Genomic DNA, 72,089 nt, shown 5'->3' on the forward strand with positions numbered 1-72,089 from the left:
CCAATCTCTTAGATTTTGGATGCACAACTCCAGTACTGTTTTTTTCTGAAGGGAGCTTAGGTCAGTGGGGCTAAGCTCAAAGAGCTTCTCCATCTTTGATAGCAGAAGCTGAGCTCTGAGTCACCTGGGCCTCAGTGTCTAATGGAATCTCAGTCTGCGTCGTCTGCTTGCTGTCCTCATTCTGGTTTTCTCCTTCTGATGTCGTCCCCATCTTTCCAACTCTATGTGGCTTCTTGGTACCTGCCGCTGTCCATAAACAAGATGGTTTTATTATTAGATACCTGGGCCCATAGGCTGGCAGCACCTCCTTTGAGATAGCTGGATGATTCAGTCAGTGGAGCCCCAGGCAGTCCTTCCTCAAAAAACATGGTCATTGGGGGCAGCTAGGTGGTGCAGTGGATAAAACACCGGCCCTGGATTCAGGAGCATCTGAGTTCCAATTCAGCCTCAGACACTTGACACTTACTAGCTGTGTGACCCTGGGCAATTCACTTAACTCTCATTGCCCCGCAAAAAAAAAAAAAAAAAAAAAAAAGGCACGGTCATTCTCAAGTGCCTAGAATTTATAGAGCATTTTAAGATTTGCAAAACAGTTTACATATGCCAGCTCATTTGAGTCTCACAAACTTAGGGAATAGGTGCTATTATTATCCCCATTGTAATGGGTAAGGAAATTGAGGCAAACAAAGGTTAAGTGACTTGCCCAGGGTCACACACCTAGTGAGTGTCTGAGGCTGGATTTGAACTCATGTCTTCCTGACTCCCAGTCCAGCATTCTATACACATACCACCTAGCCATCAACCTTTAAAATGTTCTAGAGCCATTATTTCCTTCCATGGGATAGATATCTTCTCCTGGACAGATGATGAAACTGTCTCAAGAAATTAAGTTCCTTACGCCAGATCACTTATTAAGTGTCAGTACCCAGGATGGAATCCAGATCTGCTCTCTCCAAATGCAGTGTTTCCCTCCCTCCCCCCATTACCCACCTCCTTATTTTGGTACCACGTTTTCATACTTGGGAGGCAGGAGACCTGAGTTCTGTACCTGTTTCAGACACTCACTAGTTGTTTAACTCTGGGCAAGGCACTTAACCTTAGTCTGTCTCAGGTTCATTACCTATAAAATGGAGATAATAAGAGCACCAAACTTACAGGGTTGTGGGAATCAAATGACACATGTAAAGCACTTTGCATACCTTAATGCATTAAGTATAATTATCATCATTCTTCTAATTCTTTTCAAAGCACTTTGCATACATTATCTCATTTGACCTTTGGCAAACCTTAAAGCATTATAGAAGTGTTAATTATTATTATTAATTATTATACTTTTCAAAGCACTTTGCACACATTATTTCATTCAATCTTTACAATAGCCTTTGGTGGTAGGTGTTTCTGGAAATACTTGTCCTCACTTTACACCTGAGTGGACCAAAGTGACTTATTCCAGGTCCCATCTGGCAAGATGGCAGCAGAGCTGAGGCCACAGCCCACAGCTGTTGATTCTCAATCTGGCTTTCTCCACCACACCATGTCTTCTTCCCAGGCTACTCTTTAAAAAAACAAGAACAAAAACCAACAACAAAGCAGCAAAACAAAACAAAAACCCCTTTACCTGGGCTTCACTGACAGACTTTCAGGCAAAGTCATGTAGGTATATAATGAGGGCATGGATAATCTATAGAGTGCCCCACCTCCTCTGAGTATTAACTCTCCTGAGATCCTATTACCCTGTGCTACCATAGAAACCAACCCCAGCCCACACACAAAGCAGCATCCTTACCACCTCATAGAGGGCCTTCAGGATCTTGATCTCATTGGCCAGGGTGTCCAGATCTAACTTCAGCTATCATGATCCCTGAGGGATAGGACCTCAGCCTCCAACAAAATAGTCACTTAAGAGTGAATAGCTTCTAAGATATATTACATCTCATGGAGGAAAGAGAGCATTGTCAATGCTATTCAAATGAGACCCTAATTTGGAATCTACCTGTGTTTGACTTCTGACTCTGACCCTCAGGTAATAATATGAGTTAAGGGAGGACTAACAGCTCTGGTGTGATGGCTTGTTGAGTGCTTTTCTTTTCTTTTTCCTTTTTTAAAATTTTATTTGTGGGGGCAGCTAGGTGGCTCAGTGGATAGAGCACCGGCCCTGGAGTCAGGAGTACCTGAGTTCAAATCCGGCCTCAGACACTTGACACTTACTAGCTGTGTGACCCTGGGCAAGTCACTTAACCCTCATTGCCCTGCAAAAAAAAAATTTATTTGTGATATATAATAATATTTATTTTACACATATATCAAACATAGGTATAATATACACATATATGACATATATAATATAAATTTTTACATTATTACATTTAGATTTGCTTAGTTATATTCTAATACATATAACTTAGCATTTTAAATGCTTAAATAACTGTTTTATAAATAACATATACATATCAATTTATTTATTTATTTATTTATTTATTTATTTATTTTTAGTGAGGCAATTGGGGTTAAGTGACTTGCCCAGGGTCACACAGCTAGTAAGTGTTAAGTGTCTGAGGCCAGATTTGAACTCAGGTACTCCTGACTCCAGGGCCGGTGCTCTATCCACTGCGCCACCTAGCTGCCCCCATATCAATTTATATAAATAATTTATATGACAAATTTGTTTAAATATAATTACTATATAAATAAGACCTCAAGGCAGTTCATCCACCTTTAGGGTCCATCTGTCACCCAACTCTCACCTGTGGCTTCAAAAAGCTGTAACATCCTTGGCGACCACATTCAGTAAAACCATCTCAGCAGATAGGCTAAACCAGGTTGAGGGTAACTGACAGCTTCAAACCAGTTGGTTGAGTTAGGGGAGTGTCTAACCTCAAGCATTTGAAGACTTTCCCCTGGTGGAATCGGTGGATAAGAACAATTTGTTCTAATGGCCATGAAGGCAACTGAAGCAGGCACTATGGTATGCTTAGAGCTTGGTCAGGCAGCAAAGATGCCAAAGTCATTCACTGTATGCTAGGCCATCACTGGTCACCTTGGCTTTTGTCTTGCCCCTGGACTTCAATGACTTTGGAAAAGAGAGGCAGATGACTTTGTGCCACTCTGCCTCACTTAAATCCAATTCACACAGGAGTCAAGACATCAACCCACAATGTCATTGGTCCTCTTCAAAAATGAAGGACGAACATGTGCACTACTACCTACCTAATACAGGCCAAATGAAATCAGACAAGCCCCTTCCTGCAGAAGCTCCGCTGAGGGAGCGTGAAGATCTGAGATAGCTAAGGGTGACAGTATCTACAAATGCAAGCTTCTGGAGAATTCCTGAAGAATTCTGCCAACCCCTGAGTTTGCCCTTATCTGACCCAGTGGGGTTGATTCACCTCAGACTGGAGCATCCAATTCCCTTTGTCTGCCTTGGTATGAAACCACAAAACCCCTAAAACCTGTAGACCATCCACATGCTTTTGGCATGGAATAAGCCCACTTTGTGGGAGCAGTTATATGTGTGTACCTTCAGTCCCCTGAGCCAGATAAAAGATGAATACCCATCAAGTCACATTGAAACAGACATTTACAGATCCTCTTACTTCCTGATTGTTGGACGGAGGAAAACCAAGTGGTTGGTTTATGTGTGTATTATTGAATGGATTCCATATTTAGTTTAAGGTAGGAGTGCTTTTATCTCTGTTCCTTGAAATAGTGAATATAACACACCCTGGGAGGTGTTGTTAAGCAGAGAATTTTATAAACCTTTAAGTAACTTGAAAAAAGGTTGGGGAGGGAGGAGGATCTTAAAGATCTTAAAGACCATTTTACAAACAAGAAAACTGAGATTTAAAGAGAAGTGAGGTTTCCAAAGTCACAGAGGTAGTAAGTTTCAGGGCAGGAATTCAAAAACAGGGCATCTGATTACAATGACATGGAAGTGTTGCAAAGGATAGAGTCAGGAAGACCTGAACTTAAATCCAGGTTCAGATACTTAACTAGCTGTGTAACCACTTGACCTCTCTCTGACTCGGTTTTCTCAACTATTAAATAGGATTGTGAATATCACACAAGATAATATTTATAAAGTGTTTGGCACATAGTAGGCAATTAATAAATATATATATTCCCTTCCCCCTACTTAACTATAAAATAGGATTGTGAAGATTATGTGAGATAATATATATAAAGTGTTTGGCATGTAGTAGGCGATTAATAAATGCATATTCCCTTCCCCTTATTAAGTGCTCAGCACATAGGTGATTAATAACTGCATATTCCCTTTCCCCATCAAGTGTTCCTTTAACCATGTTCGCTCTCTATATACATGCTATTACTATAATAATCAAGTGGGCAGCTAGGTGGTGCAGTGGATAGAGCACAGGTCCTGGATTCAGGAGGACCCGAGTTCAAATCTGACCCCAGACACTTGACACTTACTAGCTGTGTGACCCTGGGCAAGTCACTTAACCCCAGTTGCCTCACCAAAAAACAAAACAAAACAAAACAAAAAATAATAATCAAGTGATCTCATAAGAAAAAACCCTAATAATTACAACTGAGGGCTTCTTAGGAGGTAGTGAGTTCCCCATGGCTGGATTATATTTAAGCAGAAGCTAGATGACATAGGATATTAGCTCATGTTGTGGAGATTTATATTCAAGGCCTACAAAATTCCTTCCAATTCTAAATCTGTGCTTCTGTGCTTTCTTATCAGAAAGTGTCATAGAAATGTAAACTCTCATTGAAAACTATCAATCACTGCCTACATCATCAGCTTCCAAGTCCTTCTACTTTGTTTTTGTTTGTTTGTTTTTTGGTTATTTTGGTGAGGCAATTGGGGTTAAGTGACTTGCCGGAGGTCATACAGCTAGTAGTGTCAAGTGTCTGAGGCCAGATTTGAACTCAGGTCCTCCTGAATCCAGAGCTGGTGTTTTATCCACTGTGCCACCTAGCTGCCCCCAAGTCCTTCTACTTTGGCTTTGCCTTTGACCTTTCCCCTTTTGTCTTCTCCTGAGAGGTAGGAGGAAAAGTCAACTTATATATACATAATTGCTTGCATTTCCTCCCCCGGTAGAATGTGAGTTTGTTGAAGATAGAGCCCGCATTTGTGTCTTTCTTTGTATTTCCAGTGCTTAGCACAGTTCTTGGCACATTGTGTTTAATAAATATTGTTGACAAACTGATTCACAGCCAACTATTGGCTGCATAACTATGAACCTTCACCATGATTCTCTTAACTTCAGCTTCCTTTCCTGAAAAATGGATATAATGATATTTGTACTACCCAGAAGGAGGGTATTTTAGAAACCATAGGTCAATGTGTGTGTATGTGTGTGTTTGTGTATTAGCTATTAATCCCCTTCTGGCTTCTTCCACTCATTTCAGATATAGCCATTTGCCATATGGCTATTGATACTTTGGATTTCTTTCCCTGAAAACTTCTTTTTTTTTTTGACAATGTAATTATTGAGAAATAGCTCTTATTCTTACAGATTTGAATCATTCTTTACATATCTTAGAAATAAGAACTTTATTAGAGAAACTTGGCACAAATATTCCCCACCCCAGTTATGTCTCTCTTCCTATTTCAGCTGCATTGGTTTGGTTTGTGTAAAATCTATTTAATTATGTAATCAAATTGTCCATTTTACCTCCTGTAATCCTTTAAATCCTTTGCTTAGTCATGAACTCTTCCCTTATCTATAGATCTGAAAGGATATTTCTTCCTTGGTTCTTTAATTTGTTTATGATGTTACCTTTTATGTCAAAGTTAAAAATCCATTTCCTGCAGCTGGGTGGTGCAGTAGATAGATTTCTAGGCCTGAAGTCAGGAAGACTCATCTTCCTGAGTTCAAATCTGGCATCAGATACTTACCACCTGTGTGACCCTGGGCAAGTCATTTAATTCTGTTTGCCTCAGTTTTCTCATCTATAAAATGAGATAAAGGAGGAAATGGCAAAGCACTCCAGTATCTTTGCCAAGCAAACCCCAAATGGGGTCATGAAAAGTCAAACACAAACCAAAAAATAATACAAGCCCATTATGAGTTTATCTTGATATATACAGTGTGAGATTTTGGTCTATACAAGTTTCTGCCAGATGACTTTCAGTTTTCCCAGCCGATTTTGTCATATGACAAGCTTTTGTTCCAATTGATGGTTTATCGAGCAATACACTAATGAGCTCATTGATTCTGTACATGGCTTGCCTAATCTTTTCTACTCATCAACCTATTTCTTAATCAGCATTAAATAATTTTGATGATTATTGCTTTGTAGTAATCTCATTTTTTTTCATGATTTCCCTAGAGATTCTTGACCTTTCATTCCTCCAGAGGAATTTCATCATTATTTTCTAGCTCTAGAAAGTAATAATGAAATTCATCCTTTCTCTTTTTTGTACAGCTCAATTTTCTCTAAAAATATATAATAAATTCAACATGTAACTTTTGAAGTTCTCTTGTTTGTCAGTGATTCTATCTGATCTCCCTTCTGTTTATTAAAAAAAATAATCTGATGACTCTCTTTTTACTTTATCTTGTAATAAAGATTGGGCCTTAGAGCCAGCCAACCCTCCATTTCACTTTTCTTTAACCATGTCTAGCTCTTTTCTCCCTTCCACCCCACCCCAAATTGAAAAAAAGAAAAAACAACCTCTAAGGTTTATTTTACAGAAAACTGAGGTTCGAAGACCACATAACTAATTAATTAGTAGTAGAACCTGGAAGAACAATCAAAGTCAGTCCCCAGGCTAACTCCTGCCCCATCCGAATTTTGGAGTAGAGAAGGAAGGAAAAGGGATAGCTGGGAGGCAAAGGAAAAGTGTAGGGAGGAAATCATTCTCAACATTTGCCCTCCTGTTGATCCTAGCCTCATAACTCCTCAGCAGGGCATGAGTGGTAGAGAGGCATGCAGCCAAATTAGCAAAAGAAAAGGAAATCTCACAGCCAGACTTCACCAATGCTTCTGGGTCTTACCTCCACCTACTCAACCTGCCCCCCACCACCCTGGGACTGGATGACAATTTGTTAGGTACATTATAGAGGATTGTCCAGCTCACAGAACCATTGAATTAAATGACCTCTGAGGTCTCTTCCAACTCTGGGATTCTGGGCTTGTGTAATTCAGTGATTCTTCTGCCTGCCCCTGTTTTTAAGAACCCCAACAAATCTTGTGGATACTTTAGCATCACTGCCTCTGCTCTGGCTTGTAAGGGGCTAAAATTCTAGCTATACTATCTAAAATCTAATGAGTGGTCGCCAATAAGTTAGAAGCTTTAACAAGAGTGCTTAAGTGTTTATGTATTTATTAAAGAGCATTAGGATCAGAGAGAAAGGTAAAAATCTAACTATTTCTAAGAGACCCCATCATCTGACCCACCATGGCGAGGTCAGGAACCAAAAAGGATCCAATGCCTCCTGTGAAGCTGGGAACATTACACACACACACACACACACACACACACAGCTCCAAACTAATTGGCTGGTAGCCTTGATTGACAGTACCCAGGAGCAAACGTCACTTCCTGACACCAAGGACCTTGACCACATGGCTTGCCCTCAGACGCCTTCTCCTCTTAGTGGAGCTTTCCTACAGTAGCTCTCCAGCAGGCATCGTCATTCTAATTGTTATAGGCTGCTGTTGGGGAGACCTCAAACTGGTTCTAATCAGGGGTTTTCTACTTAGGGTCTATAGACTTGGTTTTTTTTATTTTATATTTCAATATAGTTAATGTTCTTTTTAACCCTATATATTTTATGCATTTAAAAACATGACTCTGAGAAGTCCTCGGATCCACTAAACTGCCAACAAGGTCCATGATGTCCAAACAGCCAAGAGCCCCTTATTCTAAGCAACTCTTGGCCCCATAGATTTTATCCAATGTGGTGCAGGGGGAAGAGAGAGCCTGAGAATCTGGGTTTAAATTGTGGTGTTCTGATTCTTACTTTCCTTTGTGACTCTGAGCTCAATTGATCTATAAAAGGTAAGCAGTGGGAAAAAAAATAAAACACACAAACAAACAAACCAAAAAGCAACAATAAAACTTTGGGGCAGCTAGGTGTCACAGTGGATAAAGCACCGGCCCTGGATTCAGGAGGACCTGAGTTCAAATCCAGCCTCAGACACTTGACACTTACTAGCTGTGTGACCCTGGGCAAGTCACTTAACCCCCATTGCCCACAAAAAACAAAAACAAAAAGCAACAAGAGGTAGGCAGTGGGGAGGGGTGAAGAGCTAAGATTTCATTTGATCTTTAGAATTTTGTTCTATTGCTCTAGAATGTAGAAACAGAATGCTCCTCCTCCCCAACCCTTCCTTCTTCCTCCTCCTTCCCACACCCAATCCTACCTGAAAAGTGACAGTGAAAACAGATCCTGGTGGGATTTGATGCCAAGGCCTGAAAGTTAAAGTTGTTGTCATCTCATCCTTCCTCAGTTAGCCATGTCCTTTTCTTGAAAAGCTCTGGAGAAACTTTAGCCACCACCCCCCATTTTATTATTATTAAATACTATTATTTCCATAGCTCCCTTCATATTCACTGTGCAGGTTGCTGTTTTGTACCCCCAGATTACTCAACTGCAGGAGGGTGATTCAAAGCCCCTCTGTCTCCTGGCAAAGCTTGGGAAGGCTTGTCTGCACATGTTGGGAGCCCTGAAGGGAAGGGAAGGAGGTGCTGAATAGGCTGAACCCAGAGCTCAAACTTGTCTTCTGCCCTTCACATATCCATCTGCATCAGCAGTGGCCTAGGCCAGGTCATGCCAGGCTGTCACACCCCAATGGGCTCCGGCCTTTAACAGTAGCATAGCCCATGGAGCAAGATATCACCAACCTTTAGGTCCCTCATCTCCTTCCCGGTGCTATCCCATCGGCCTTCCCACAACCATGGCCCCCAGGAGGCAACTTGAGGACTTCTTTTGGATTGCCTTCCTGTGTCTATCCCTTATTATCTGGCAATCTTTTCAAGCAAAGAGGAGGGTATGCTGAGTTGAACCCAATGTGGATTCAAGCTTTCCCTAAGCAAGCTTGGTCCCAGTGTCCTATGGGAAAAGGCCAAAATTGCAGCTTTCTCCCAACCCCTCATGGCTCTCCTTGTCCTCCAAGGTGGCCCCTCAACTCCAGATCCAGGGAGATGCTGTTTGCCCATCTATTGGCATTTGGCAAGTGCTTTGTCTCAGAAATTCCTTCCAGATAATAGGATCATGAATTTAGAATGTGAAGGAAACAAAGAAGAGTTTATCTCATATAATCCTTTCATTTTACAGACGAGGGCCCAGAGGGGAAGAAACTCTTCCAACATCATGGATAGAGTAAGCAACAAATCTGAACCCAGATCCTCTGACTCCAAAAGCAGCACATTCTTTCATCCCTTCCTTCCCTCAGGGACCCTTCTCAGAATGACTCCACTCTCCCTGGACTTCTTCATCTCCCAGAATCTTCATAATGGAGTTCCTATTTTTACTATTCCAGAGACAGGGTGACAGTGAGTATGTGTGTGTTTATGTGTATAGGGGAGTATTTGTGTAGATTATATGTAGCACCCCTTCTGGGAACAGCCAGATACATGTGTTATCTGCATATATGTATGAGTACATATGAAATCATTAGTGTGTATTTACACATATGTTTGTGAGCATGTTTCTTCATGTGTACAAGTGCATGAAAAGGTATATGGATTTGTCTGTGTATTTTTGTGTGTATATACAATATCATATGTGTGTTATCAATATACAAGTGTGTATAAGTGCATTATCTCTTGTATCTGTGTGTATGGGTGAATCCATGCATGTAATTTTGTGTATGGAGGCACACATATTATGTGTGTATTTATTCTTGTGGGCAAACCCATGTATTTCAATGTACATTTATATGCATGTTCCTATATGTAAATGTGTCTGCAGATGATTAATTATGTATTTCTGCATGTTAGTATATGTGTTAGTAAATGTATATGTTTGTACATTTGTATGTGATTGTATGTGACTGTGGATGCAAATATGTTTATCTGTATATAAAATCGTGAATACAAGCATGTACTTATTCCTGCGTATGTGGCAATGTATTTGTATTTGTGCATTGTTCGTATGACTTCATATGCATGTCTATGTGTGTGTGTGTGTGTGTGTGTGTGTGTTTTATGCTCCTGTCTGTGTACCTATGAGTGAGCACATTATGTATTTGTGTACTCATGTTCTTTGTATATGATTGACCACAGAATGGTGCATCTTAAACACTCAGAGACCAAGTCATATTGATTTGCTGTTTATTGGGATATGATAGAAAGTCAAAGTAGTGAAAGAAAGACGGGAAGAGCTAATGAAGGGACATGGAGTGGGTTCAGGGTGTGGCTGGTGTGGGCGTGGCCATGGACCGGAAGGGATATAAAAGAAATGGGGGGGGGCGGGTCAAGATGTAAAGGAAGTAGTTTAGGAATCCAGTGTTGCCCCAGGACCAGGCAGATTGAGAGAAGGCTGAGGGCTTGGGAAAACAAAAGAATTTTGGCTGGCGGTGTCCCAGGACTAGCAGTTTAGGGCAGAGATGTGTGACTTGGAGGGCTGGAGCTGTGGTGACCAGTGAAGACAGTCAACAGGAGAACATGTTGCAGAGCATCTATCGGCTAGTTTTCCTGATGGGAGAAGCCAGGGTAGAGGATTTGCTCAGGGCATCCTTATAGTCCCCGACACTGGAACCCTGGTTCTTGCCATCCCTGGCTCGTGTGCTGCAGACTCCAGAAATACAGGATGCACTGTTAGCTAAGTAGCCTCCACTGACAGAGCTTGGCCGGTAGCCATAACCACTGCTTCCACTGGTACTGCTGATGACAGCTGCAAGGAGAAAGCCAGGATGTCAAATAATCTCTGAGAGCCCCATCGTGTAGGACATGTTCTCTGCTACCACCACCCAACATAGGGCTAGAATGCTAAGGCATGTAAGTATATCATACTCATCTGGCAGATGTGGAAACAAGCTTAGAGAATGTGCTAACAATTCTCAGAGCCAGCACCAGAGCCCTTTCAAGTTTCCATTGCAGCCCTGTCAGACCTGGGTCTACCCCTTAGAGGCCAGACCACAAAGCAATATTTGGCAGGGGAGGTAGCTCAGCTTAAGGATTCTCCCTTTCCCCAGAAAAGCACATAGAGGATAGGCTTTCTTGGCCCATACAAGAGTCCTTACCTATCCAGTCTGTAACCATGGCTTTCTGAGTTTTCCTCTGTAATAACTTGACCTCAACACTTTTCTGCCTATTTCTTTAACAGAAAACCCATCTGCAATCTTAGTCTCCTGGATGACTTCCTAGACTCTTTCTCCATTCTCTCCCTTCCCTCTTGTAGCAACATAGTAATACTGTAGTAACTGGGCTGACCAGAACTAAACCTTACACCTATAATTAGCACTTTAAGCTTTGCAAAGTGTCTATGTAGAAGTAGCACTTCTACCTGACTGTAAATTCTCATGAAGCAAAAGTGAAATGGTCTGATGGACTTAGCACTGGACTTAGGTGACCTGAGTTTTTGTCCTGAATCTGCCATTAACTGGCTATTTGACCTTGAGCAAGTGACTCACCTTTCTTTTTCCCTCAGTTCCTACATCAGCAAAATGGGACAATACACATTGCAACCTCACAGGGTTCTATGTTTACAATTATGGTGCCACAATTTCTCTAATTCAAGGTACTTACAAATGCTGACAGAGGATGGGAATTCTCCAGACATTCTGTAAAGAAGAAAAAAACAGGATAGATCAGTCTTCCAGCCAATAGCCTCTTTCCCCAAACCCTCCTTGGGGGATGAACCAAAGTCCAATGAGGATTATTTATAACCCCAATCCTCTTGGTCTGAGAATTATCTGAGTATAAGAGCTGACTTAACCAACACTATCAAGACCAAATAGATCTTTGGCTACTACTCCTGAAGCAGAGGACCATCAACATTCATTCAGCAGTATACACTCACTCCCCATCTCTCAGAATCTTCTCAGAAGCTTGTTTTTTCTCAGGATTCATCTTGGGTGGCACCTCTTCTGGGAAATCTTTCTTGATTTTTCATTCCCTCCACACAAACTTTAATTGCTAATATTCTCCACCTCTTCAATTTTTCTTTTAATTTCCTTATTTTTGTACATGTCATATCACACCATGGTGGTGTCATGACTAAAGAGCTGGCCAGGGAGCCAGGAAGACCTGAGTTCAAGTCCTGACTCTGATATATACTAGCTGACTAAGCCTGAGAAATGTACCTAACACTGGGGAACTCTCAAAGACAGTTCTAAGTTGTAGAGAAGGTGCTAACTTGCATTGTTAAAGAGAGCTTCCTCGTCTAAAAGTTCCCTATCCCTACCTTTCTATCCCCTTAATATATTATAGTCTTCTCAAAACCAGGAATTGCTTAATCTTGTCATGATATCACTAGGACCTAGGATAGGAACTTGCACATAGTGGGTTCCTTGCATATGTTTGGTGAACAGAATTGAAAATTCCCATTTTTGAGAAAGTGTAGATATTACCACAGAATTTCAAACCAATAAACCAAGATTCCCTGCCTCCCTTTGAAGGGAAGGGTTCTAATGCTATTCCCCTGAAAATCTGAACATCATCATCACCACCAGATTAGGATGGATTTCTATTTCTCATTCCTTTCTTCCTGAATGTAAAGTGTGCTTTGTAGCACTAACTAGTCTACAAATGGAAATTAGCCCTTACCTGCACTCTTCGCTTTCCAGTAGCTTCTTGTAGGTGGCAATCTCAACATCAAGGGACAGCTTAACACTCATCAGCTCCTGGTATTCCCTCATCAGGCGGGCCAGCTCCTCCTTGGAAGTGTGCAGGACACCCTCCAGCTCCTCCAATTTGGCCCGGGCATCTTTCAGGGCACTGTCTCCTCGTTGTTCAGCATCAGCAATAGCCAACTCCAGGTTGGCACACTGCAGAGACAGAATTGAAAGTGTCAGAAGATTTGGGGAGGCAGGAAGAAGGTATCTAACTCATCCTCTTGCCTCTGGGCAACTCTTTCTTCCTTAACCATCTCTCCCATTCCTAAAGATTTCTGGGGACAGAAAAGTCAATGAATGCTAGGGATATCATTTTCTCATTTGGTTTCCCAATAGACCTGAGGAATTCTTTAAAACAGCACTGAAGCTGTTTTGAAGCGAAATAAAGGGGATATTTGGTGGAAGGAATCCAAGACTTTAAGTCAGAAGTCCTAGGTTTACATATTACCTATCGTGACCCTGGATGAATCTCTCTAGGTCCCAGTTTCTTGTGAAATGAAGGACTATGCCAGATGCTATCTAAGCAGTCTTCCAGTTTTAGAATCTATGAAAATACATATCTTTAATTGCTCCTGCTAAAATGGAAGCCTCTTTCCTCCTGTTCTGTCATTTGTGATGATCAGCTTAGAGTAATGGCATGTTCAAGGTTCCCTTTTATAGTTTATCTCACCCTGATGCTGAGCATTCTCCCAAACTAACCCTAACCCTAAATTCCTGCCTGGAGTTCCCACCATTAAAGTTGGGCATTGGTCTTCTACTCTGTTTTTGTTTTTGTTTTTGTTTTTTTAGTGAGGCAATTGGGGTTAAGTGACTTGCCCAGGGTCACACAGCTAGTGAGTGTGTAAAGTGTCTGAGGCCGGATTTGAACTCAGGTCCTCCTGAATCCAGGGCCAGTGCTCCATTAACTGAGCCACCTAGCTGCCCCGGTCTTCTACTCTGTAAAATAAGGGGGTTGAATAAGATGAATCTAAATCCACACACAAGATTCTAGACCCACACATCAGGATTCTAGACCCATGCATTAGGATTCTGGACACACATGCTAAGGTAATTAAGGTAGACACCCTGACTCCACTGACCTATTCTCTGTTGAGTGAGAGATGTATGATACTATTAAGGCCAAACTCCTCCCCCACCCCAACTGACCACTGGACCAGAGGCAGCTGATCCACCTCACCTGCTTCTTCACATTCTCAATCTCTGAGCGAAGCCTCTGGATGAGCCGGCTCAGTTCTGAGATTTCATTCTTGGTTTGTTTGAGGTCGTCCCCGTGCCGGCCAGCCGCCAACTGCAGTTCCTGGAACTTGGGACCCCAAAACAGAACTCATTGACAACACATTCTTCTTGCTCCTTCTCTCTCCCCTGAGTGAGAAACTGAGCTCTGTGCTCTCCTTTCTATCCCATCTTTGGAGTTATGGGGTTCACATTATAAGGATTAACACCAGCTTTGGAAACAAACTGGGGACTTGAAGCTTAGGAAATCAGGCAGAAAGCCTAAGAAAACTGGAATCTAGGTCCAGGTGAGGAAAACTCCTCAGGACATTCAGATAAAACTTAGGAAAAAATTGAAGGTCCAATAGGATTTGGAAACCCTCTTGTGAGTGAGACTAAGTCAAATTGTAGAGGACAATTTCAAACCCACCTCCTAGACTTTGCTCAGGCTGCTGCCTATGCCTGTAATCCCACCCTTTTAACTTTTTAAATTTCTACCCATCCTTTAAAGTCCAACCTAAATGTCACCACCTCCTCCAGGAAGTCTTCCCTGATCCCCTTAGTCAGGAACAATCATGATCCTTGGATGTCACATAGCACTTTTTCTATACCTTTTCCTTATCAGATAACGGTTTGTGTTGTAGTTCTCTGAGTGGGTTTCTCTTCCCCCTACAAGCCTACAAGTTCCATGAGGGCAGGAAGAGGGCCTCATGTAAATGCTATATCTCTGTCAGTGCCTAGCATGGTACCCTGAACACAACAAAAATGCTTAAGAAATGTTGATTGAATTAAATTTAAATTGATTCTCAATTCTTCTTGGATCAGTGGCTACTGAACTGATTCTTAGCACTTAGATTCTCCATAAATGTTAGTCAATGTATGTTTCTCAAATCCCTGGAACCCCATATTAGTTATTTCCTCCCCAAAAAGTGTTGGAAACCTTGCTTTTTTGGCTAGAGAAACCCAGATGATGTCATGTCACAGGAGATCCTGGGGTGGAGGAGAAACATTTCTAGGGATTATTGGTGACTTGCAGAGTATGGGATATGGTAGACAGGCAGCTCAAACCCTCTCCCCTCATCCCTAGACAGATCACATGTCTTCTCTCATGGAAGCCAGTGCTTCTTGGAGCCACCCCCCAGACCCACCTTGGTCTGGTACAAGTTCTCAGCATCAGTCTTGCTTTTCATGGCAATCTCCTCATACTTGTCTCTGACTTCATCGATGATGCTATCCAAGTTCAGGTCTCGGTTATTGTCCATGGAGAGGATGACAGATGTGTCACTGATGTGGGACTGGATCTGAGCAATCTCCTACCATGTGGTACAAAGATAGCCTCAGAGTGAGGGCCCCTTTATGGGCCAAAGTTGGATGACCCCTCTCCTAAATAAGTGGAACAAATTGCAGGAAACCTCCCTGCTCCCCCACAAAAGTTCTAAAAGTATAATTTGCCCCAAAGGTCATTGGTCCAATTCTTCATCACCTTCAGGAAGAGTCCTTCCCCTAAGTCCCTTTTCCTCTCCCATCATCAGAGGAGAAAGGCCTCTCCAAGGCTGCCAAGCATACATTTTACGCAGGGGACCAGGCTGCTGGATAGTGTCTAAAGACTGAAGCCCTGGATGCTCCCTCCTTCCCAAAAATAATTCATAAAGGGTGGACTCCCCATACAAATCCCTCAATACCCTCAAGAAAGCCAGCCTGCTTCTCTCAAGTGGGGGGAGTGGAAAGGCACAGGATGAATAGGAAGGGCTAGGTTTCAACAGATCACAGACTGAATTACATTATCTTTCCCTTCCAATCCACTCCTCTTCCAAACTTCCCTATTGCTATTGAAGAGAACTACTGTTCTTTCAGTCATCCTAACCCACTGGTACTTCAGTCACCATACAAACAGTTACAATGTTCACAACCTTGACTACTCATTCCCTTAGTCTACATATCTGATCGCTTGCCAAATCTTGTCATCTCTACCTCCACATCTCTGGCATCTGTCCCCTCCTCTGCTCACAAACTCACCACTGTAACTCATTCAATCATTCCACCTGGACTATTATAATAGTCAAAATATCCTGAACTACCCTACTTGGTCTCCTTCCTTAAGTCTCTCCCCTTTCCAATTAAACCTCTGCCTTATTGTCAAAGAAATGTTCTGTTCCTAAAGTGCAGGTCTGACTATGTCACTCCCCTACTCAATAAACTCCAGCATCTCGCTGTTGGGTCTAGGATCAAGTATTATTTTGTCTTATCTTACCCCTTCTAATTTCTAGTTTTGTGTAAGATTTATAAAGTTGCATATTACTACTACTACTACTACTACTACTACTACTACTACTACTACTACTACTACTACTACTACTACTATGGTATATCATATAATTTATAAATGATTAAATATACTCAAGTATACTCAAGTGCTCAAAAAATTTTGGTAGAGATAAGTTTGTTAAAAAAAAAAATGTTTAGAGATCTCATCTCTATAGCATGGACTGATTTGTATATGTAGTCCCAGCACTCTATATTCAGTTGTAAATTTCCTGATAGCAGGTTCTATGTTCTAGTTGTCTTTGTAACTCTGGCATCCAGCACAACATGCTACATGTGAAACCTCATTGGTCACCAGGTCCACACCTGAAAGAATCCCTTCTATATTAGCCCTGAGAAGGGGTCATTCAGCCATTTGGAGATAGTTCTGATTATTAGAAGGCTTTTCCTTATTTCAAACTAGAATCTACTTCCCCTGCTGCTCCTCATTTAGTTTAGTGGCTGATTATTGGAGAAATGACAACTCCTAAGGACATTGTCTGCAGTGAAGACTTACCGCATCATGCAGACACTTCAGGAACTTGGTCTCTTGGTCCAGTGAGTCTACTTTGGCTTGCAGCTCTACCTTATTCGTGTAAGCAGCATCCACATCCTAGGAGAAACATCCCCCCCAAAAAATATTCTCCAATTACTGCCTGTTCTTTATAGGGAAATAGGAGAGATTTTCCCTTAAACTTTAGTCACCCAGTGTCAAGAGGGAGAATTGGGCTCCTTCCTCCAATGCAAAGGATTTCAAGGAATTGGTAGAGGTCCTCTATCAGCCCCGCACACATCATGGAATAGTGGGAAAAGCATAAGACTCTAAAGACAAGAAACCTGGATTTGACAGATCAGATATTTTCAGGAAAATGTGTCCCCCAGCTGTCTTCTTTTTGTTTGTTTGTTTTTTGGTTTTGTTTTGTTTTTGTGGGGCAGTGAGGGTTAAGTGACTTGCCCGAGGTCACACAGCTAGTAGTGTCAAGTGTCTGAGGTCGGATTTGAACTCAGGTCCTCCTGAATCCAGGGCCTGCGCTTTATCCACTGCACCACTAGCTGCCCCCCAGCTGCCTTCTTAATGTTTAGATGGTTTAAAGTCCCTTCTGCAGTCTAATCCATGTCCTTCTTGCTACAATGGAAGTCCCTTTCCTCTGTTTCACAGGGAAGTTAGAAACCCCCTAATTGCCTATCACTTTAGGGCACAGATCCTTTATATCATTTGTGTCATGGACCCCCTTTGGTAGCCTGTTGAAGCCTATGTTTCTCAGAACAATGTTTTAAATACTTAAAAGAAATGCTAAATTTCAGTTCGAAGTTAGTGAATATAAAGATGTAATTTTCACCCATCCAAGTTCATAGATCCCCAGAAATCTATCCAAGGACTCCAAATTAACCCCTGCTTTAGAGCAATCCTCGTATCTTAAAAATATTTCTGAAGTCCCCTCCACCACCACCACCACCTCTGCCTCCACCAACTCCCCTAAAAAGCTTTCTCTTTTCTGGAATTTTCATCATGACCTTTTTCTACCTCTAGTCCTCATTGGTCCTGAAAAAGCTCATGGTGAGTGACATTAAGGAGCAGAGAGATATCAACCCACCCAAGACCTCAGAGGTCTCTACAACTCACCTTCTTGAGCAGTACAAATTCATTTTCTGTTGCTGTTCTCCTGTTGATCTCTTCCTCATACCTAGAAGGGGGACAGCTTGTCAGTAAATATACTTTCTTTTGTTGTTGTTAGTTGTGTCTAACTTTTCATGACCTCATTTGAGGTTTTCTTGGAAAAGATACTGGAGCAGATTGCCAATTCCTTCTCCTGATCATTTTGCAAATGAGGAAAGTGAGGCAAACAGGGTTAAGTGACTTGACCAGGGTCATACAGATAGTAAGTGTCTGAGGTCAGAATTGAACTCATGAAGAGGAAGTCTTCCTGCCTCTAGGTACAGCACTCTACTGCACCACCTAGCTAGCTTGTCCCTATATACTTTCCAGAACACTCTGATGTACAGAATCCTACTCATATCTCTAGAAGGAGACACAAAAGGAAAATGAAACTAGGGCTATGTACTTACAACAACTAAAAATTAATATAATTATTTATATAGACCAGCATCCTACACCACAATAAGTTTCAAATGAACACTCAAATCAACAGGCTACATCATAAAAAAGATTGGAGGAAAATTGATGGAAATATCTTTAACATCTATGGCTAGGGGAGAATTCTTCATCAAATAAGGGCTAGAACTCACAAAAGATAAAATAGATAATTTTGATTATATGAATGAAAAGGTTTTTGTAGGAACAAAATCAGTGCAGCTAAGATTTAAAAAAGGAAATTGTCATTTGAGAAAAAAATATCTTTTCTTCAAATGTCTCTGGTAAAGGTATGATATCCAACCAAATAGGGAATTAACACAAATATACTGAGAACCACTTCTCAATAAATTGTGAAAAGATATGAACAAATAGTTCTTAAAAGAAGAATCTTGAGTTATTAATAACCATAGGAAAGATTACTTCAAATCACTAATAAGAGAAATGCAAATCAGAACAGCTCTGAGTTTAACCTGACACCCAGAAAACTGGAAAAGATGTTAAAAGAAGGAAGTAGTACTGGAGAATCCATAGGGAAACATACATATAAATCAGTAAATTGTCCCACCCAAGTATTTGGAATTATGGTTAAAACCAAGTGGAGAGGGAAGGTATTAAAATGTCTAAACCCTTTGAACCAAAGATCCCACTGCCAGGCATATACCCCTAAGGAATTCAAAGACAGAACCAAAGTCCCCTGTACACCAAAATATTCAGAGCAAGTAAGACTTTTTGTGATTGCAAAGAATTGGAAACTAAATGATGCCCATTGACTAAGAAATGGCTAAACAAACTATGGTACATGAATGAAATGGAATATTATAATGCCACATATAATGGCAAACATGGCCATTCAAAAGAGTTCCCAATCTAGTGATCATCTCATGCTACTCTGCCTTGTGATCATTCAGCTTCTAGGTAAAGGCATGTGTAGACATGATCATAACAACCACTGCCTGAAAGGCATTATATGTGTGTATACATATCTGTGTATATATGTATATGTGTATGCATGTATGTGTATACACACACACACACACACACACACACACATATATATATATATATATATCCCTATATCATCAGGCCAGGACAGTCCTTCTAGGAATTAATGGCATCCTATGATGTTACTAAGGGATTTACACTAGGGGTACTGCTAGCCTTCTCCCCAACCCCTAAACAGCTCAAGTTTCCCCTGCGGAAACTGATGAAAATTCCCTGATCTGTGCTGAACTGGCCCAATTCTGCAGGACTGGATTCGGTTTCCTGGGTCCTGTTACCCAGTCCACGGGGATCATCTCCCTTCTCACCTTTTCTTGAAGTCTTCTACAACATCCCTCAAGTTCCTTAGCTCTGAGTCCAGTCTCACCCTGTCCCCTGACAGGGTCTCCAGCTGCCTTCTCAGGTTGCTGATGTGACCTTCATAAATGGGCTCCAGGTTGTTCTTGCAATTGCTCAGGTCCAACTGCTGCAGCAGGTTCCACTTGGTCTCTAGCACCTGGTTCTGTTGTTCTAGGAACCGTACCTAGAACCCAATCACAGAAGTTAGAACCTAATTGAGCAGACCCCATTCAGCTGGGTTGTGAGGGTGGCTGAAACAAACAAGGTGAGAGTCAGCTCACCATCCCTCAAAATACCACGTGCCTCTCTAACTTCTAGGGAAGAGAATACCTTAGTTCAGTCAGCACTCAAGTTCCCATAGTCCTGGAATGCCAGGATAATTTAAATTCATTGGTGATCCCCACATGTCATTTTGCTAATAGTTTCAGCTCCCCTCTGATGTAAAACACTTAGATTGAGACTTCCCTGACTCTCTTTTCCCTTTAGTCAAAGGGTAAGAGAAAGGAGGAAAGTACTTTGACTGCAATATTTGTTCTATGATATGTTTCGGTTTTTGTTTTCTATTTCCAAAAGCAGGAGGAGCCCATAGATGGCGGGGTTGGATATTAGAGGTGAGCTTCAGCCTGGGATTCAACATTGGCATTAGTTAATTTATTTCCCTGAGACTCAGTTTCCCCAGCTGTATGAGGGAACTGGACTAGATGGTTTCTTTTAGATAAGCCCTAACATTCTTACCTTGTCCATGTTTCAAAATAGTCCACAAAATCTCTTATCTCCACATGGATGATCAAGAGTTTACTTTGGGGGCGGCTACGTGGCACAGTGGATAAAGCACCAGCCCTGGAGTCAGGAGTACCTGAGTTCAAATCTGGCCTCTGACACTTAACACTTACTAGCTGTGTGACCCTGGGCAAGTCACTTAACCCCAATTGCCTCACTAAAAAAAAAATAGTTTACTTTTGTAATCATGGTTTTAGAGCTGGAATTCCTTCTTTGTACAACTGGGAAATGGAGGTCCCCCCCAAAATGAACTAAGAATGTAAGGTCCTACAGACAGGAAGTCAAAGAGCTGGAATTTAGCTAAGGTCAGGAATCCAGACCTCCTTCCATTGTACCACACTGCCCCTCTGTCAGTCATATTCAATCCACCAAGTATTCTATTTTCTGAGCTCCTGAGGGGACTTCTCCAGCTACTGAAAACTAACCACAAAGCCAACTTGACCCAGTGTAAGCTATGCTCCAAGGACTATTCAGTTCCACAGTGTTAAGCATCTGTCTTGTTGGGAACATCTGGCTGATGAATTGAAGCTGAAATCCTTACCAGATGTTTGGTTTGGAGGACTGCACAGCCTATGTTAGAGGTGTACACTCTATCGGATTTTCTGTTCCTCTGGATCATTCCCCTGGCCTAACTTCCCTCTCTTAATGTGGAAACATGAGAAGTATTCAGGTTCTCAGACCTTCCAGCCTCTACAGGGTTTGCCCCACATTGGTAACTTGCTATATTCCCATCCTGAGCTCTCACTGCAGAGTGAGAATACCTTCAGATCCCTCGATAATTGGCTATAGGAGTAGGACCGAGGCTAACCAAGAGGCAGTGGGCTGACCAACAGAAGTAAGAGCCTGAGATTCCACACAGTTCCTGGAAGCTAGTGTTGCCAAAGTTCAGATTGAGGTCAGAGATGGACCAATGGATGACCTCCGGACCTACAGACTTTATCCTGACTTGCACATTGCAAGGGCCTATTGCCATGAGGGGGAGACAGCTGATGGTGCCGTAGATTGGAGTCAGGAAGATCTGAGTTCCAATTTGATCTCAGACACTTACTAGCTGTGTGACCCTGGGAAAGTCACCTAACTTTAGTTTGCCCCAGTTCCCTCAGATGTAAAATGAAGATAATAATGTCACCTACTTTCCAGGGTTCTTGTGAGAAGCAAATGAGATAATATTTGTAAAAAGAACTTAGCAAAGTGCCTGACACAGAGTGGGTGCTATATAAATGCTTATTCTCTCCCCCTTCCCTGGTAAAGAGAAATAAGCCCTGTCTGGAAGGCAAAAAAAAAAAAATAGAATTCCCATGTCTTCTCCACTAGCAATGGGACAAGTCATTAAACACTCGAAGTCTCGCCTGTAAAAAATATGGACTATGATACCTGCCTGGATTCAGGGGGATAGTTGATGACCTCCTATGGTCCTTAACCTCATACATAAACTTTACTCTTCTTCATAGTCCCCTATCCCCTTACCCTTCCATGAATTCATTGAAACTCATCCTCCACAGAAGGATCATCCCAGGAATGAGAAAACCTAGTAACTCTAGCTCTTCTTTTCCTCCCAGGAAAAACAAGGAAAAAACTTAGCCAATTCACTCTGTTGCTGGAACACATGTTTTGATTAAATACAACAACTACTCCTCTGTTTGGGAAGTCCCTCCGAAATTCTAACCTTAGATCTTCCTGCTGCCGCTGGAAAAAAGGGTTTCAGAAACTAGTTACTCACTATTAGCCCCAATTGATGTCAAACTCACCTTGTCGATGAAAGAGGCGAACTTGTTGTTGAGAGCTTTCATCTGCTCCCGTTCCTGGGTTCTTACTCTCTGGATCTCAGGGTCCAGCTCCACATTGAGTGGAGCCAAGAGGTTCTCATTAACAGTCACCTGGTGAATGCCCCCGGGTGGGCACACTGATGGGCACACAGGTCCCAGGGCCACACTGCCAAACATGCTCCCAGCAAAGCCACTTGGCCGGCCCCTGCTCAAACCATAGGTCCCATTCAATCCATTTCCACCAGCCACGTTGAATGAGATACTCCGGGTCCCTCGCAGGCTGTAGAGGCTTCGACTGCCAAAGTTTCCCCCAAGCCCTTTGCTTCTTGCCTGGTAAGAGGATGAACTACCCAGTTTGCTGCCGGTAACCCCAGAGAGCACAGCTGAACAGCCACTGAAGCCTCCCTTGCCATAGACTCCTGGTTTGCAATTGAATTGGCGGCTCATGTTGCTGGTGGAGGTGGCACTCAGATGCAACAGGAAGAATGCAAAGCCTAGAAGTCCCAATCCAATGATGTGAAGGATGGCCAAGGATCCCTTTATATGTGTCTAACACCCAGGCTACCACTGCAAAAGGGCAGTCCAGGCATTAATTCGTGGGTTTGGTTTGCCTGGAAGCAAGAAATCATTTTCTCTTTGCTGAGCCTCCCCATCTCTGAAACAACATGAAACACTCAAATTGCTGGGCTTGCAAGCCTTGCTCATATAATTTGGTTCTTATCTAATTAACTTGCTGTCATAGAGTAATTAGCCCAGAGACCAATTCTCCCCCAAGGGAGTTGGGTTAAAGGGATGAGGTTATTGCTCTTTCCTCCTGGTGGTTCTTTTCCAGGTCCTTAGCTCCTTCTCTGGGGTGATAGGGGCAGAGCCACTGGTCTACAGGCAGCCTCAGTTTTGGTGAGGTGAGTTCCCTCTGTCAGAGTGGGATGACTTCCTCTAGCAGGCTAAGTAGGCCACTTCCCAGGAGGGCAAGCTGCTGAACAGAGGCTCAGGCATCTTAACCACTGAGAAAATACCAATTGTCCAAGTTCCCCCTCTACTCCCCCTGAGAAATGCCCCATTATCTTTTTTGTTTTTTTGCAGGGCTATGAGGGTTAAGTGATTTGCCCAGGGTCACACAGCTAGTAAGTGTCAAGTGTCTGAGGCCGGATTTGAACTCAGGTACTCCTGAATCCAGGGCCGGTGCTTTATCCACTGTGCCACCTAGCTGCCCCTGCCCCATTATCATTTGGGGAAAATTAGGAATCTTCACCTACATCCCAGTTGTTGAGCGATAAGGAAAGGGCAGCTTGGCACAGTGGGAAAAGCTCTCATTGGGAGTCAAGAGTTTAGTTTGAATTCTGGCTCTGCTATTTACTCACCCTGTGACCTTGAACAAATAACTTAACCTCTATGGGACTCAGTTTCCTCATCTGTAAAGTGAGTTGAATTATGTAAAGGATTCTAAGAAGGGTCCTTGCCCTGTGATGTATAAACTTGTGTTTTTTTCAAAATTTTAATATTTATATTTTAATATAATTGGTTTCCTTTGTGAAGGAAGTTTTATGTATGGGGAGTATGAACAGCATTCAGAGAGAATCAGCACCCACGGCACGAGGGCTTGCTTACCTTTGGTGTCCACCTTCACCCAACTCTCACTTGTGACTCCAAGGAGCATGTGTGGAAGCCACAGCTTGATCAAAAACCATCTTGGCAGATGGGCTATATCAGGTTGAAGGTAACTGACAGGTCTCAAACCCATTGGTGAGTTAGGGGTCTGTCTACCAAGCACAGAAAACTTCCCATGTTGGAATGGACAGATGAGAACAATTTGTTCCAATGGCCACGAAGGCTGTTGAAACAGATGATATGGCGCACTTAGAGCTTGGTCAGACATCAAAGATGCCAAAGTCATCCACAGCATCCTGGGTCATTGCCAGTTGTCTTGACTTCTGTCTGGCCACTGGGCTTCAATGACTTTAGAAGAGAGAGGCTAATGTGTAATTTGGCCTCACTTAAATCCAATTCACTTGTGAGAAAAGATATCTCCCTGTGATGACATTAGTCTTCTTTGAAAATAAAAGATAAGGAGGTAACTAGGTAGCACCGTGGATAAAGCACTGGTCCTGAATTCAGGAAGACCTGAGTTCAAATCCGGCCTCAGATGCTTGACACTTACTAGCTTTGTGACCCTGGGCAAGTCACTTAACTCTCATTGCCCTGCAAAAAAAAGAAAAAGAAAAAAAAAGAAAAGAAAAGAAAAGATAAACAACACTAGACCAGCAAAGGTGTTTGTGATGCAAACAAAAAATTATCAGAACTCCCAAACTAGATGGACTAAGGTCTTTACCAGTTCTAACTCCCATGATCCTAAATCAGGCTTCAACTGACCTTCTTAATGTTCCTCCCACATAGTATTCCATTTCCCACCTCCAAGTCTTTGTACGAGCTCTCCTCCATGCCTGGACTGTATTACCTCCTTACTTCTACCTCTTAGAACCTTGGCTTCTTCTAAAGTTCAGGTCAAGTGCCACCTCCCACATGAAACCTCTCCTGATACCCACATCCTCCTCCCCAAATTTTCTTGGATCTGTTTTGTATCTTGCTGCATATATACACATTGTTTTTCCTTGTTTATTATTTCAATTTGGTCTTTGTATTGCCAGCACCTAATATAGGGCTTGGCATGTAGCAGGTACTTCATTAATGCTTGCTGATTGAGATCAGAACTCCTGGGTGAAGGGTCACTTCTAGCCATACAAACCAAGCTGTCTAAATCTGTGCTTCCACATTTTTTTCATGATAGACTCCTACCCCGACTTAAGCCATTGTTTTGGGGATGGGGGGGGTGGTTCAGTTCATCATGTCCGAGTCTTCATGACCCCGTGGGCCATATTATCCAGGGATTTTTCTTGGTAAAGACAGTAGGGTGGTTTGCCATTTCCTAGAAGCTGTCTTATCTACCAATTCACAAAGACCAAGCCCCACCCAACCCCAAGTAGGAGAGACTAATAAGAGGGGAAGGAAGCATACTTAAGGAGAACAAGGGGGATAGAAGAGGTTTGAGGATTTGGTAGAAGCAAAGATATACTTGAAGTGAATGGAAGGAAGATGGAAGAAGTCCAGGAAGTGAATGGACAGAAGGTTCTGGGAATAAATAGTGAAAATTGGGGCAGCTAGGTGGCGCAGTGGATAAAGCACTGGCCCTGGATTAAGGAGAACCTGAGTTCAAATTCGGCCTCAGACACTTGACACTTACTAGCTGTGTGACCCTGGGCAAGTCACTTAACCCTCATTGTCCTGCAAAAAAAAAAAATAGAGAAAATTGGAAGAGGCATAAAAGAGAGGATAAAAAAAGGATGGAAAATACTCAGGGAGAAAGTAAAGGAGGAACATAGAAGCTACTGAAGGGAAGAACAGAGGAAGAGGAAGGAGGCTTGGTAAGAGAATTAGGGAAGAGAGATGGATGTGTTCAGGGACAGACTGTGCTTCCTCCTTCATTTCTCTCTTCTAGAATTCTTAGTTTTCTTGAAGATTCAATGTGGGGGCCATCTCCTAAAGGAAGGAAGCCTTTCCTCATCCTTCAAGTGATTACTTCCTTCCTACTCAAATTATCATATATTTGCTATCTGCAAATGTCGTATTTTCCCTTCAGAATTTGAAAGTGGGAGTGAGACAGAGACAGAGAGAGACACAGAGAGACAGAGAGGGCTCCTTGAGTTCAGGGACTGGTTTTTTTTGTTTGTTTTATCTTTATATCTCCAGCATCCAGTACACATAAAAAACTCTTTGAATTGAATCCACCTTCCAGACATGGTGGAGAAGAGAGAACTAGTCTGTGTTGTCCAGTTTGGTATACCTGCTTCTCCTTTTTTATATGTGTCTACTAGTACATTCTCTTTGGGAGAGAATAGAAAAAGAAGAATGGAGAAGGCTTAGGGGGAGAATAGGGAAACAATGCAGCAGAAAGAATACTGACTATGGACTCATAGGCTATGGTTGCCATTGATTAGTCATTTTCAGTTGTGCCCGACTCTTCATAACCCCATATGGGGTTTTCGTGGCAAAGATACTGGAATAGTTTTCCATTTCCTTCTCCAGCTCATTTTACAGATGAAGAAACCGAGGCAAACCAGGTTAAGTGATTTCTCCAGGGCCACATAGCTAGTAAGTGTCTGAGGCCAGATTTGAATTCAGCAAGATGAGTCTTTCTGACTTCAGGCCTGGCACCCTGTCTATCCCAGGACCCAGAAGACCTGGATTCAAATCCTATTTCTACCATTTACTACCTATGTGACCTTGGGCAAATCACTTAATTTTGGATCTTAATTTCATCATCTATAAAATAAGGGGTTGTAATTAGCCGTCCTCTAAGAGTTCCTTCCAGAGCCAAATCTGTGATCCTATCATATTCAGAGGCAAATATCATCTAAGGTTAGCAACTGATTGTCAGCAGAGATGAGGTCCATGTTATTCATCCTATGTCATTTTTTGTAGATATCTTAAACATGTGACTTAAGGCTCTAATCATTAAGAATCTTCCAAGTTTTCAGACCAAAGACCCAACAAGACATAAGGCAAGATGGATCTCATTCTGCCTCCCTACCCAACTTTGGATCTCCTACTCCTACCTCCCAAAACAGATTGGGTCCATTTCTAGAAAGCAGACTGTCATCAGACTTGGGTCAAGGCAGTTCACTCCTTCTAGTCACCAGGAATAGGACCCTTGGTAAAGTTTCCTCCATAAACCATGGACTGGAGGCCACATGTCCGGCTGCCTCCTGGCAGAGCCCCAAGTTGGTAAGACCCTAGAAGAGGTGATCTGGTTATCATCTCACATCTGTGGCTAAAAGCCCCTATGTCACCGCTTCCTCATGGCTCCCCACCCTTCAGTGTCACCAACTCCTCAGTGGGTCCTGTGACTCAGTAGTTTCACCTGCATGATTAGAATCACTGTTTGGCCCTGATTCAGCAGATGTCTCTGCTGAATCTGGAAGCTTGACCTGGCCCAGGCCCCTAGCTGGGTGACTGATGAGTGATCTCTGACTTTTGAATGGGGGTACCTTAGAAGGAGTGGTTGGAATTCCTCTATGTTGCCTCTGCTCCACATTTTATCCCTCCTATCTCTTCTAGTCCTTCTAAGTTTCTGTTTCTCCCCATTTCCTTTCCCTGCTCATCTCATCTCTCTCCACCATCATCTCCCTTCTTCATCTTCTCCATCCCCCTCTCTCCTCCCCTCCCTTTCTCTCTGTGCGTTTACCCTAAACAGTGTCCACAGTCCTGCACTGTGGGGAGAGGGATACTCAGAGTGAAAAATAAGAACTAGTTACCCCTGTTTTGTTCCTCCTCTGTCTCCTCTTTGCTAGCATTTGTTAGGTCTATGGAACATTTGCCTATGGGGTATGTTGTGAAGAGACCAAGGAAGTTTTCTCTCCCCGTCCCAATGTCACACCACTCAACTGTTGTTGATGTCTAAAATTCTACCAGTTTCTTTAGGATTCACTCAACTAATAAACTAAGAACCTTCTCTGTGAAAGTACACGTCCTTAATCCAAAAAATGCTTATTAAGTATGTGCCCTATACAAGAATTTGTGCCTGATTGGAGAGAATACTAAGACCAGAAAAAAAAATTAAACCATTAATGCCCTCAGTGAGTTCATAGTACATTTAAGAGAGATGATATATAAAAGGATAACTACAATATGAGGTAATTTGAATACTGAGGGGGAATCGGGGAAGGCTTTGCAAAGCAATTGGGAGTTGCAGAGCCTTTAGAGAAAATAAGGATTCAAAGAAGAGGTTGGGGGGTGGGGAATAGCAGCAGCTAGGTGGCACAGTGGATAAAGCACTGGTCCTAGATTCAGGAGGACCTGAGTTCAAATCCAGCCTCAGACACTTGACACTTACTAGCTGGGCAAATCACTTAACTCTCATTGCCCTGCAAAAAAGCAAAAACAAAAAACAATCAAACAAAGAAGAGGTGGGGGTGGGTCAGGGTTGGGGAGGAAGGTGGACAGACTATTCACAAACAAGGCTAGATGAGGTGAAACAGTTTTAGGAAAAAGCTGGTAGATCAGTATTTGTAGGACACAAAGTTAGCATCTGAAAGGGGAAGATAGGACGTATATCTGGAAGATGAGGTGAGATCCAGTGGAAGCACAATGAAGGGTTTGCATTTTAACCTGGAAGTAATAGGGAACCCCCAAAGGTTTGTCAGCAGGATAGTGACATGGCTGGACTCTTACTTTGATTTTGGCAGCTAGAAGGAGTCTGGATTAGAAAGGAGTGGCTAAAGTCAGGGAGGCCTGTTAACAGGATGCTTTAATAGTCCAGGGGAAAGGTGATGAAGACATGAACTAGAACAGTAGCCCAGTGAGTAAAAGAGAGGACAGATTGCAGAGACTGTGGGCTTGGAGTCAGATGCTGACTCTGCTACTGAACAGGACCAGAAACCAAGAGCTAGAAGGGTTCTTAGAGATGATGTTGTCTATCCCTCTCTTTTTACAGGTGAGGAAACTGAGGCCTTGGGAGATGGGATGATTTGCCCAAGGCTACACAGGTAATAATCATAAAAAGCAGGATTTGAAACCAGAGTTTCTGACACCAAAGCAAGTGCTCTTTCCATTGTACCAAACTGCCTCCTCCTTCTGGTGGTGCAGAGAACCATACTTGGAGTCAAGAAGGGCTGAATTCAAATTCTGCCTCAGATTATGTGATCCTGGGCAAATCACATAGCTTCCATCTGCCTCAGTTTCCTCATCTGTAAATGGGGCTAATTACAACACTTTCCCTCCCAAGATCACTGTAAGGATAAAATGAGATACTATGTCTAAAGAGCTTTGCAGACCTCAAAGTGCTAGTTATTATTGTCATTGTTGTTGTCATTATCATTCTACATTACTTCCTGCCAGAGTATGCAGTCCTTCATCACAGTCTTCAGAAGCACAGGATAGAAATCAAATTATAGATATGGTGTTATACCAATCTGACTGCCAAGGGAGCATTTTATAGAGTCAGGCAAAATAATTACAAAATTCATTTGGAAGAACAAGAAATCTTGAATTTCCAGGGAACTGTTTTTTTAAAGTAGTAATTAAGGGTGAATAGCACTTTTTAGATCTCAGATTCTGTGGCTATATCATATATTACATCATTATCTTTTTAATGTTATATTGTATTATATCATGTCATATCATATTGTATTGTACTATATATTACGTTGTATTATATAGTATTGTATCATATATCATATCACATATTATACCATATATAATGCTATATAATTATGTTGCTATGTTATATTATATTGCATATGTAGTATCCTATATCATATTATACCATATCACATACAATGTGATATGATATTAATCATGAAACCTATTTTGATACTAGTTTAAAAACGGAAAAAAACTATTCAGGGAAACAAACTAAATAAGCAAGAATTTAAAACAACTGAACTTAATAAAGCAATAAACTATTTGGGAGAGGGCTCCCTGTTTGACAAGAAAACTAGAATGTAGATTAACAAAAACTAGGTTCACAGCATCACCCCACATTATATACTACAGGTCACAAGTGGATACTCAATTTAAATACAAAATTACCCAACCTAAAAAATGGAGAAGGGAAATGTATGGAAGTCAGGAAGAGAATTCTTAACCAAACAAGTGAAAGAGGAGGTCACAAAAGATAAAATAGGCAACTTCAACTACATGAAATTGAAAGACAAAATTAATGCAAGTAGGTGAAAAAGGGAATGTATCACGTCTAATGAGAAAATAATCGTTGCGTCAAATATTCCTGAGAAGAGCCTGGTATCTAAGCTATATAAGGAATTAACACAAATATAGAAGACTAGGAATCACAATGGACAAAACCATTCCACAATTGGATAAGTGGTCAACTTATATGAACAACAGTTCTCAAAAGAAGACTAGCAAACTCTTAATAACCATATGAAAGATTGCTCCATAATTGTAAGAGGAATGAACATCAAAACAACTCTGAGGTTCATCTGACACACAGCAAAATGGAAAGATAGTAAAAGATAGCAATGTTTAAGAGGTTTTGAGGGAAATAGGTGGAACTGTGAATTGTTTTAACTCTTCTTAAAAGCTATTTAGAAATATAGTTTTAAAGGGGGTGGGGGCATGCCATACCCTTTGAACCAGAGATCCTGCTACTGTCAAAGACAGAAAAAAAGGCATCTACACCAAAACATTCACTAGTAGCACTTTTTGTGGCTGTAAAGGACTAACAATAAAACGGATGTCTATTGATTGGAGAATGGCTAAATAAATCGTGGCACGTGAATGCAGTAGAATATCACCATACAATAAGAAATGACAGATACAAAGAATTCAAACAAACATGGGCTGATTTATCTGAACTGATGCAGAGTAAACAGGAAAGCAGAACAGGAAAGAAAACAGTAAGCAAACCCAAGAAAACAACATATGTGATGACTACAACAATGTAAATGATAAAACAAAACAAAACAAAATTGAATATTATGTAATTATGATGACCAAGAAACTTGGCCCTGGAGAACAGATGGGAAAATACACCTCCCTCTCTTCTTTGCAGAGGTGGAAAATTATGAGTGTGGAATATTACATATACTGTCAGGTAAAAGTAAATATGTTAGTTGGTTTTAACCTAAATTGCTTTTTCTCTCTCTTTTTAAAAATCTTAATCAGAAGGGAAAGGCTTGCTAGGTAGAAGGGAGAAGTATTCAGAAAAATCCATTTTTAAAATAATCGAAAGCCATGAAGAAAGAAAATCCAAAAAACAAAGAATGAAAGATTCCCCCATGTCTCAGACAAAACATGGAGGGCTCGAATGATAAAGTAAAAAAGATTTGATTTAGAATCAGAGAATCTGGGTTAAAATCCCAACTCTGGGAGGCATCTAGGTGGCGCAGTGGATAAAGCACCAGCCCTGGATTCAGGAGTACCTGAGTTCAAATCCGACCTCAGACACTTGACACTTACTAGCTGTGGGACCCTGGGCAAGTCACTTAACCCTCATTGCCCCACCAAAAAAAAAACACCCTACTCTGTTATTTACCTATGTAACCATGGGTAAATCACTTCCTCTCTTCCAGCCTCAGTTTCCTTCTTTATAGAATGAAAGAAACTTAAATGACCTCTAAGATCCAGTCCAGCTAGTGGAGGGTAACAAAAAATGGATTACAAATCATTCCCTTCTTCAGGGAGTTTACAATCTAGAATTATGCCTGGAAATGCAGATGCTCCTGGCAAAGGTCATTAAGCCATTATCAGTCATTACCACCTTAGCTGGAATTAGTTTATCAGATCTATTACAACCTGCCAGTTAGTCTTAAATAGTTCTACATCAGAATGAGACACCCTATGTTTGTTGTTATTGCTACTGCTGATAATAGTGGAGAAAATAGAGAGAATAGTAGAGCTACCCAGGGAGAGGCAGTTGTGTAAGGAAGCCATGCAGGGCACCCTAAGGAATGGGCAGCCGATATATGTGTGTGCTGGGGATGGGGCACGGGGGAGAATATTACCAGAAAGAGACTGGCGAGGGGGAAGCATATAAAAACCAAACTGCTCTATGATAACAGATACAGTGACATTATTTTATATTCTATTCGAGGTGTTGGTATTTGCTAATTACTTTATAACTGATGAAAGAGAAAGAAGGGAGGAAGGAAGGAGAGAAGAGGAGGGAAGGGAGGAAGGGAGGAAGGAAAGAAGGAAGAAAGAATTCAGGTTTTATCTACTTACATTTTTGCCAAAGGGAAAGGCTAATGATTGACCTCAGGTGAACAGAACTGTCCTGGTTTCTGCATTGGGATTTTGAAGGAATAGGAGATACATAGTGCTAATAGTGATTGGTTTGGGGTCAGAGGACCTAGGTCCAATCCTAGTTGTACCTAAGACACCTTGAAAAAGTTCACCTCTCTGTACCTCAATTTCTTCATCTTTAAAATGAAAGAGTCAATCTATATGACCTCCAAGTTTTCCCTTAACTTCAAAACTATGATTTTTGTCCCTGGGGATCTCTCAGTCTGGTGGGAGAGATAAGTTATTAGTTAGCAGAAGTCCTGCAAAAAAAAGTCATAATACTTAGTGCCTACTATGTTATTAGATATTAGAGATGCCTTTCTTTGGTACTTATTCATTCCATAATTTCATTCATTCAACACTTATTCCTTTTCTCCTTATACCCTTCATGATACTATTATCTGGTTTTTTACTCAAAAATGAAGTTGTTTACTAAATTATTTTAAATGTTATGATGTTCAGTACCATAGTCAAAATTTTCTAATTGGTTAGTGAGTAGGGCTTTTATTTCTGGATGGGATCTAGTTTTCTTATGATCAAATTAGTAATGTGTTGATTTGTCTTAGTATCCATTTTGATACCTTCAATATCTCCCTTTTAAATTCTCTGGTAATCATAGTTAGGGGGTACACCCAGGAGGTAGACAGAAACAGACAGGGGCATGTACCAGGGAAAGGAATATAAATTGAAGATATCCCAGCCAGGTGGAGGGGAGAGTAGGGGAGGTATAAAATAAAGAAACAGTGAGTTGGGCAAACTGATCTGGAAGTTTCCCTGAAAGAGGGCAGTCTGGATCCAATCTTTTAAGGAAGGGAGGGTTGGTAGATTTGGCAGATAGATTTGAACGGAGCATTCTAGTCTAATGGATGTTTCTGACTGAACGATTCGAGGCAAGAACAAGTGAGTTCCTTGTGTGGGATGGGGAACAGAGTAGGTATCCTTAAATGAAGTAGACAGGACACATTGGGGCATTACAAACAGTAACAATAAACAACAGCCACTGAAGTACCCATGAAACAGTACAAAAGGGATTGGGATTTGGAACCAGGAACCTGAGTTCAAATTGGGGTTTGCTACCTAGTCCTATGGGAAGGTCATTTCTCTCTGGGATAGCCCTAAAACAAAGGTTTGTCTATGGAACTTCCCTACTCACAATTATTCAATGAGTCTCTATTGCCTCTAGAATAAAATACAAAATCCTTAATCTGCAATCCTACATTCTCCATTATATTAGTTCTATTTTACCTTTCCAAAGAAGGCGAGATTTAAAGCTGGAAAGGATATTGAGTCAAACTCTCTTATTTTATGGAGGAGGAAAATGAGACACAGAGAGGTTAAGTGAATTGCCTCACAGCTAATAAGTGCTTGAGGCAGGATATGAATTCAGATCTTCCTGATTCCAGGACCAGCACTCTAGCCATTGAGCCCCCTAGTTGTCTTCCAATCTTGTTTCATAGCAGTCCTTTTTGTGTACTTTCTGTTCCAATACAACTTAGCTGGCTTGCCCTCCCCCATACATGGCATTCCATATCTGATCTCCATGGATTTGTCTAGATGGCATCCCACTTCTGTAATGTGCTTTCTCTTCATCTTCTGGAATCCTTAGTTTCCTTCAAAATCCAGCTAAGGCACAGCCTCTTAAACCAGGCTTTTCCTGATATCCTCGAACTGACTTTCTCACAACTCTCTTTTTTCTCCTCCTCCTCCTCTCTCCCTTCCCTTCTCCCATTATTCTTCCTCCTCATCATCTTCCTCCTCCTCCTCCTCCTCCTTCTCTTCCTCCTCCTCCTCCTCCTCCTCCTCCTCCTCCTCCTCCTTCTTCTTCTTCTTCTTCTTCTTCTTCTTCTTCTTCTTCTTCTTCTTCTTCTTCTTCTTCTTCTTCTTCTTCTTCTTCTTCTTCTTCTTCTTCTTCTTCTTCTTCTTCTTCTCTTCCGTCCTCTCTCCTTCCTTCTTCTCCATGTCTCTCTCAGCACCTCTCTTTTTCTCAATATATATTGAGAGTATAAACGAAGAATATATGTGTGTGTTGATATACTCATTTGCATATATGTTCTATCACTCTGGTAAAAATGTAAGCTCTTTGTGAAAGTAAGGGTTGTTTTGGGTGGGTTTTGGCCTTCATATTTCCAATGCCTGGTACATAATAGATACTTAATAAATGTTAGAATTGAATTGAACTGAGCGATTGACTTAGATGTCCTCTAAGCCCTGTGATTGCTCTAAATCCTTTAACCAGATGAGTCAGAATGAACTGCAGGTTGCTAAGAGGAGGTAGAGGGCTCAAAGTTTTTGAGGACCCTAAATGTGTATGCAGAATGATTGGAGGAAGATTCACAAGTGACAAGAAGGTGGAGACAACAAGAAGAAGCAGATTGTTTGCTAAACAAACCCCCTCCCCCTCAGAAAAAGAAATTAAAATCAATTAATGATGATAATCCCAATGACATCAGCTCCCATCCCTCCAGTTCTTCATTGCTCTGAAAGGAAGAATTTAAAGTGTTTGGTTCCCAAGTCAGGTGAATCCAGTATTCCTCAGCAGCCCACGTTGGGTCTTTCATATTCCTTCCTCCATCAGGTAGTTTCTGGCATGAGCCACTGGATGAAGATGGGCCCAGCCCACTTCCCCCCTGGGAATCACCCCCACAATCTTAGCAGCTCATCTTTGGGGTGGACCTAGCTGTTCAACAGGTTTGATGCTGGCTCTGGTGTGGGTGGGTGAGCTCATCATGGAAGGGTGTTGTAGTTCTCTCTAGTGTTTTAGATTTGGGATTGGAACAAAAGAAGACCCTTGTAGAACTCTTTAAGAAAAGGAGATTGGCATAATTCTCAAAAACTCAAGATGAAACATGTTACTCAGAGAAGTGATGGAATCAAGATACAGACTGAAACAGACATTTTCAACTAGAGAGATAGATATATTTATAACATTACAGTAGATCATATACATTACAACACAAATATATATTACAATAGAATATAAATTTCACATTGACTATATAAATATGTGTATGTGTATATATTTATAAATCTTCATATGTGTATATAAACATATATGTGTATATATGCATCTATGTGTGTATATGTATACACATATACACACATATATACCCAGTGAGAGAATTTAATTTGCTTGACTGTACTTGTTACAGGAATTTTGTTTTTCTTCTTTTTCCCCCAAAAGGAGAAAAAAATAAGTGCTTCTGAAGGGTTAAAAAGAATTAAACAAGGAAATAAAAGGAGGTTTCCTTAACTATGAAAAGGAAATGACAGTGAGCAAGAATACATCACTGATAGGCTATAGCACTGATTCTGTGTTGGCCATGCTGATTCTCTGGTCAAGACTGAAGGAGTGGAGTTACTGACTCCTCATGGGTTGGCTTTTGTACAAAAGCAAAAAGCTGAAGCCTTCATGCCCTGAGCCATTTAAGTCTCAAGGATAGCCTCAATATCCTTCTTCTTTTACATTTACTATTTATTTTTTCTCAATTATAAATGTAAATGTTTTTTAACATTCTTTTTTTTTAAATTTGAGCTGCATATTCTCTCCCTCCCTCCCCTCCCCCTTCTTTGAGAAGGCAAGTCTTTTGATATGGATTATACATGAGCAGTCATGCAAAACATTTCCACATTAGCCATGTTGCAAAAGAAAATGCCAAGAATAATAAAGTAATAAAAGTAAGCTTCAGTCTGCATTCAGACTCCATCAGGTTTTTTTCTGGAGGTGGAGAGTATTTTTCATCATAAGTCCTTTGGAACTGGCTTGGATCATTGCTCAATACCTCTCAAGGAAAAATTCCTACCACATAGGGCATTGGAAGTGTCCACCTGCAGGCTAGTGAGATGAAAAGGAGAGGGAGATTTTCTAGCCTTGGGACATTGAGTACTGTGCTGGGTAGGAGAGAGGGCATCACAAGGTTTTCTTCAGTCTGTTCTATTCCCTCCATCATCTTCTACACCCTTACACAATCAGCTTTCCATTTACAGAGTGTCCCCAAAGTCTTAGTGCACTTTAAAGCTCTTGTGCTAGCGACTCTGAGGTATTTTTGTTTGTGTCTGAATGAGTTTGCTTATATACCACTATATTTATGTCTCTCGGTCTCCAAGAGCTGGTCTGAGGTTATGCCTGTCTATATACATTCAAACTGGCTGATGTCGAAAGCTTCACAGTAGAGGCAAGCTCTCAGAGTTGAATTCTACCTCTGACACTTAATCTGGAGCCTGGCACATAGTAAACACTTAATGCTTGTTGACTGATTGACTAACTGACCGATGCTTGGGCAATCCTTAACCTCTCTCTAAACTTAAGTATCATCCTATGTCCTCTTTCCTTCCCAGTGTTGCATTTTATTAACCTTAGAGTGCTCTAGAAATCTAGAAATATGAGTGATCCCTCTGGTTCTCTTTTTGTTTGTTATCCAAGTGAACATGATTGTGTATGACTGAGCACCCACTTATGGATTCCAGTGCCTCCTTGAGTGTGGTGGTTGTTTGTCCTTCATTCTCGAAGTGGCCCATGACATCAGGGTGATGTCATGACTTGCACTGAATTGGATTTAAGTGGCGGAGGGCTGTGCAAGGTCAATAACCTCGCTCTCTCCTACAGAGCCATCTAGGTCCAGTGGCAAGATATATATCAGGACAACTGTGAATGGCCCCAGATGCTTAAGGCAATTGGGGTTAAGTGACTTGCTCAGGGTAACACAGCTAATAAGTGTCTGAGGTAAGATTTGAACTCACTGCTTCCAAATTGAGAGCCAGTGCTCTATCCACTGAAGCACCTAGGTAACCTCTTTGAGTGTACCTGTATATGCACAGCTGAGAAGGTTTCCCTTTTGACCTACTCACAAAGCTCAGACCTCATTCGTGTGCTCCTCTCTCTTCATCTACTTCTCAGAATGCTTACCTCTTCAGGGCAGTTGGGTTGCACAGGTGTCAGAAAGACCTGAGTTCAAATAAGGTTTCCAAAACTTATTGACCGTGTGATTCTGGGCAAGTCATTTTAACCTCTGTCTGTCTCAGTTTTCCCATCTGTAAAATGTGTATAATAATAGCACCCAACTCCCAGGATTGACGTGAGAAACATATAAAATAAGTACTTAATCTGTCACATAGTAAATGCTTGAAAAATAAGTGTTTCTTCCATTCCTCTCCTGACCACAACTGTCCTTCCCCTCAACTGAGTTCCACAATTTGATCTCCATTTGTCACAGGATATTTCAACCTGGATGTCCCACTGTGATCAAAAACTTAACATACCAAAATCTAAATTTGTTACCTTCATCTCTAAACAAGCAACTCCTGGCAATTTCCCTTTATTGCCAATAAAACTGCCATTGTCCCATCATTCTCTATATCCAATCAATCACCTGCCATATATTTTTCATGCGATGGTTCGCATATACCCATCACATAGACACCATCCTAGTTCCACATGCTCATCATTTTACTCCTGGAGTCCTATTCAGCCTCCCTGCCTCCAAGCTGGCTCCTTCTAGCCAATCCTTCTATCATTGAGCAGTCAAGATTGTACTCAAACACCATTTTGAATCTGTCATTACTCCCTCTATAGTGTTCCCTGTTAGATCAAACCCAGATGTCTCAGAGTCTGACACTCAAGAGACTCTATCCATGTGGACCATATCCCTTTCGGTGATGGAAAGCACAATACTGTGAAGACCAGGCTTTGAACTATTGCCTTTATTGTCTTTTACTATTATTATGGGACCTTTTTTTCCCTTTTATTATTTGGGACTCAAGGCCATTCCTACTGCAATTTTTGGTTTAACTAAAAGTCTGTTTTATATTAACCTCACCTGAACAAAAGTTGTCTTTTGGAATGTAAAATTTACTTACTGCCTTATGCATTCCTTAGATAAGAAGCCAGAGAAAGAATCTCAACTGTCCCTATCTCCTTGCTCCTCAATCGGCCTATTTGTCAATCCTCTAAATGAAGTTTAATCTGTAACCCTACTCAGTTTACCTACAGAGTGGTTTGATAAAGTGTGCTTCCCTAAGTGATGTATGAGATATTGCTCTGTTTAAATTTGTTCAATTGAAGGACTTATGGGATTATGAATCTATTTTCTCTTTAACTTTTATGGCCTAAAAGGAATGTTCTTATTATTCAGTCATTTCAGTCATGTCCAACTCTTTGTGACCCTATTTGGAGTTTTCTTGCAAAGATAATGGAATGGTTTTGCATTTCCTTCTCCAGTTTATTTTACAAATGAGGACACTGAGGCAAACAGGGTTAAATGCCTTACATAGCCAGTTAAGTGACTGAGGCCAGATTTAAACTCAGGAAGGTGAGTCTTTCTGACTCCAGGACCTATAACTCTATCTGGCTGTCCAGATTTTGCAGAGGAACTGAAGTAAACAGGGTTAAGTGACTTACCTAGAGTTACACAACCAGTAAGTGTCTGAGGCCAGATTTGAACTCGGAAAGATCCTGACTCCAGGCCCAGTGCTCTTTCCACTGTGCCACCTAACTGCCCAAGGGAATGTGCAAGATTATAATATATTAAAAAATCAGTTCTCTGTTACTCTGATGCAATTTTTCCCATAAGAAGCCAGCTCTCTATCCATTATTCTACCTTGTTCTCTTCTAAATATGTACATTCAATATCTAGATATAAATCCAGATGTATGTGGATAGATAGATGTATGTACATATATATGTGTGTATATATATATATGTATATTTATACTTGCATATATATGTTAGGTAAATAGAGGTAGGAGAGAGACAGAGAGAAAAGCAGAGAAGAGGAGAGAGAGAGAGAGAGAGTTCCATGTCTGAGAGAGAGTTCCACGTCAGAAATAGGGAAGCCAGTTTGCCTTGACTATAGGGTACAAGAAGGGGAGTAATGCACAATTCGGTTGGAAAGATAGTCTGGAGGTAGGTTATGAAGGGCTTTAAATGCCAAATAAAATATTTTATATTTGATCCTGGTGTCAGTAGGGAGTTTTATGAATTAAAAAATGCCATGACTTACATGAACTGATGCTGACTGAGAGGAGCAGAACCAGGAGAACATTGTACACAGTAACTGCAACATTGTGTGATGAACAACTATGATAGACTTGGCTCTTCTCAACAGTGCAATGATCCAAAACAATTTCAAAGAACTGATGATAGAAAAATGTTCTTAACGTCCAGAAAAAAGAACTGTGGATTATGAATGCAGATTGAACTGTGCTGTTTCTACTTTTGGGCTTTTTTCCCCTTCTTTTTTTCCCTTGTGCTCTGATTCTTCTTTCACAATATGACTAATGCAGAAATATGTTTATGTGCTTGTACATATATAACCTATATCAGATTGCTTTCCATCTTGGGGAGGAAGGAGGGAAGGGAGGGTGAGAGAAAAAATTGGAACTAAAAATCCTATGAAAACTATCCTTACATGTAACTGGAAAATAATAAAATACTTTTATTTTTTTTAAATGCCACAGTTGTATCCTTGCTTAAGGAAAATCACTTGATTAGCTGAGCAGAGAATGAATTAGAGTTGGAAGTTGAGGCAAAAGAACAATGGTATCATTATTTAAAATGCCTGCCCATCCAAATTAGTGACCAAGGAAAGCAACTTGAATCTCCTCGGATACCTAGAAATGGAGAAACAATTGTAATTTGGGCTGGAGTACATGCAGCCCTGCCTAGGAGGGCTGAAAAGACAACCTCTGAAGCTTGTTGTGTTCATCATTTCAGTGGGTAGATAAGCAGCACAGTGTTTTGAAAGGTCTGCATTTTAAGCCATAAGACCTGGGTTCAAGTCTTGTTGCTACTGCTTATCTATCTGTGTGACTTTGGATAAGTCACTTGCTTCTTTGGTTCCTTTCTTCACCTATAAAATGAAGGGGTTGAACTAGATAGATGACTTCTAAAGGAGCATTCCAGATCTACTGCGGTCCCTTTGCCACTTTAATTCCTTTGATCCTGAGAGGTCATTTCAAGTTTTTCACCTAGGAAAATCACCAAGAACCAGACATCATTAATAAACACACCATACACACCCCAATTATAACACAGAAATCTGCTCTGTCTCTTGGACTGAATAACTGAACAACTGTCAGACCTAAAAAGGACTTTAGAGATAGTCAGCTTCAACTTATCAGTTAGTCAATCAATAAGGGGAGGGGAGGAGAGGAGAGGAGAGGATAGGAGAGAAGAAATGAAAGGAAAAGAGAAGAAAAGAAAAGAAAGGAAAGGAAAAGAGAAAAGAAGAGAAAAATAGTCCCTGCCACCAGGAAGCCTGAATTTTAATGGGTGATGCAACATATATAAATCAAAACATTGAAATAAAGGCAGAATAGATGGAAGGTAACTTCAAAAGTGATGGTACTAAGCATCTGTGGTAAAAGAGAGGAAGGGGCCAAGAGAAGTCTCCTAAAGGTGGTAGAACGTGAGATGAGTCTTAAAGGAGGACAGAGATAGTCAGTACAAAAGCAGAGATGGGCAATGGTGTGTCCCATGCATGGATCTGTCAGTAGGCCAGTATGGCTGGCTTGTAGAATGCATGAAGAGGAGGCCATAAGAAAACTGGAAATATATGAAGAGGCCAGGTTGTGAAGGGCCTTAAATGCCAAAGAAAAGGACATTAAATTTGATCCTGGAGCTGCTGGATCTTTGTTGAGTGGAGTTTGGGATGACATGGTGACATTGTCAGATCTGAGTTTTAGGAAAATAACTTGGGCATTTGAATGGAAAATAGACTGTAGAGACTTGTGGTGTGGAGACCTATTAAAAGGCACTGAGGGCAGCTAGATAAAGCACCAGCCCTGGATTCAGGTGGATCTGAGTTCAAATCCGGCCTCAGACACTTGACACCTACTAGCTGTGTGACCCTGGGCAAGTCACTTAACCCTCATTGCCCCACCAAAAAAAAAACAACCCACAAACGAGCAAACAAACAAAAATAAAAGGCTATTAACTGTAGTCCAGGGGAGGAATGAGGAGGACCATGACTAAGGCTGTGAACTAAGTAGAACTAAGGGGAGGTAGGAGAAAGAGATTATAGAGAAAAGCATTATGATATCAGGCAACAGAGCAGATATGAAGAGCAAGTGAGAGATGAGATGAAGAGAGGATGACATCGGGGCAGCTAGGTGGCGCAGTGGATAGAGCACCGGCCCTGGATTCAGGAGTTCAGATCCGGCCTCAGACACTTAATACTTACTAGCTGTGTGACCCTGGGAAAGTCACTTAACCCCAATTGCCTCACTAAAAAAAAAAAAAAAAGAGAGAGGATGACATCAAATCAAGGTTATAAACCTCTATGACTGGGAGGTTGGAGGGGTCCTTGGCAGCGATGGGGAAGTTCATTTTGTAGGTGAACAAACTGAAGCCTCAGAAAGGAAAGGATTTGCCCACAGTCAGCTAAATCAAGGCAGAAATAAAATACGAAGCCAAGATTCTTGATTCCCTGAAAAGAACTCTTTTAGAAGGAATGCCAGAGGCCACAGGATACTTGAACCACAGACATGGTACCAGAAGGGAGCTGGGAGGTCATCTGGTCCAATCTTATTTTGTTTGGTTTTGGGGTCTTTTTGCAGGGCAATGGGGGTTAAGTGGCTTGCCCAGGGTCACACAGCTAGTAAGTATCAAGTGTCTGAGGCCAGATTTGAACTCAGGTCCTCTTGAATCCAGGGCTGGTGCTTTATCCACTGCGCCACCTACCTGCCCCCTTAGTCCAATCTTATCATTTTCTAAATGGAGAAGCTGAGATTAAGTGGCTTATTCAGGATTACACTTGGGGAGCAAACGCTAGAGCTAGAATTCAAACCCAAGCCCTCTCACCCTAAGTACAAATCTCTTTCCACAGTATCACAACCTCATTGAACATCTGAGGTCCCTTCCAACTGTGAGCTTCTGTAATTTCATATATATAATATGTGTACATATATACATACACATATACATAAATACACACATGTATGTTCATGCATATAGGTATGTCTACATATATACATGTGTGTATGTACATTGTGTGCATATACGTATGCACATGTATAGGCATACGTATATGTGTGTATGCATGTATATGAACTATAGTTTCATATATAGGTATGTGCACATATGTACAAACATGTGTGTATATGCATATGCATACACACTTATATTTATGTGTATATGCACATATAGGTATGTATATATAATTGTGCACGTTTATGCATGTATATATTTTATATGTTTTATAATATATATATTATATTACTAGATATTATGGAGACTGCCAGATGGCTCAGTGGATAGAACACTGGGGCTGGAGTGAGGAAGGCCTCAGTTCAAATCTGGCCTTAGACACTATCTGTGTGACCCTGGGCAAGTCACTTAACCTCTGTTTGCCTTAATCTCCTTGAAAAGGAAATGGCATACCACTCCAGTATCTTTGCCATGAAAAATCCATGGACAGTACTGGAGTGCTATGGTTCATGACTTCACAAAGAGTCAAATACTACTGAACAACAACAGCAATTGTATATTATATAGTGTATATATTTTATGATTGTATGTATAATTTTACACATCCATATATATGTAATTGTACAGGCCTATTTCTTCATTTTATTGTGCTTTGCAGATATTACATTTTTTACAAACTGAAGGTTTCTGACAACTCTGCCAGTCAACAAGTACCATTTTCCCAACAGCATGTGCTCACATCTCTGTGTCACATTTTGGTAATTCTCACAATATTTCAAACCTTTTCATTATTATTATATCTGTTATGGTGATTTGTGATCAGTGATCTTTGATGTTACTATTGTAATTGGTTTGGGCTGCCATGAACCAGGCCCATATAAGATGGTGAACTTAATTGATAAAGGTTGTATGTGTTCTGACTGCTCCACTGACCAGCCTTTCCCCATCTTTCTCCCTCTCCTCTGAGATACAAGAATATCGAAATTAGGCCAATTTGTTTTATTTTATTTTTTTTTTAGTGAGGCAGTCGGGGTTAAGTGACTTGCCCAGGGTCACACAGTTAGTAAGTGTTAAGTGTCTGAGGCTGGATTTGAACTCAGGTACTCCTGACTCCAGGGCCAGTGCTTTATACACTGTGCCACCTAGCTGTCCCCAATTGTTGTCTTATTTTAAGAAATTGCCACAGCCACCCCAGCCTTTAGCAACCACCACCCTGATCAGTCAGATACCATCTACATCAAGACTAGACTCTCAGCCAGCAAAAAGATCATGACTCACTGAAGGCTCACATGATGGTTAGCGTTTTTTAGCAATAAAGCATTTTTAATTAAGTACATTGGTTTTTACATTCACACTTAATAGACTACAGTATAGTGTCAACATAACTTTTATATGTACCGGGGAACCAAAAAATTCATGTGACTCGTTTTATTGCAATATTCACTTTATTGTGGTGGTCTAGATCTAAATCTGCAATATCTCCTAGGCTCGCCTATACATACAGACATATACACACACACACATACATACATACATACATACACACACACACACACATATCCCTCCGGTTGTACTATATTAATGTATGTGTGTTAATGTCTGGAGGCAATCCTACCCTTCCCCCATGATACTGGGAGCTCCTTCCTATGAAACTTCCCCTCTCTCCCCAACTCGCCAGTCTTGGTCCCTGGAATAAAACCACGTACACATAAGCACACTTGATGCAAGTTCTAATATTTACCTCTGTGACTTTTTGATGAATTATATAATTTCTCTTAATCCTCATTTTCTTATCTGTCAGACAGCTATCTCCACTCCCTAACTTGTTGTGAGGAAAGAATTCTGTAAATTTCTAAGCCCTCTTTGTTAAGTTGGCTGGAAAGTTGGCTGATTGAAAACAGAGAAGCGCATTGAAGTTACTCTAGTGCAGTTTATTTAATATATAGCAGCTATTGCTTAGAACCATAGACAATAAGCAAAGGATGACAGAGCAAGCTAATTATGTAGGGACTATTTACACAGAGTTAAGGCTGCTCATATTTGGGCATTACCGCCCAGGGGCCAAAGGAGAAAATTCTATTGACCTAACACAGCTCATGGCTTTCTCTAGAAGCAAAAAAGCATTGAGAGATTAGGGAGTATTGGGATGGCCGGGCGGGGGCGATGATGGCAGAGAGGAGATCAGAGGGCAAAAATCACAGACCCAAAGACCTTGAGATGAGCTGACCTACTGAATGTTGCTGAAGCTGCTGAGGCCGATGATCAGTTCTCCATTCACTTTACATTAAGGGGGAGGGATAAATCAAAACAACGGCAAGTCCAAAACTCTTTTGGATTGGGCTTTGTGACAATGGATATATCTGATGGGCTGAGAAATCACAGCCCTTCGCAACCAATAACAAAACCATCCTGTGAGAACTTGACCCACGAGGAGTCAGGAAGTTGTCCAACTTTTCTCTCATTGCCCCACTGCTTCCTTCCTCGTGCTAGGAAGGGGCAGCATTGCCTCTCAAATAGTTACTAAGCATCTGCCTAGGTACAACTGTTCTCCCTTTCTCTTCCTAAACAAGTGTCTTCAAATCTTCTTCAGGACAGCGGAGGTAATTAGAGGTTTTACCTTTAACGGCTCACATCAGGACTGAAGCTTTCAAAGGAATAAAAAGAAAGAAAAAGTCAAAGGGGAGATATTTGTATCACTATCACTTTTTGGAATCAAGATATGCCACAATGTTCAGAGAGGCCAGAGTTAACTCTAGAGACTTGGGAATTGTGGGTATTTAGGAGGGTAGCAAAGCAGGGTCGGTATCATCTTCAGGCTGTGGGCAAAATTCGTCTTCTTCCGTGGTGCTATGGTGAATGGTGCCAGAAAACTTATCGGGTGCTTTTCTTGTCTGGGGAGCTGACCGAGGAGGTCTTGGTCAGGGAGTTCTTGAGGTCACCCACTCCTTCCCCTTTGGTCTTGGTTTCAACACTTCGGGCACTGGTAGCAGTGCTGGACCTAATGCCACTGCCGTAGCCACCACTGATTGAACTGGGTCGGTAGCCATAGTTACTTCCGCTACTGCTACTGATCACAGCTGTGGAGACAAAACCGAAAAAAAAAAAAAGCCGGTGGTACTTGGGGGAACTATATGCTAGACAGTGGAACCAAGAAGGGATGGTAGGTAGGTAGGCAACAGAAGGCGGAAAAAAGAAGGAAAGTTTACTAGTTTTTATTCCCATAAGAGAACGAGTTCTCTTTGCGGTAGCCAAAGGGATTTTGGCTAGAAGTAAAGTCGAACTTACTAACCATAAAGACCAGGAAATGATGAATGGGAAGATGTGGAATTTCCTGCTCAAGAACTTTTAAAAAAACAAAAACAAAAACCCACTATCATCACGGAGGAGTGATAGCAGGCACACAGCAACAATAGTGGTGTCAAAAGACCCTCCATGGGCAACATCCACATGAGCTCATAAAACAGTATAATATAAAGAAGTCGAACAAATAAATAGCTGAGTTATGCAGATTTGTTTGTGGAAATAGAGGGCTTTAGCAAGGCACTTCAGGATCAGCTCACTGCCACTAGACCACACTTCACCACCTCATTTGGCCCCAACTGAATACCTAAGCAGACATGGCCTCACTATATTTCACTGATTGATGGAAAACAAATCCCCATACAACAAATATATACCTCAAATATATATATATATATATATATATATATATTTTTTTTTTGGTGAGGCAGTTGGGGTTAAGTGACTTGCCCAGAGTCACACAGCCAGTAAGTGTCAAGTGTCTGAGGTCAGATTTGAACTCAAGTCCTCCTGACTCCAGGGCCAGTGCTCTATACACTGTGCCACCTAGCTGCCCCAAAATACTATTGATAAATCAAATAATAAACTGTGTTGGCAGCAGACCCAAACCAAATTGTTGCCCTCAATTGCCCAGATAAATAGTTGTTGCCACACTAAAGAATAGATCCCAAACCAGATGGAAGGAATAAAAAGCTTCTAAAATATAAAGAACTAATAAAGGAATTCAAAACCATATGGAAACAGGAATATACACATACACATACATAAACACACATACATATTATGTGCATGTGTATACACACATATATATACATAATATGCATGTTTATGTGCATGTGTATACATACATGTACACACACATACACACACACACATATATATATATCCATCGTCGAGTCTTCTTTCTAGAGTTCATCACCCCACACCTGGACTATTGTAATGGCCTGCCAATGGGTCTCCCTGCCTCGAGTCTCTTCCTACTTCAATCCACCATTCATTCAGCCACTAAAGTGATTTTCCTAAAATGCAGGTCAGATCATGTCACTCCCCTACTCAATAAACTCCAGTGGCTCCCTATTACCTCCGGGATCAAATGCAAAATACCCTATAGCCCAGGCCCCTCCTACCTTTTCAGTCTTCTTATTATCTTACTCCCCAACATATGCTTTTTGATCCAGTGACACTGGCCTCCTTGTTGTTCCATGAACAAGATGCTCTGTCTCTCAACTCCTAGCATTTTCTCTGTCTGTCCTCCATGCCTGAAACACCCTCCCTTCTCTGCTTCACCTATTGACCTCCCTAGTTTCTTTTAAGTCCCAACTAAAATCCCTTTATATATCTATATCTATAGATATCTATATCTACATATCTACATATCTATATAGATATATAGATATATAGTTTGTTTGTTTGCATATTTTCTGCCCCTCTACAATATAAGCTTCTTGAAGGGAAGGGCTGTCTTTTGTCCCTTTTTGTATCCACAGCACTTAGCACAGTGCTGGGTACATAGTAGGAGCTTAATAATTGCCTATTGATAAATTGATAGAATTAAAGGGCAGGGGGCAGCTAGGTGGCTCAGTGGATAGAGCACCGGCCAGGCCTCAGACACTTGACACTTACTAGCTGTGTGACCCTGGGCAAAGTCACTTAACCCTCATTGACCCGCAATAAAAAAAAATTTTAATTTTTAAAATTTAGAATTAAGGGGCAGCTAGGTGGTAGAGTGGATAAAGCACTGGTCCTGAATTCAGGAGGACCTGAATTCAAATCTGACCTCAGACACTTGACACTTACTAGCTGTGTGACCTTGGGCAAGTCATGTAATCCTCATTGCCCCACCAAAAAAGAATAAAAAAAAGATAAATTGATAGAATTGTGCCTGGGATGTTTTCAGTGAGTGTTATAGGATATGTATATTGTAATATTTTTATGTAACTGATAAAATAATTATTCAATCCACTCATTTGAAAATCTATAGAAATTAAATAGAAAAGAAATAGAAAAATTAAATGTAAAGGTAAATGTTAAATATATTTATAAATTATAATATATATTAAATAGAGAAATATAAAATAAAATATATTGGTAAATATTGAATATATGTATAAGCTATAAAAATATAAAATCACTATCTGAAGGGTAGTGATTGGCTCCTAGACCATTTCTGTCTGAACATCAAAAAAAGGAATAGAATTTTCATATAAAAATAGGGCAGAGTTTATAGAAATAGAGGGGTTTGTGAGAGTAATTTAGAATCAGGTGACAGTCATCAGAAATTACAGAAACATTATCTTAAAGTAGTCCAGATTCACTGATTGATGCGGATCATTCAATGAAGTGGTAGAAGCTATAAGAAAACATTTAATATCCACCACATGTCTAGAAAGACGCAGTCAAGCTACTGAAATTTTATAGATGCTGCTCACTATTCTTTGTAAAACCACGGATAGTAATTCCCATCCTACAAACAGAAACTTTGAAAAGCCCTCGAGAAATCAGCCAATAAACTGTACTGAAAATGGGACGTCATTACAAACAGAATCAATGTCCTCAACTCCCTGGCCTTATATTTGATCTATTAAAATTTAGAATAAGAAAACAATTTAGAATAAGGATTTGCATAGAGGTTGTCATACTGAAGACTCATGATCTCCAAGTTATATGGGATAAAAGGCTTTCAAAATACAGAGATTCATAGGAAGAAATTAAAAACAGATGGGGACAGGACAAGATACTTGTCATTCTTGTCATTCTATCATTTACCGGAGCTGTCTCAAAGATGCTTCAGTAAGTCTGCAGAATGAAAGCCTATACCCCAATACTCATTCAACTCCAAGAATAGCAATTTTACCCACCTGTATAGTAGCGTACAAAATGTTAAACATAAATGAATAATAATAGGATAACAGCTTGTCCTGGAACTGTTTCCGATTGAATTCCATTAAAAATATGCCAATAATGAGATGATAGCAATAACAATAAGTAATATAGTAAGATGGAGAGAAAAAAAAAAAAACGGCCCCAGAATCAGAAAGAACTGAGTGCAGATCCTGACTCTGATATATTGGCTATGTGACCCTGAACAAGGTAGGTGATGTTTGGATAGAGCACTGGACCTGAAGTCAGGAAAATCTGAGTTCAAATCCAGCCTTAGACACTTGCTAGCTGTGTGGCCCTGGACAAGTCACTTTATCTTTACCTGTCTCCGTTTCCTCAATTTAAAAATGGGAATAATAATAACTCCTATTTTCCAGGGTTGTTTCTTTTTGTTTGTTTGTTTTTTGGTGGGGCAATGGGGGTTAAGTGACTTGCCCAGGGTCACACAGCTAGTAAATGTCAAGTGTCTGAGGCCAGATTTGAACTCAGGTACTTCTGAATCCAGGGCCGGTGCTTTATCCACTGCGCCACCTAGCTGCCCCCCAGGGTTGTTTCAAGGATCAAATGAGATAATATTTATGAAGTACTAAGCACAGTGCCTAGCACATAATAGGCATTTAATAAATTCTCATTTCCTTTTTTCTTTTAATTGCTCAGCGTCCTTAGGTAATTCTCTAAAAACCGAGTTGCACAAGTAGTTGCTTAGCTGCATTGGTAGAGGGAGTTTCATCACTGGGAATGACCTACACCAATGAAATCACAAGTCCAAGGGAGAAAAAAAGACCTACTCATCCTTCATGATGTGCGAAGTTGGCCCTGAGTCCTTGCCAGTGGTGTACAAGTTCTGGCAAGCCCTCCTAGGCAGGATGGATTTGAAGACTCACTGTAGACCTAGCTCACCACCAGGGGGTGATGGATTTCAGCCACCGCTCATGAAGACCTCTCCCTCAACCACAGAGACATTAGGCTCTGCATTCCTGGCAGGGCAAGAAGCACTAACAATAGCTGGCCTTTTGGGGGGACTTTACAATTTACAAAGAACTTTTCTCAGAAAAAAAAAAAACCCAGGAAGGCAAACAGACTACAGTCAGTCCTGCCTAGAAACAAGAACAAAGGTAAAATGATTCTAAGCCTCCTTGACTGTCAGGACAGCACTTTGCATCTCCAGTGTCAAACATAGTGCTCCTCGGAGGGGAGGGAATTTCTTAAATTTGTGAGAGGTCACCTTTGCTTCTCCCCAAAACCCTAAGCTCCACACATCTTCTAATAAAATACTTACAGATGCTCACAGAGGAGGGATTCTCGCCAGACATCCTGTAACAGAGAACATTAGAACAGTATAAAAGTCCAAGAAGTGTCTAGACAGATTTTGTTTAAATTTGGGGTCCTGACACTGTCAGGAAAATCCCAAAGAAATATAAGAAATGACCGCGTAGTTAATTAGCTGAAATTCTTCCTTTTCTCTTTCTTCCTCTCCTTTCCTCTTTTCTTCTCCTCCCTCTTCCCCTCCTCCCCTCTTTCCTCCACTATTTCCCTCCTTTATTCCTTCTTCCCACTTTCCCTCCTTCCTCCCTCCTTTTCTTCCCTCCTTCACTTCCTCTTTCCCTCCCTTCTTTCCTGCCTTCTTCCTTTCCTCCCTCCTTCCCTCCTCCATTTCTCCTATCCATCTTCTCTTCCATGCCTTTGTCCTTCCTTCTTTTTTCTTTCCTTTTTTTTCTTCCTCCATCCCTCCCTCTGTCCCATCCTTCCTCCCTCCCTCCCTCCCTTCCTTCCTTTCTCCCATCCTCCCTCCGATCCTTCCTTCCTTGTTTCCTTCTTTACTCCTTTCTCCATATTATCTTCAAGGGTCTTGTCCTCTGCTTCCCATGCCAATCTATAGTCAGATAACAAAAGAGTCAGAAGACCTTGGTCTTCCTCATTGAACCCCACCTTACCTGCACTCCTCTCCCTCTAGAAGCTTCCTGTAGGTAGCAATCTCCACATCCAGAGCGAGTTTGGTGCTCATCAGCTCCTGGTAGTCCCTCAGCAGGCGGGCCAGCTCCTCCTTGCCACTGTGCAGGGCACCCTCCAGCTCTTCCAGCTTGGCCCTGGCATCTTTTAGGGCACAATCACCCCTCTGCTCAGCATCTGCGATAGCTGTCTCCAGGTTGGAGCACTGTGGGGCAAAGAAGAGGCAGCTGATTGTAGAATTGGTATTTTAAAACTGAAATATTGATAACTCACATTTCTATATCACTTTCAGCCTTACAAAGTGTTATCCTTTCATGTATGAACCAATGCAAAGAAGCAGAATCAGGGGGACAATATACACAATGAGCAGAATAATGTAAATGAAAACAACTTTAAAGAGCAACTTGATTTAGATTAAATGTAATCAACCAATAATCAATCAGTAAGTGTTTGGTAAGCACCTACAATGTGCCAGACACTGTGCTAAGCATGGGACTATAAAAAGAGGCAAAAGACAGCCCCTCCACTCAAGGAGTTTACAATCTAAAGGAGGAAGTTCCAATATAATTAGCACTATGACCCAAAACAGAGGTTCTTAACTTTTTTATGTGTCCTGGACTACCTTGGAAGCCCGCTAAAGCCTCTAGACCGCTTTTTAGAGTCATTTTTCCCATACAAGTTCATGGATCCCCCTAAATCTAATCATGAACCTCTGATCTAGCAGACGAAATACACTTCCCTCTCCCGACTGGGAATGGAGGTGGGCGTGAGAAGAGGAGGATTATGGATGTTGAATCTTGCATAAACTGAAGATACAGTTGCTAAATCAATGGGTTTTAACATGACTGTTTCTCTTTGTAAATACCAGAGGATTCTATTACAGGGCTTGGGAGGTGGTACATCATGAAATGATTGAAGTATAAAAAAGAAAATGTTTTGTCTTTAAAATAATGCTTTCGTTTTTGTAACCACCTCCTGTGATAGAAAGTGCAAGTGTTATAATTCTCCTTTTACATGAGGAAACTGAGGATCGAGGTGTACCTAGATAGTTAGAGTTAGATTTAGAGTCAGAAAGACTTGAGTTCAAATCCTACCTCAGACACTTAGTGACAGTTTCCTCATCTGCAAAACAGAGCTAATAATAGCATGTGAGGACCACAAGAGATAGTCTATTTAAAGCACATCCTCAAACCTTACAATGCTATTTAAATACTAGCTATTCTTCCTCTTCACAGAGATTATGACTTTCCCTGGGTCACAAAGGCAGGAAGTCAGCCGAGATTCAAGCTCAGGTCTTCTCAGGCCAAATCTAAGTGCCCTTTCATTATATCTGCTGAGACAAGTGGAAGATAGAAAGCCTGGTCTTGTTTCTCCCCATTCTGGGACGATGGGGATATAGTCATGATAAAGGAGTGTATCAATCCATCCACAAGTATTGATCAAGTCAAGGCTCTATGCCAGGAACTGAGCTAGACCTTGGGGTTATAAATATAATGAATGAAATAATTCCTACTCATCTATATTCAATATATGTTGCAATCCTCCCACACACACCTTGCATAGCCCTGTCCTGAGATCTCAAACAAGGGAGAAACATGGTCTTTGCCTTCAGGGGGCTCCTAGTCTAGTCAGGTTTATTCTGGAGAGGTAATCTGGATCTGGCAGCCAGAGTTCCCAAAAGGTAGCCTTGGGATTGGGAGGATGGCCAAGATATCGATTGATTCTTCCTGGATGAGGGGTGTGTGAAGGAGGGACAAGGGAAAAAAAAACGAGGGAAAGGCCACCCACTTATCTATCTATATAGACAGGCTTTCAGTGTGAACATTTACACCTCAGAAAAGGACTTAATTGATTGTTTTGTTGATTCCCCAGACTTAAGAAAGAGATGTAAATTAATCAATTAATTTAAATTAAGCTTTAAAAGAGTGTAGGGTGTATCCTTGTTTTGTTTTGTTTTGTTTTGTTTTGTTTTGTTTTGTTTTGAAAGTGGATTGTTAGGGCAGCTAGGTGGCACAGTGGATAAAGCACTGGCCTTGGATTCAGGAGGACCTGAGTTCAAATCCAGCCTCAGACACTTGGCACTAGCTGTGTGACCCTGGGCAAGTCACTTAACCCTCATTGCCCTGCCAGAAAGAAAGAAAGAAAAGAAAAGAAAAGAAAAGAAAAGAAAAGAAAAGAAAAGAAAAGAAAAGAAAAGAAAAGAAAAGAAAAGAAAAGAAAAGAAAAGAAAAGAAAAGAAAAGAAAAGAAAAGAAAGAGGGTTATTAAACATATACCAGCAAGCCAATGGAGGGGGGGTGGAGGACCACATAGTTAAAGGCACCTGTGTGCACAAGTACTATAAAGGACTTTACCTGAGTGAAGCAGCGATTCTGAATTAGGAAATCTAGGATGATAAAGCACAGGTTCTGGAGGCCATAAGTGAAGTCTCTAAATTGGGACTCAGGTCCTCAGGACCAAGGACTTCAATTGCACCTCGATTGTTTTTGTTCCTTGTGATGCCAGAAGGAGAAGTTTTAACCCACCTGCTTCTTCACATTGCCGATTTCAGAGCGAAGCCTCTGGATGAGCCGGTTCAGCTCCGAGATCTCATTCTTGGTGTGTTTGAGGTCATCCCCATGCCGGCCAGCAGCCAGCTGCAGCTCCTGGATCTGGTTTTCAAGAAATAGGAGATAGTAAGAAAGGGTATGACCCTGGTTCACCCACTGTGGGTTCCTCCAGCATATTGCTGGGGAAGGAGGAGGTGATCAGGCCGCCCACCACTCAACTATGTAAAAATAAATAAATAGATAAATAGATAGATAAGTGGGTGGGTAGGTGGTGGAGTGGATAGATGGATGGATGGATGGATGGATGGATGGATGGATGGATGGATGGATGGATGGATGGATGGATGGATGGATGGATGGATGGATGATGGATGAATGGGTGGATAGATGGATGGGTGGATGGATGGGTGGGTGGTGAGTGGCGGGGTGGATGGAAGGATGAATGAATGAATGAATGAATGCACAGTTGCACTAGTGAAGAGGTTAGAAACTAATTTGTTTTATCTAAGGAAATTCTAGGGCCCACTGCCATGAATCTCCGAACAAGCTATCCAATGGTGACAATGCCTCTATAAGATAATAGGATTTATCAATGGCGTCATCTAGTCTGAGCCTTTCATTTTACATACTGGGGCCCAGTGACTTTCCCAAGGTCACACAGGTAGCAAGTAGCAAGACCATAACTAATAGCCTACTGAAGTTTCCTGGCTTGTTTTGGTACTTTTATCATGATGTTTTTCTATGTTGGGCATATTCACACGGTGTGCCTTAGATTTAAAAAAACAATTACCAGGGGTAGCTAGGTGGCGCAGTGGATAAAGCACCAGCCCTGGATTCAGGAGGACCTGAGTTCAAATCCAGCCTCAGACACTTGACACTAGCTGTGTGACCCTGGGCAAGTCACTTAACCCCCATTGCCCCACAAAAAAACAAAAACAAAAAAACAATTACCATGTTCTTTGTGGAGGATGGCAATGGAAATTAAAGGAATAAGAATAGCTCACATGTTATTCCACACTGATGTGGATTAAAACGCCAAACACAGAAAGACGCTAGAGTAAAGGTGTCAAGACAAGCCAGAAAAGGACAGTGAGATACTTCTTTTCTTACTGTCTGGGTCTGGGTCCATGGAATTCTCTTCCTGTTGCACCCAGCTTGGTACCTTGAAGGATTAATGGGACTCAACTTCCAATGGCTTCCCATCTACTATAGAGTAAAGCCCATTTTCTTCCTCTGGCATTCAAGGCTCCCTGGAATCTGTTCCACTCTCCCTTTCTGGATTTCTTTCACTATATTCACCCACATGCACTTTATCCTCCAACAGATTTGGACTACAAGTAGATCCCTCATTTTGTCCTGTCCTCCATGCATTCATATAATCTGTCTCCTATGCCCTCTACATCTCTACCTCCTGAAACTCTCCTTCTTCAGGGTCCAGCTATGGAGTCACCTCCTTCATGAAGCCTTCTTTTAGGTTCCTTACCCCAAACCTCCAGCTGGAGGTAATCCCTCATTCCCTGAATTCCTGCTTCTTTCCTGGCCTGAGTCTGTCCCATGGCACTGCCTACCACTTACCTTGCTCTGGTACAAGCCTTCAGCATCTGACTTGCTCTTTAGAGCGATCTCCTCATACTGACTGCGGACCTCATCGATGATGCTGTCAAGGTCCAGGTCACGGTTGTTGTTCATGGACAGGATGACAGAGGTTTCACTGGCATGGGTCTGGATCTGGGCAATCTCCTGCGGAGGCAGGAAGGAAATAATCTTAGTTCTCTATCCCTTCAGCCCTTCCTAGTCAGGACCATTGGGATGTTCTCCCTACAGCTTGGAGTAAAGGGGAAGTGGACACAGAGCCATGACCTGTGGGGCTCAAGTAAGGAAGGCCAGAAATCTATATGGAGGGGACCTCATTAGATGAGAAGCTCCTTTCTAACTCTCAATTATGTGAGTCTATGGAAAGGGAAAGTCTCATTGAAAATAAAGAGATGTCAGAAGAATGAAAAGAAAACCAGAGGTACTATGAGGTATGTAGAAGAAACAGAAGAATGCATTTCCTAGAGTTTTGCGGAATCCAAGAATCCCATAACTAATGGGACATTACAGGGTTCATCTCCCTACCTCAAGGAAATGAAGCCATCTCAACTCCAATGGGATTATCTTTTATGGGTAAGGCTGCCCAAAGAAAGGAATTTCAAACCTCTCTTCTTCATCTGTTGCAGGAATTCTTGCACCAAGGGCATGTACCACAAATCTCCTTTAGTGGTAGATATGTGAAAGAAGTTCTAAGTTAAGTGGGGTGGGGGGGATACTACCTCATGAGATAGATACCAGCTCTAGGACACGACTGCCATCTGGTAGCCTCCTATTTTATCTAATTATTCTTCTTAACTAGGTATTAAATTCAGTTATGTCTTTTTTGCTTGTGGATTTAAAGGATTGTCAGTGTCCTTTAAATATGGCACCTTGGAGTAAAGCTCTGATCACCCAACCTTAGTTATAGCTCTGACTGGGAAGTCCTTCCCTCATTATATATTGAAGCCCTTCTGCTATAGCATACTTTTTCAGGTGAAGAACTGGGAGATAATCCTATTTATATAAGTCCCTGGTTGGACAGAACTGGCCATTTTAGAGAGGTAAAATGGAGCATCATGGGTCCTTACCGCCTCGTACAAGCATTTCAAGAACTTGATCTCTTTGTCCAGGGATTCCACCTTGGATTGTAACTCTACCTTGATAGTATAGGCAGCATCAGCATCCTAGGGAGAATTCAGAGTTAACTCCAGAGTCTGCAGTTTAAATGTCCCACATTCCCAGTTTCCATTCTCCTGGCCCCAGAGCTGGTTTGTTTCTTTGAGACATAGAAAAGGCACTGGACTTGATGCCCTGGTTGAAGCCTCAGAGATAGTCACCAGCTGTGTAACTTCAGGTGGATCACTAAGGTTCTCTGTGCCTCAGTAGTCTCATTTACAAAGTAGGAATAGTAATTCTTGCCCTAATGACTGCATGTGGTCATTGTGAGGAAAGCCATCAGGAAGATAGAAATGTGATTAATCATTATCACTTTAAGTTTCGATATTATGCTGCTCACAAAACAATGTAAATCAATAGTAACAACTTGTATTAATATGGCTTTTCCCATAAATCTTTTCTATAAAACGTTTCTACAAATCTGTGAAATCATCTTCTCAGGAAGAGGAGAAGGGGAAGCTAAGCCTTGTTCTTTCCATGTTGGAGCTGGGGAAACTGAGGCCTAGTAAAGTTACATGGTTTTCCCTGTGACACAGAAAGCCCGGCACAGACTTAAATTTTTTTGACTCCTAAGGTAGAATTCTTTTCATTTCATGTGCTTATCTGTTCTCCAAAAGTGTCTAAGCCTCATTTTGCCCCACAAACTGGGAACACCTCTGGAGCAAAGGAGGAGGTCTCTTCCACCTTCCTCCCTTCAGTTCCCAGGACAGGGTTCTGAACAGAGCATTGGCTCTTGGGATAAACATACAGTTGAACTAGGATCATAGGATTTAAAACTAGAAGGGACCTGAAAAGGAAGGGGGAGGGAATAAATATTATTAAGTGCCTGCTCTGTGCCAAGTCCTGTGCTAAGGACGTTACAAAAATTATCTCCTGGGGCAGCTAGGTGGTGCAGTGGATAAGGCGCCAGCCCTGGATTCAGGAGGACCTGAGTTCAAATTCGGCCTCAGACGCTTGACACTACTAGCTGTGTGACCCTGGGCAAGTCACTTAACCCTCATTGCCCCCCCTCCAAAAAATTATCTCCTATAAGTCTAATGTAGCATAGAATTTTATAGGGATCATTTGGGCCAGCCCTTTTATTTTGCATCTGAGGAAATCTAGGCCCAAAGAAACTAATAGACTTTTCTAGAGGTTATAAATACTAAGTATCCAGCACCCTGACCGTCAACCCAATACTCTTCCAAGTAAACTGCATGACACCTGGGACCTTCTATTCTCCTCACCTTTTTGAGAAGAACAAACTCGTTCTCAGCTGCTGTGCGCCTATTAATCTCTATCTCATACCTGCAGACAAGGAGAGACAATGGATATATTTATCTTCCCCCAGCCTCCTCAGGGACAACCTAAGCATATCACATTGTGTCTACATTCACACACACACACACAGAGCCAGACAAATGTCCTGAATGTCAGTGGAACACTATCTCCTTCTCAATTTTTCTTAGCACCACTAGAATAGCTCTCTTTTTTGTCCCATCATGCTTCTTACACGATACTTCTCTGTGTAGCATGTGCTCTTCCTCCTATTAGACTATAAGCTCCCTGAGGGCAGAGGAACTGTATCTTATTTCATCTTTGTATTCCTAGCACCTAGTATATTGCTTAGCATACAGTATGCACTCTAAAAAAATTGCCACACTAATGCACTGGTGATGTTCCCATGAATTAGCAAAACCATTCTGGAAATCAATTTGGAATTATATAAAGTCACTAAAATGTTTATACCTTTTTCCCTAAAAATTCCACTACTAGGCATATATCCCAAGGAGGTAATTTTTAAAAAGTCTTTATAGACATTAAACTTTCTATAGCAGCTCTTTTGTTGTTTAAAAAAACTGAAAACAAAGCAAATGTCCAGCAATTGGGGATTGGATTAAAAAAATGTGTTATGACAATGTAAATGAAATGTTGCTATGCTGTAAGAAACAATGGACATGAGGAATGCAGAGGGAAATACTTAAATGAACTGATGCAAAGCCAGAAAAATGATGTAAGCGATGCCTGAAACAATGCAATGAGAAAAAATAACCATAAAACAGTAAACAATGTTATAAAGGTGTAAAGAACTAGTCCCAAAGATGAGATATGAGATGATACCACCCCAGACTCCTCTGCGGAGCTCATGAGTTGGGGATGGGAGGTGGGGTAAAGAAGAGAACATAAGGGTGAGGCTTGCATAAAATGTCAGATTTTTAAAAAATGCATTGATCAGTTTTGCTGAATCTTTTACCTTCTCTTTCTCTTAAAAAACCTTTGTTATAAGGGATGGCTTACTGGCATATAGGGGTAAATCTAGGCAATGAGGAGGAAAAGAAACCAAAAGTATAAAAACAAAACAAAAATTAAATCAATGTTAGCTAAATGGAATTGATGTCCAGCCAAGGTATTAGTGATGTGTGGTATGGGGTGAAAAACAGACACCCCACATTTCTGTCCCTGACTCTCCAGGCTTCTCTTACTAGATTAAGTAGAAGGGCAAACAACCAAGTGTCCATTTGAGAACCCACATCAGCTGGCCAAAACTATTTCATCAGATGCTTATCCAAGTGCATCTGAATAGCCTTCCAATCTATCTCTAAGGTAGGAAGTTCTCCTCTCCTTTAAATTAGGTTGTCCATCCTTAGAAGGCCAGGTCACCAGACAGGATCTAGGCATGGCTTCCTCCCCCCACCAAAAATAAGTCCCAAAGCCCAAGATGCCCCAGCAACATCTTGGTGAATGTCATATTGCCACCGAGGGAAAATTCCACTCTGCCATCCACCCATCTTTTCTCACCTCTTCTTGAAGTCCTCCACCAAATCCCTCATATTCCTCAGTTCTGAATCCAGTCTCAGCTTGTCCCCTGACAGGGTGTCCAGCTGCCTCCTCAGGTTGCCAATGAAGCCTTCAAAGATGGGCTCTAAGTTCTTCTTGCAGTTGCTCAGGTCCAGCTGCTGAAGCAGGTTCCACTTGGTCTCCAGCACCTGGTTCTGCTGTTCTAGGAACCTCACCTAGAACCCAAAAGGATAGTTACTTAAATCCCACTGCTGAATAACAAGATCAGGGCTTCTTAAACTTTTTCTACTCGTTATCCCTTTTTGCCCAAGAAATTTCTACATGACCCTGGATATATAGATATATAAAATAGGTATATATAACCTTTTACTGTTGGCAAATTTTTCATGACCCCAACATTCAGTTATGCATCTACATGTGGGGTTGTGACCCACAGTTTAAGAAACCAGAACCTAGATGATAGTTCTCTGTGTGCAAAACAGGGTGATAGGGTTGAGGATGACATTAAGAAGTCACTTTGCCCATTTCCATTCCTGTTCAAGATCACAGAGCTAGTAGACTTGTAGACTACAAGTCTAATTCTCTTTCCTATAAATCTTTCCTGATTAATTGTTGAAAAGTCTCTGAAGAAAAATTTTCAATAGATCCCTCAGGCACTTGGTTTAAAAATTCAAAAACCATCTCAACCATCTTCAATCTTTCCTACAGTATTGTAAGTCAATTTCCTTTGAATGTTACTGCATCCTTTAGCCTTTTCTCATAGGCTATGAGCCAACAAGCCCTCCAGAAATCATTCATATCCCTTATGGGAGCAGCTAGGTGGCTCAGTAGATAGAGCACTGGCCCTGGAGTCAGGAGGACCTGAGTTCAAATCTGCAGACACTTGACACTTACTAGTTGCGTGACCCTGGGCAAGTCACTTAACCCTCATTGCCCCGCCTCCCCCCAAATCATTCATATCCTTCACACAGTCACTTCATTTATCCCACCTCACCCCCAAATCAATCTGCCCTTTTTTCTAAATTCCTAGAAAAAACTACTCTGATTATCTCACCTTTTTTCATGTCTGCTACCTCTTGAGGTCAGGAAGTCCCTCCTGTTTTCTAACCTCAGTCCTTCTGAACACCCTCCATGTAAGCAGGAATAGTTGTCCATTTTCCCAGCCCCGCTATACCTGCCTTCCCTGGGAGATTTAGAAGGCTCACCTTGTCAATGAAGGAGGCAAACTTGTTGTTAAGAGCCTTGATCTGCTCTCGCTCCTGGGTCCTCACTTTCTGGATTTCAGGGTCCAACTCCACATTGAGGGGAGCCAAGAGGCTCTTGTTGATGGTCACCTGGTGTATGCCCCCTGGTGGGCACAGCGATGGGCACACAGTCCCCAGAGCCACGTTGCCAAAGATACTCCCTGCAAAGCCAGTAGCCCTGGCCCCTCCATACCCAGCCCCATGGCCAAAGCCATACCCCCCTGTCCGAATGCCCCCAACAATGTTGAGAGGGATCCGACGACTGGCACCTAGGCTGTAGAGACTTCGGCTGCCAAAACTAGTTCCAGCCCCTTTGAGCCCTGCCCGATAGGAAGATGAACTGCCCCCTACTTTTCGTGGCAAAATTGCAGAGTATCCACTGAAGTCACTCTTCTCACCAGACTTTAGGCCCAGCTGCCGGCTCATGGTGCAGAGAAGAATGGAGGTTGTGGAGTAGGAGACTATCAGAAATCAAGAGAGATGAGAACAAACAGTACTAATAGGACAATTGGAATATCTATCTCCTTATATCCCAATCAAGTCCAGGACAGCCGGAAAAGGGCGTCTCTCCCCTATCTCCTCTCCTCCTCCTAATGAGCCAGGGGGCGATGGGCAATTTGCTGAACAGGGATAACCAAAGCCTTTATACCAACAAAGCCTATCCAATCTACAACTGGATGTGCTGTCCTTGCAAGCTACAGTGGTCTAATTTGCAGTTTATCTGTACCCTCTAATTATGGATTAGAAGAGTTATCCTCCAAAGATCTCCAGGGTTTATTTTCCTAGTTCTGGCTCCTCCTTGTTTGAACTATTTTGAGATCTCTGGGTTCACCCTCAGGAAGATTTCATCTCTCCTAATTCATTCCTTTTAACTCAAATGGAATTTCCTCCAGTCAAGTTGTCCCTCCTCCATAGGGGTGGGACATCTTTCACCAGATCCAATTTCCCCTATATTCTAACAAAGAATGTTAGAACTAGAAAGGACCTTATAGACCCAGCCAAATTATCCATCTCATAGATGAGAAAAGCAAAACTCTGAGTTGTGTATCAAAGCTAGCATTTCTATAATTCTTTTAAATTTACAGAGTGTTTTCCTTACAACATCCCTTTGAAGTAGAGAGTACAAGTATTATTTCCCCCCATTTTACAAATGACCAAGTACCAGAGGTAGGGTTGTGACCCCATCCTTTAATGCTACTCCTAAAATCCAATGCTCTTTGCATTATGCCATATTGGTTTTGTATAACCTGCAGTGCCCAGCAACATCCTGCACTGAGAAAAGTTCAAAACAGATTTGTTGAATGAATGGATAGACATGGTAGCTGCCCCATTATGGCTTTCTAAGATTCCCTCTGTTCTTCAGTTTGTGTGGGTCTCCCCCAGGAAATTAATGAGTAAAGTTGCCTTATTTAGAGACACTCATGACAGGATGTGATGAAAAGATGGGATCTGGAGCAAAAATCAATGGGTAAGAAAAGAAAAAAATCAATGGGTAAAAGGAAAAACAAGATTTTAAAATGGGTGGTATGCAGATAACTCACTATGGTATAGTTGAGGCTCTGGAGCAGCAGCAGTTGTTATTGTTCAATCATTTCAGACTCTCTGTGACCCGATTTGGGCTTTTCCTGGCAAAGATACTGGAGTAGTCTGTCATTTTCTTCTCCAGCTCATTTTACATAAGAGGAAACTGAGGCAAACAGGATGATGTGACTTGCTCAAAGTCACACAGCTGGTAAATGTCTGAGGCCAGATTTGAACTTAGGAAAATGAGTGAGTCTGACTCCAGGCCTAGCACTCTATCTACCGGACCACATAGTTGTCTGGAATAGCACACATGAGTTTAAATCCTCAATCTCATGTTCTACTCATGTGACCTTGGGCAAGTCACTTCATCTTCTCAACCTCAGTTTCTCCATCTGTAAAATGTAAGAGTTGGACTAGACAGCCTCTGAGGTTTCTTTGCAACTCTCAATCTATAATCCTATAAATGGTTGAAACTTTTCTCTTATTATGTAAAATATAGGTGGAACTAAGTTCATTAGAAATGAATGGGGATTGCAGCTAGGTGGCACAGTGGATAAAGCAAGTCACTTAACCTTCATTGCTCCCCAAAAAAAAAGAAAAGAAAGAAAAGAAATTAATTTGGTATAAATGTAATCAGTGTAGTAGAAAAGGCACTATAATTGAAATCAGGAGAGATGGATTTGAGTGCCAATTCTGCCTCTAATTAGCTGTATGATTCTGATCAAGCTACAAAATCTCAGTTAGAAAGAACCTTAGAGATTCTTTAATCCAATCTTCCCCTGAATAGGGGTCTCCTCTAAAATATTCCTAATGAGTAATAGTCCACGCTCAGATGAGAAATTTGCTACTATCTAAGGCCTGAGAAACTTTGACTTTTTGACAGGTCTAATTGAGAGGAAGATTTTCCTTATATTGACCTTAAATTTGCCCATCTGCAACATCATCTTAGTTCTACCTTCTGGGTCTAGGTAAAACAAGACCAATTCCTCTTCCACAAGACACCCTTCAGATACTCCAAGACCCACTATCACATACCCCACCCCCGATCTTCTCTTTTCCAGGCTAGACATTCCCAGTTCCTTCAATATATTCTTATGTGGAATGATATTGAAACTCCTCATCCTTATCAATTTCCTCTGCATATATTCCATCTTGTTAATGTCCTTCACAAAATCTAGTGGCTAGACCACAGATGGCACACAGATGTGGTATGACCTCTTTATTCCAGTGGAATAATGACCACCCTCATTCTTTTTTCCCCCGTTACATGTAAAGATAGTTCTCAACTCTTGTTTATACAAGCTTTCCAATTTCAGATTTTTCTCCCTCCCTCCCCCCTCCCCTAGACAGCAGGTAATCTGATATAGGTTATATATATACACATAATAACATTAAACATATTTCTGCATTAGTCATGTTATAAGAGAAAAATCAGAGCAATGATGAAAAACCTCAAAATAGAAAAACAACAGCACCAAAACCAAAAGAAATAGCATAGTTCATTCAGCATCTATACTCCACAGTTCTTTTTTTTCCTGGATTTGGAGATCCTCTTCTATCATGAGTTCCCTAGAACTCTTCTGCACCATTGCATTGGTGAGAATATAGTCCCTGGCAGTAGGTCAACACTCAATGTTGATGACACTGTGTACATTGTTCTTCTGGTTCTGCTCATCTCACTCATCATCAGCCCATGCAAGACCCTCCAGGTTTCTCTGAACTCCTCCTGCTCATCATTTCTTACAGCACAATAGTATTCCATTGTATTCATATACCACGACTTGTCCAGCCATTCCCCAATTGATGACCACCCTCATTCTTGACCACAGATGTGCAGGGTGTGAGCCAGATGTGTGTGTGTGTATGTGTGTGTGTGTGTGTGTGTGTGTGTGTGTGTGTGTTTGGGGGAGGGGAAGCAGCATATGCATTACCACTGACCCTTCCCAGAGGGCCCATGCTCTATGTACAGTGTTTTGAATACTGTCCTCCTGCTAATGTAGCCTCATCCCATTAGGGTTGTGGGGAGGTTTTTGGCATCCAATTCATTAATTTGAGTCATTCTGATGACTCACTGGACTGGCATTCCTCTGTCCTATCTCCTCCGTTATTTTAATCTTTTGGACCTGACACTCTATCGTTATTTTAATCTTTTGGACCTGACACTCTATCCATATTAATTACCATTCTCTAGATGCTAGCCCACCCCACCCCTTGTTCCATGTTCTCTTCTTCCCTTACTTCTTTTTGTTTTTGTTTGTTTTTGCAGGGAAATTAGGGTTAAGTGACTTGCCCAGGGTCACACAGCTAGTTTAGTGTCAAGTGTCTGAGACTGGATTTGAACTCAGGTCCTCCTGAATCCAAGGCCAATGCTTTATCCACTGCACCACCTAGCTGCCCCCCTTACTTCTTTCTCTAGAGTCCTACATTAGACCTTCAAGGGGAAATCCAGAGACAAGAGGAAAGAGACAGATGGTCCCTTCCTGGGAGAATTCCTAGTCTTAGAAGAGATCTCTCTCTCTCTCTCTCTCTCTCTCTCTCTCTCTCTCTCTCTCTCTCTCTCTCTCTCTCTCTCACACACACACACACACACACACACACACACACACACACAATCCAGAAAATAAGTACAAAATATACATGTTCAGTGTGAACTGAGCACTTCCTGTGCTGAAGAAATGCTGAGTAAAGGAGGAATGGTGAAGCACTGGTTATGATGAAGGTAGTCGGTCTCTGTCTGGAGGAGTCCTCTGATACTGATGAGGAAGGAGGAGGAAGAAAAGGATTTCCTCAAAAACAATGATGGGCACTTCACTCCCCTCTGATTAGTGGCCCCACCTAATTGGATCACAGGAAATGTAATTGCATAGAAATTGGTCTTGTCCTAAGCAATAAGACCTCTGACATCTCTTATCTGTAAAGTGCTTGGCCATCATTTAATTAGCCATTGCACACCACAGTCATAGTCTTTAGAGGGATACCTCAGAGAGAAGAGGCTCTCAAGATCCAGAGGTATTTATTCATTCATCCATGCAGAAACACATACGCATACATTCAATAAATACTGAGCTCCATCACTGGATTGGGGGAGGAGGGAATCTGCAAAAGAAATGTAAGACTCAGACTTTGCCTTCTAAAAGTTTAGAATCTAGCTGAGGATGCAACATACATAAGGCTCATTAATAATATGTTAGGAGATGACTAAGCACCAAAATGTGTAATGTGGACACCAATGCTACTGGCATTCAGAGAAGAAGCTCAGTATGGGCATGAGCTACTAAGACTTCATGGAGGAGTTAGAAATGAGACTAGACCTTGAATGGTAGGCAGGATCTAGATAGATAGAGGAGAAAGACAGAGACAGAGAGACTGGATAGGTCTAGATTATGAAAGGTCTTGAATGCCAACCCAAGGAGGAGGAGGAGGAAGAGGAGGAGAAGGAAGAAGGAGGAGAAGTTTGTAGTTTGACAAGAGTTTTAAAGTCTAAACAGCATTTTCTTCATAACAGCCCTATGAAGTAGACAGTAGAGACTGATCACTGAGCCTGTTATTTCATTAGTATAAGGATTCCCAGATGAGGAAATTCCTTCTACAAATATGGGGAGGCAATGTCTTTACAATTTATAATCTTAGTTACCGGAGCACAGTTACTTGTTTTGGGTCTCATAGCCAGTATATCTCAGGAGCAGGACTTGAATCCAAGTCTTCCTGGTTTCCAGGCTGATTCCAAATTCATTAAGACACACCTGTGAGAGTACTATTTTGTCTATTTATAGATAAGGAAACTTGAGATCCTAAGAGGGCAAGTAAATTGTTGTTCATGTTCACAGCTATTAAATGGCAGCTTGTGCCTATTGTGCATATCTAAAAAAGCAGCTAGTGTCTTCCCTCTTCCCAGGCACATGAGCAAAAGGGTATAGGCCAATGAAGCAGTCGTGTTGGCAGTAGTGGCCATAGGCAAAGGCTGTGGCAGACCATCCACGAAGGAGAACTCATAGCAAGAGAAGCCAGTGGAAGAAAAGAGCTCATTTGGCATCGATCAACTTATAATCACTGGAGGAAAGAAGTAAATGATCAGCCCTCTTGAAAATAACCCAAATGAGGCTTGAATTCAACACTCTCTCAACTGAATGTAATTATTCTATGATTCTTTTTTCCTTAGTGTGGGAATAAAACTGCCAACTCTACATCTGAGGGGAGAATGTACCTACTATAAAAAGACATTGATGGGGCAGCTAGGTGGCACAGTGGATAAAGCACTGGCCTAGGATTCAGGAGGACCTGAGTTCAAATCTGACCTCAGACACTTGACACTTACTAGCTGTGTGACCCTAAGCAAGTCACTTAACCCTCATTGCCCTGCAAAAAAACAGAGAGAGAGAGAGAGAGAGAGACTGAGCTAGACCCAGGGGATTCAAAGATGAAATCCTTACTATGCTTACCCTACCAGGATGACTAGGGAGTTACAGACATCACTCATTTATCCACTTACCCACACTTATCCACAACTGGTCCTTAACTCCAGACTCCTTTCTTGTGCCCCTCAGGATGTTCTAATGTCTTCTCCTTATTCCATCACCTGCTATGTCTCGGGAAAGGTAGACTCATATCTATTGGCCTGGGTATTTTTTTTTTTGACACATTCACTTTTTTGCGGGGCAACAACAGTTGGTTAAGTGACTTGCCTAGGGTCACCCAGCTAGTAAGTGTCAAGTGTCTGCGGCCAGATTTGAACTCAGGTCCTCCTGAATCCAGGTCTGGTGCTTTATCCACTGTGCCACCTAGCTGCCCCCTGGCCTGGGTATAATTGCAGAAGTAATTTCTATGGCCCTTTAAATAAGTTTAGAAAGGGATTCTCTTACAGTAGCCCTGCATTAGACTGTAAGTACCATGAGGACAAGAATCATCTGTATCTTGCCTAAACTGCATAATCCTTAGTTTCAAAACAGTCATCTTGCCATGATGATGAATAAATATTTGATAAATGAATTAATGAGTCATGGGATTTTAGAGCTTTTCAGAGTTCCCTAAAGAATAAGTTTGCCCAGGCAAACTGACCCTTGTTGCCCGTCTATAGGAACACAAAATGAGTCAGATGTTATGAATGGTTTTTCTGAAGCCAATTCAAATAATAACTTTCATGTGTTGTTCCCCATCCCTCCCCCTCTCCAATCCTATGTCCCTTTGAAGATCAAGGGGGCAGGTAGAGTGGATAGAGCACCGGCCTTGGATTTAGGAGGACCTGAGTTCAAATCCGGTTGACACTAGTTGTGTGACCCTGGGCAAGTCACTTAACCCCAGTTGTCTCACCAAAAAAAAAAAAAATGAGTGAAGATCAAGCTCTGTCTTTAGGATAAGGGAGGAGATCAGCACTTGCCATAAGGAGGTTCCCCATCTGATGAGGGAAATGAGAAACTTGTTGAAGACAGTATTCAGAGAGACCTGGACAGCACTAGTTGAGTGGGATAGGCCTCTCCAGGTGTTCTTAACCTGGGGTCCATGGACTTCTTTTTGAAAAACATATATTTTGATGTCATTAGTCTCCTTTGTAATCTTGTTCAGTATTTTAGTTTATGGATTTTAAATGCATTATTTATTCATTTTAAAATATTATTCTGAGAAAGAATCTGAAGCTTTCACCAGACAGACAGTTGGGACCCTGACACAAAACCAGGGCTGAGGGAGGTCTCGACATGAACTTGTCTTTCTCCAGGTCACAGGCCCTCAGACTCTTTATTCATTTTTCTTTAGCTATTATAGATTCCATTCTCCAAGCTCTGTTCTTCCCAGTTTCTCTATCACTTCCCTTCTTATGCCCAAGATTTTTTTCCAGTTGGCTCTTTCCCCAGCTATTCCACTTGGAATTTATTTACCTAACCTCTCATCTATCTGCATGCATAGTTTAACAGCTTTGGTTTGTTTTTCTCTCTCAATTTAGTTTTATTTTTCTCGTGCCTCTCCTCAAACCATACCACCTTGGACCCCCTGAAGCTTGGGACAGTGCCTCCTGGAAGCAGTGCCCCACTTTAAGAAGGACTTAAAAGTCAAGAAATAGGCTAGGAATACGAACAGACAGAAAAAATGCAGACCATAGAAAGTTTCTTTGGTGACAAGGAAGATCAAAATACACCCTTAGAAGAAGATAACAAAGTCAAAGTACCTACATCCAAAGCTTCCAAGAAAAATATGAATTGGTCTCAGGCCATAGAAGCACTCAAAAAGGACTTTGAAGATAAAGTAAGAGAGGTAGAGGGAAAAAATGTAAAGAGAAATGAGAGTGATGCAGGAAAGTTATGGAAAAAAGTCAACAGTTTTGAAAGGCCAAATGGAAAAGGAGATAAAAAAGCTCACTGAAGAAAATAATTGCTTAAGAATTAGGATTGAGCAAATGGAAGCTCAATTATATATTATTTTATTATATTTTGTTTTATTTTTTTGCATAGCAATGAGGGTTAAGTGACTTGCCCAAGGTCACACAGCTAGAAAGTGTCAAATGTCTGAGGCCGGATTTGAACTTAGGTCCTCCTGAATCCAGGGCCAGTGCTTTATCCACTGTGCCACCTAGCTTCCCCCTCAATTATATTTTTAAAAGCTATCTGCCTCCATAGAAAGAACTAATGGAGTCTGAATGCAGATTGAAACTTGTTTTAATTTTATTTTTCTTGAGGTTTTTTTGGGGGGAGGAGGGGAATTGGCATGTGTTTTCTTTCACAAGATGACTAATACAGAAATATGTTTTGCATGACTGCATATGTATAACATATCAAATTGCTCTCCTCAATGAGGGGGGAGGAGAGAGGAGAGAATTTGGAAATTTCTAAAAACAGATTTAAAAAATTATTTATATATGATTGTAAAAGATAAAATATTATTTAAAAACACTAAAAATTACATGTAAAATATTATTAACATTCATTTAAAAAAAATTTAGCTCCAAATCCTCTCCCTCCTTTTACTCATCCCTCCTTGAGAAGGCAAGCAATTTGATACAGATTATATATGTGAAGTCATGCAAAGCTTATTTCTATGTTAGTCATGCTGTGAAAGAAAAGGCAGGCCAAAAAAAAAAAAACCCAAGAAAAATAAAGTTAAAAAATATGCTTTAATCTGCATTCAGACTCTATCAGTTCTTTCTCTGACAGTGGATAGAATATTTTATCACAAGTTCTTCGGAATTGTCTTGCATCATCGTATTGATCAAAAGAGCTAAGTTATCTACAGTTGATCATCATACAGTATTGTTGTTACTATGTAAAATGTTCTCTGGGTTCTTCTCACTCCACTTTGTATCAATTCGTGTAAGTCTTCTTAGGTTTTTCTGAAACCATCTTGTTCATAATTTCTTATAGCACAATAACATATCACAGTCACAATCATATACTACAACTTGTTCAGCTATTCCCCAACTGATGGGCATCCCCTCATTTTCCAATTCTTTGCCACAAGAAAATGAACTACTATAAATATTTTTGTATATATCCTTTTTCCTTTTTCTTTGACCTCTTTGGGATACAAACTTAGTAGTGGTATTATGTACAGACCTGGAGGTGGTATTGCTGGATCAAAGGGTAGGCACAAAGGGTATGCCCTTTGGGCATATTTCCAAATCATTCTCCAGAATGGTTGGACCAGTTCACAACTCCACCAACAGTTCATTGGTGTCCCAATTTTTCTACATCTCCTCCAACATTTGTCATTTTCCTTATCCACCAGATTGGGTAATAAGAATTGTTTTAATTTGCATTTCTCTAATCAATAGTGATTTAGAGAATTTTTTTCAGATGACTTTTTTTGGTTGTTCAAAAGTGCTCTTAGCTTTTTACAACTCTATCCATCTCCCAGAGGCATCCATCCTCTAGATCCATTCCAGAGCTCCCCTTTGCAGATAATTTTTCTGCTCAGGGGAGCTTCTGTCTGAACTCAAATGCACATTTACATGTTGAATACAGCCACCATCTTCTTGATTAAGACAGATTGTTCCCAAGCACGATGCAGGGGCCAGAGGACCAAATGAGGAGTCAGGGGCTTTCTACTTCCCTCATGTGGCGTTAGACAAATAGTTTTCCCTCTCTGGGCCTCAGTGACCTCCTCTATCACAAACAAGGTGGGGCAGCTAGGTGGTACAGTGAATAGCGTGCTGGGTCTGGACTCCTGAGTTCAAATCCAGCCTCAGACACTTCCTAGCTGTGTCACTCTGAGCAAGTCACTTCACCTTGTTTGCTTCAGTTTCCTCATCTATGAAAAGAAAACCCCAAATGGGGTCACGAAGAGTCAGACACAACTAAAAAGACTGAACAATAACAAGATCCCTTGTAATTCTGCTTCTCTGAAGGGGCCACATTTGCCCATGATCCTTCACAAGTTCCTCTTGAGCCACAATAACTGCTTGGGAAGGTTTTGTGAACTTATTGACCATAGTTGCCTTTCTCTAATGGTTCTTTCTAGACAGGGGATGAGGACACTGAGGAAGGAGAGAGATGGCTAGGTAGGACAAGGGATGCGTCTTTTGATCAGAGCTTGTGGAATCTGATGTTTGATTTGCTGATCTTTCTCTTCCTCTGCCTATCTCCAGAGCAAACAAGTCAAGCTTCTTTCTAGGTTATAATTATGGTAGCTGTCATCATGCTAATGACATGCTATTTTCCATGGGGGAGTATGTGTCACTGTCCAAACAGGAAGGAAAATCCCCCCCATTCCCTTGCCCTAAGGGGCAGCGAGGGTGATGAGACTAGCCTAAGGTGACTCAGACATCGGAGTGGGGGAAGCCCCCCCCCACAACTCTTCTCACTATATTTGAGCCCTGATGGAACCCAGAAGGAGAAAGGAACAAGCGCCCAGGAAGCAGAAGTACAGAAGTTAGGAGGGAGAAAGGAGCCAAGGCTAGCTAGACTAAAGGCATATGGGATTTTGTAGAAAAGAAGTGGGAAGTAGAAGAGAAAGTATCCAGAAAGTGTGTGTGCATATGTGTGTGTATGTTTTAGAAGGAGTCTAGGAAAATTAGGGACACAAGGAAGGTATAGGGCCATTCTGGGGAAAGGGTGAGGGTTGTGGCGGGGGGGGGGGGGGGGGATTACTGAGGCCATGGAAAGTGAACCTGAATTCTATGGGCTTCAAATTCTTGAAAACAGACATTTTGTGCCTCCCTATCCCTCCCATGACCACCAAATCCTAAGTATGCTAAATATCCTCTGTTTTTTCAATGGATTCCCATATGACACGGTCTCCACCCCTCTCACTGTCTTGCTCATACTCCTCTGGATGCCTTTCAGTTTATCAATATCCCATGATTGAGCATAATTCTCACCACATGGGAAAGACCAGGAATGACCCAGATGTGATGCCTTTCCTCACAACAGTCCCATGAAGCAGATTGTACATACTTTATTCGCCCATTTTCCGGATGAGGAAAAACAGAGCTCAGAAAGGTTATGATGAAGGGTCATGCCTCTAGCAGCTGGAGCACAAGTGTCTAAGACTGTCATGCCATTGTCAACATCAGAAAAATACTGGGACCAAGCAGATTGACACCAGAGAAACTGCTCAGAGAGGGATACTGTTAAGGATGGAGATGGGGAAATGCTGTTACAGATATGAGATATGTTACAGTAGAAATTCATTCTAGGTCAGACTAGAAGATCTGCAGAGGTCTCTCTTTGTTCAGTAGGTCCCACTTTTGTGACTCCATGGACCATATCACACCAATATGGTCCATGGGTTTTTCTTCTTTTGATTACTATTTTCCCCCATTTCATGTAAAAGCAATTTTTGATATTCTCTTTTTAAATTTTTGAGTTCCAAATTCTTTCCCTATTTCCTCTTCCCCATATTTCATGAGTTTTTCTTGGTAAACATACTAGAGTGTTTTGTCATTTCCTTCTTTAGTGGATTAAGGCAAACAGAGCATAAGTGACTTGACCAGGGTCACACAGCTAGTCAGTGTCTGAGGTCAGATTTGAAGTCAGGTCTTCCTGATTCCAGGTCCAGCACTCTAACCACTGAGACATCCAGCTTCCCTGCTGAGATTTCTACCAATGCTCAAATTTTGTGCTTTTATGATAATGCAATATATAATATAAGAGCAGAAGCTTCTTGGGTCCAGCAGTTAATAGAGACCCTGAGATGGGAGTGGGTAAATCAAGGCTAGAGATTAAGAGCAAGAGTGCTTGAGAAAAGTTAAACTGGACCAGCAGAATACAGGGGCTTGTGGAAGAGGTGCTAGACTGGAATTCAGAAAAAGGTAGAACAATTATCCAGAGTTCAAGGATCTGCAATATGCGAAATTGCAATATGGAATTGGGCATCACACCCAGAGCCCAGCCAGAAAGGACCTGAAATTATCAAGGACTCAGGTTCAGGGGCGGTCATTTAGCTGACTGAGCTGGTGACATGCTTTGTGTTAAGCTCTGCCATGAACAATCTGTGACTCAGCTGAGTACCTGTAATTTACTTATTGGTATGTAGTTTCTACTCCTTCTAACTCCCTCCTTGCCTGACACTGTAATAAAGTAGACCTTTTCCTCTAAATGGCTGTCTGAGATCATAATGAGGCATTGATGACTCACCCTGGAGGGAAGCTCCAGGAAATCGTAAAGGGTCCAGGCTATTCCTGGGCCTAACATGGCAGTAGGATTGGCCAGAGGCAAAGATGAGGCTGACTCCCAATGGAGAGTGTTTCTCATCCCACCCCGTCATTTGCCACAGAGGAAGGCACAGAAGGTGGCGCATCACTGGGTGGCCAAAGCAGACTTAAATTCCAGCTGCACCAATTTCTGAGGGTTGCTTTAAGACCTCCAAACAAACCCTCCTGCCCCTTTCTTTTTCTCAGACCCCACGTGGTGCAGGAGAGAGAGAGATCTGAATGGAGTCAGAAAACCCACCATAGCTCTACAACAGCTGGGCGATCTCGGACAAATCACATCCTCTGTGGGTCTCAGCATCCTCCTGTGCAAAGTGGGGGAACTGGACTAGATGACATCGAAGGACCTACTCCTGCTCTCAAGTCTCTTGTCTAATTCCAAGTTCTCTTCCTCCACGAAACCTTCCCTGATTCTCCAATCCAATCTTATTCCCCTCCCCACCCCCACCGCACACACACTTTGTTGTTGTTGTTGTTCAGTCATGTCCAACTTTGTAGCCCCCTTTAGGGTTT

At 41.5% G+C, this 72,089-nt stretch overlaps 2 protein-coding genes across 2 annotated transcripts; both read right to left on the bottom strand.

Annotated features, from left to right (window-relative positions):
• Nucleotides 1-10,238: 10,238 nt before the first annotated feature.
• KRT71 (keratin 71) lies at nucleotides 10,239-22,745 on the bottom strand. Its single transcript, XM_043966746.1, has 9 exons — nucleotides 22,234-22,745; nucleotides 19,675-19,889; nucleotides 17,897-17,957; nucleotides 16,790-16,885; nucleotides 15,120-15,284; nucleotides 13,937-14,062; nucleotides 12,692-12,912; nucleotides 11,672-11,706; nucleotides 10,239-10,817 (listed from the first exon to the last, which is right to left on the bottom strand). Exons 1-9 carry the CDS (start codon nucleotides 22,696-22,698, stop codon nucleotides 10,603-10,605), a joined length of 1,599 nt encoding a protein of 532 aa, XP_043822681.1. The 5' UTR covers nucleotides 22,699-22,745; the 3' UTR covers nucleotides 10,239-10,602.
• A 21,151-nt stretch (nucleotides 22,746-43,896) lies between these two features.
• Nucleotides 43,897-59,845, bottom strand: KRT74 (keratin 74). Its single transcript, XM_043966882.1, has 9 exons — nucleotides 59,381-59,845; nucleotides 58,176-58,390; nucleotides 56,624-56,684; nucleotides 55,310-55,405; nucleotides 54,225-54,389; nucleotides 52,626-52,751; nucleotides 50,086-50,306; nucleotides 49,431-49,465; nucleotides 43,897-45,048 (listed from the first exon to the last, which is right to left on the bottom strand). Exons 1-9 carry the CDS (start codon nucleotides 59,843-59,845, stop codon nucleotides 44,843-44,845), a joined length of 1,590 nt encoding a protein of 529 aa, XP_043822817.1. The 3' UTR covers nucleotides 43,897-44,842.
• Between the last annotated feature and the right edge of the window lie 12,244 nt (nucleotides 59,846-72,089).

The sequence above is a fragment of the Dromiciops gliroides genome, chromosome 5 (genome assembly GCF_019393635.1).
Source record: "Dromiciops gliroides isolate mDroGli1 chromosome 5, mDroGli1.pri, whole genome shotgun sequence".
Taxonomy (NCBI): domain Eukaryota; kingdom Metazoa; phylum Chordata; class Mammalia; order Microbiotheria; family Microbiotheriidae; genus Dromiciops; species Dromiciops gliroides.

Bases quoted from the DNA above. Each gene is read 5' to 3' on its own strand.
- KRT71 (XM_043966746.1), bottom strand. From the start codon at position 22,698: ATGAGCCGCCAATTCAATTGCAAACCAGGAGTCTATGGCAAGGGAGGC. The intron at 17,958-19,674 runs GTGAGAAGGGAG...TCCCCCTTCTAG, and splicing joins GTAGAAGACTTCAAGAAAAG to GTATGAGGAAGAGATCAACA. The intron at 11,707-12,691 runs GTAAGGGCTAAT...TCTTCTTTACAG, and splicing joins CTGGAAAGCGAAGAGTGCAG to AATGTCTGGAGAATTCCCAT.
- KRT74 (XM_043966882.1), bottom strand. From the start codon at position 59,845: ATGAGCCGGCAGCTGGGCCTAAAGTCTGGTGAGAAGAGTGACTTCAGT. The intron at 56,685-58,175 runs GTGAGAAAAGAT...CCTTGTCTGCAG, and splicing joins GTGGAGGACTTCAAGAAGAG to GTATGAGATAGAGATTAATA. The intron at 55,406-56,623 runs GTGAGGAGAATA...AATTCTCCCTAG, and splicing joins AGTTTGTTCTTCTCAAAAAG to GATGCTGATGCTGCCTATAC.